The 54,212-nt window shown below is 41.4% G+C and overlaps 3 protein-coding genes across 4 annotated transcripts; 2 read left to right on the top strand and 1 right to left on the bottom strand.

The window, feature by feature from the left end:
• The first annotated feature begins 5,424 nt into the window (after positions 1-5,424).
• PDCD2 (programmed cell death 2) lies at positions 5,425-21,433 on the top strand. The gene is made up of 6 exons (XM_060242674.1): positions 5,425-5,885; positions 9,974-10,216; positions 14,469-14,621; positions 16,669-16,784; positions 17,491-17,607; positions 20,884-21,433. Exons 1-6 carry the CDS (start codon positions 5,438-5,440, stop codon positions 21,040-21,042), a joined length of 1,236 nt encoding a protein of 411 aa, XP_060098657.1. The 5' UTR covers positions 5,425-5,437; the 3' UTR covers positions 21,043-21,433.
• A 1,302-nt stretch (positions 21,434-22,735) lies between these two features.
• TBP (TATA-box binding protein) lies at positions 22,736-39,705 on the bottom strand. Of its 2 annotated transcripts, none has more exons than XM_060242650.1 (8): positions 39,515-39,705; positions 30,379-30,617; positions 29,072-29,400; positions 26,326-26,413; positions 25,044-25,135; positions 24,544-24,711; positions 23,779-23,873; positions 22,736-23,513 (listed from the first exon to the last, which is right to left on the bottom strand). In XM_060242650.1, the coding sequence occupies exons 2-8, from the start codon at positions 30,430-30,432 to the stop codon at positions 23,434-23,436; spliced, it is 906 nt and encodes a 301-aa protein (XP_060098633.1). In that variant the 5' UTR covers positions 30,433-30,617; positions 39,515-39,705; the 3' UTR covers positions 22,736-23,433. The 2 variants fall into 2 exon arrangements, with proteins under 2 accessions (XP_060098633.1, XP_060098639.1); XM_060242656.1 differs by having other exon boundaries at positions 39,327-39,522.
• On the top strand, positions 39,658-47,695 carry PSMB1 (proteasome 20S subunit beta 1). The gene is made up of 7 exons (XM_060242667.1): positions 39,658-39,986; positions 40,438-40,747; positions 42,713-42,820; positions 44,796-44,877; positions 45,439-45,568; positions 46,322-46,428; positions 47,414-47,695. The coding sequence occupies exons 2-7, from the start codon at positions 40,641-40,643 to the stop codon at positions 47,597-47,599; spliced, it is 720 nt and encodes a 239-aa protein (XP_060098650.1). The 5' UTR covers positions 39,658-39,986; positions 40,438-40,640; the 3' UTR covers positions 47,600-47,695.
• The last annotated feature ends 6,517 nt before the right edge of the window (positions 47,696-54,212 follow it).

The following is a 54,212-nucleotide window of genomic DNA, read 5'->3' as shown; positions in this document are numbered from 1 at the left end:
AACAAAAAAAATAACGTTATAAAATAGAACTAATACACTTACATCACATCATAATCACCAGCCGGTTAACAGGACGGCTCTTTGCCAAGAAAACAGTAGTAAAAAAGTGGTTTTGGGAAACAGTATAAATCCCCCTCTTCTGGCTAATGACAAACCAAAAATGGGAATCCCGGAAGAAACAACCAAGCTGACTTTCCTAGTGCCGCTGAGAGTGGCCATTAATTAGGAGGAGATTAGCTGAAAGAATAAAAGTTGGCAAGCAGCCCAGAAATCAAAACCACCATGTGTGTGTGTGTGTGTGTGTATGTGTATATGTATATATATATATATATATATATATATATATATATATATATATATATATAATTAGAGTTTTAAAATTCACAATACCCTTTAAGAGAGATCTTCATTACACCTTTCCCTTCAAGATGAAATTTAGGGTTGTTTAACTCAAAATTTTCATCTAACTATACAAATAAAACAGTCAACAATTTCCATATTCTCCAACCAGAACATACAAATATCTCTTCAATGTTTTCAGGCTCCCATACAAAAAGATCAGTTACATTTTTAATCCTCACCCGAATACACTCTAGAAAGGGCATCAGCAACCTTATTAGCCTTTCCAGATAAATGGGTCACAACAAAATTAAAATCTTGTAAGATTAAACTCCATCTAAGTAATTTTATTAGGTTAGCAAGGCTGTAACCAAACACCCTTTTCCCTACCGCCGTAAGGTACAAATAATCTCCCGATAGAAGACCACCATCTTGAAAGCGTAAGTCATGGTCCAGAAATCCGAATCTTTCCTGACAACACCATCAATGTAGCCAGTCGTTTGTTTGAAGTATTCTTCTTTCTCGTCCTAAGCCACGGCATTCAACAGGAAGAACTGACAAGAACACAACCTGTGCGCCCAGCTCCTTCACCTGACCCAGAGCCACATAGTCTTTTCTAATACGTTCAGGGCTATGATGGGCAGTCTCATTTGTTCCCACGTGGATCAGCAAGAAATGATAGTAATCCGTGGCCTTGATAAGTCTTCCAATCCTTTCCGTCACATGCTGGATGCATACACCCGGCAGACAGCAGCCCTCTCGGGATGACAAGTCTGGTCAGCACACTTTGGGATCCACCCCTCTGAGCAAGGAGTCTCCAATCACCACCACCTTCCTCTTCCTATATTGGAAAGCAGAAGCTCCAGGCTTCTTATCCACAGGATCCTGAGAAACTTTCTTCAAGCTTCGTGAAAGCTGGGGAAGTATCCCTTGTTCCAATGGTTCAGAATCAGTTACTGTGGGGAGATCCTGGAACCTATTGCTGAGCAGCAGAGGCTCAGAACATCATCTGATTTTCTTTCTCCTTCGGGTTACATTTTTCCAGGAACCCTCCTCCTGTGTTGGGTTCTCTTCTAATTGCTGAGATGCCACTTCCTCTCCCTCCTCTTGTCTTTTCAAGAGCGCCTCATGCATTCTGTCAAGAGAATCTTCACCTTCCTTTATACACTGCAGTGTGGACAATCGTGCCTCCAGTCCCCGTATCTTCTCCTCCAGCAGGGCCACTAACGTACACTTGCTGTAAGTGTAATTGCTGCTACTCTCAGGTAAAAATACAAACATCCCAAAATAATTACACGTCACTGCTTCTGCTCCCTCACCAGCCATCCTGCTGCAATCCATTTCAAAATATTCTGTATTGACTTCTCTTTCTGTATCTTGATTTCACTCAGCAACAGCTACACAAAAGACACACAAATGCAATCAGAAACCCCACTCCAGCAGGCACCAAGCACTCACACAGTTCTCTCCCACAGCAACCCTAGGTAATGCTCCCCAGCAGTTTTAGAAAAGCAAATCACACTCACTCACCTTACCAGCAGCTCTGTTCTAGCTCTAGAAAGCACCTTCCTCTAATGTAGCTGAGCCACTTCTGCCTCTGGCAAGGAGGAGCCTTGCAAATTAAAGGCTCAAGCTCCCCACCCACCTCTGACTCAACAGCCAGAGCAACAGCAGAGGGTGGGGCCAGCAATGTTCTCATACAGAGCCAGTTTGGTGTAGTGGTTAAGTGTTCGGACTCTTATCTGGGAGAACCGGGTTTGATTCCCCACTCTTCCACTTGCACCTGCTTGCATGGGCTTGGGTCAGCCATAGCTCTGGCAGAGGTTGTCCTTGAAAGGGCAGTTGCTGTGAGAGTTTAATTTTGGTGTCAGACAGCTGTTAATAGTAGGACCAGTAAAATGGTGCCAGGTTCATAGTACCATCACTTCCAGTGCTGTTGAGATATACAGCAGTAATCTCCAATAACTTCTTTCTGCCTCACATCTCTCGCTCTCACTCACATAATCTCATAGAAAGGCCAGCTGACTACAACTGGGGGTGCCAACTTTTCACTGGCAGAGCCATTATGTCTGCAACAACAGTATGATGAACAGAAAAGTTTCATCCAGTAAAAATGGAAGGAAGGAAAGAAAGGAAAAGAATGAAACGGAGGGAAAGGAAAAGAAAGACATGGAAAGAAAGAACATAAGAGAAGCCATGGTGGATCAGGCCAGTGGACCATCCAATCCAAAATTCTCTCACACAGTGCCCAAAAAGCACCAAAATGCCCACCAGTGGGGCCAGGGCACTAAAAGTCTGCCACAGACAGAGCATCAGTTGCAGGGAAAGAAAGAAAGAAGAGGGGAGAAGGGGAAAAAAGCCTTCATCACCATTAGATGACCCCAGCCAGCAACAATTCTGCCCAGGGGTAAAAACAATAGCTACTGGATGCCCACTCCCCACCCCTCCTGGCTGAAAAAAAAATCCGCTCCCCTTTTTTGCCATCCAGGCCTCCTGGGGAAATCTCCCCAAAAGAACATACTGCAAGGCACATGAAAGCTTATACCGTGAAGAACACTTCATGGGTCTAAAGTGCCAGCGGACGCCAGCTTTTCTCTCAAACACTGGGGGGGGGGGGGAGAAGGAAGGAGAGGCAGCTCAGCTCCTCTCTGCACAACACAGAGATGGGGGAAGGAAGGAAGCCAAACAGAGCTCAGGCTTTGCAGCCTGTGTTATTTATTTATTTTATTTATTTATTCCGTAACTTATATCCCGCCCTTTCCACAAGTGGCTCAGGGCGGCTTACAACAAACAACAAAACAATAAAATCGGAACAAAGTTATTACATTTAAAATCAAGCATTTAAAAACCTAAAAACCTTAAAATTTTTACATTGAAGCTATACAGTATAATCACAAAAATCTAGAAAGCTACATTTGTCCAGTCAGGCGTAGGCTAACCAGAAGAGGGTCGTCTTACAGGCCCTGCGGAACTGAGTAAGATCCCGCAGGGCCCTCACCTCTTCCGGTAGCTGGTTCCACCACATAGGGGCCATTGTGGAAAAGGCCCTGTCTCTAGTTGTTTTGAGACGCACTTCCTTGGGCCCGGGGATGGTGAGAAGATTTTGAGTCCCAGACCTCAGTACTCTCTGGGGAACGTGTGGGGAGAGATGGTCCCTCAGGTAGGCAGCTCCCAGACCATATAGGGCTTTAAAGGTTAGTCTTCAAGCCTAGCTTTTCTCTGCACAACACAGAGACATTGGGGGATGGAAGGAAGCCAAACGGAGCTCAGGCTTTGCAGCCTGTGTCAGTCTTCAAGGCTAGCTTTTCTCTGCACAACGCAGAGATGGGGGAAGGAAGGAAGCAGAGAGCTCATGCTTTGCTGGAGGCGGGGCTGGCTTTGGCTTTTCTTGCGGCCCAGTATTGAGGTTTCTGTGGCCCAGTTAGGGTTGCCAAGTCCAATTCAAGAAATATCTGGGGATTTGGGGGTAGAGCCAGGAGACTTTGGGGGCGGAGCCAGGAACAAGGGTGTGGCAAGCATAATTGAACTCCAAGGGAGTTCTGGACATCACATTTAAAGGGACAGCACACCTTTTAAAATGTCTTCCTTCCATAGGAAATAATGAAGGATAGGGGCACCTTCTTTTGGGGCTCATAGAATTGGACCCCCTGGTCCAATCGTTTTGAAACTTGGGGGGTACTTTGGGGAGAGGCACTAGATACTATACTGAAAATTTGGTGCTTCTACCTCAAAAAACAGCTCCCCCAGAGCCCCCGAAACCTCCAGATCAATTCCCCATTATACCCTATGAGAATTGATCTCCACATAGGGAATAATGAAGTGCTCAGCAAGCGTTTCCCTCCCCCCCCCCCACTCCGTTTCTGGCGACTCTGAAGCATCTCTACTCACGAGTTGCTGCTAACTTCTTCAGAATAACACAGACACACCATCCCAAGAGGAAGCCTTTCAATCGGAGACTGAAGCCTCCAAAGGCACATGGTCCTCTGGGGGTGGGGCTTCCCCCCACCAGCCAGCTGACTGGGGGCGGTAAGGAGTTTGGGAAAGCAGAAGAACCCCCGCTAGGGCCTGGGGATTGGCAAGCCTACGCCCAGTGCCAGGTCACAACCCTGCGAATGGGAAACACTGGCCTATACCATCCATTGTCCTCCCCTACAATGACACACCATCTGGACTATTGTATTTGGGCCAATATTTGTGTTTTAATCTGCAAAATGTGCCCCCTCTACGTTATATTTTATTGAGCTGTGCTGTTTTGATTGTATATTATTTTGTTGGATTTTAACTGTTTTTATTATGTCTGAAATCTGCCCTGAGCCCCTTATGGCAAAGGCTGGAATATAAAACTACCAAAATAAGTAAAAATACTTGATTCATGGTGGAAAGTGAAACTACAAGGGTTAAGAGATCCTTTTTCCTCGGAGAACAAGAAAAGTCATGGCTGAAATTGGTTAGGACTCTGAAAGGCTTTGAAACAAAGGATTTGCGGTTGGATCTTTGAAATACAACTCCCTGTAGTTTTCAGAGTGTTATCACTACGAGCCATCACAGTTGACACTGGCAACCTAACATAGCATGTAACTACTAGCCTCTGCCTTACCTAAAGCAAAGACTAAAGCCTTAGGTAGGATGCTACCCATTAATTTAGCAAAGCTGCAGATATAAATGATGAAGAAAACATAACGAGGTGCTGGGTTTTGCTAATGAAATTGTTGTTTGTGTCTATGATTTGGCGGCAGTAAGTGAAGTGGGTGCATGCACTCGAAAGCTTATCCCCAGAATTAAGCTTCCTTGGTTTGGAAGGTGCTACTAGACTCAAACTTTGCTCCAGTACTTTTATGTTATAAAAAGGGGATTTCTTAAAAAAAAAAATCAAACATCTTTTCCTCTCTGATTTCTACAAGGCAAGTGAGATTTGACAAAATCCTTTTTTCCTCCATCTTCTCTGCCTCTGCACAGCCATCTGCTTTCTTGGAGGCCGAAATTTCATCCGGCTATGCAAGAACTTTGCAGGCGTTATTAACACAGAGCGGGCCCATTGCATTCTTGATGTATAGATAACCGTTTCAGGGTTTGTTCAAGCGGTCCGAGCTGCTAGGGAATGCTACTCATTTCCATGGGGCAGACAATACGCGCCAAGCCAAGAGAGGCGCTGCTGCTCCCCCGAGCCGCGCAGAAAGAGCGTCACCTAGAAGCCGCCCAGACCGTCGGAGCGACAGCTTTCCCGGCAAACCCAACCCGACAGCAGGCCATGGGCTCGCGGGGGGTAGAGCTGGGTTTCGCTGAAGAGGCGGTGGATCCTTGGGGGCTGCGTCGGGAGCAGTTCCCCTCCAAAGTCGGCGGGAGGCCGGCTTGGCTGGGCGAAAGTGGCCTGCCCGGCCCATCCGAGCTGCGGTGCGGCGTTTGCGGGCAGCCTTGCGCCTTCCTCCTGCAGCTCTACGCCCCTCTGCCCGACCGACCTGACGCCTTCCACAGGAGCCTCTTCCTTTTCGCCTGTCGCCAGCCCGCCTGCTACCGCCCCGCCGGAGCCGCCCCGGGCAGTCTGAGAGGTAAGGAGGAAGCTTGCAAGCCCTGCAAAGGAGGAAGGCATAGGCGCTGCGATTGGCTCGAGTCCTGGAGCCGCGTGGCTAGTGGCTGAAAGTAACACACACTTGAAAGCAACCTGATTAAGGGTGTCCCAAATTGTTCCCTCTAAGCCAGGGGTGACCAAACGTGCTTAACAAACGAGCCACATAGAATAACCCTCAGATGTTTGAGAGCCGCAAGACATAATGGAAGGCAGGCAACCAAATGGATGGGGAGAATGAGGTGGAAAGAAAGCAACTTTAAACACCTTCTCCAAGATGGCCAATGGGATGGTGGGGGCTTTGAAAGCCATACAATATGTGTGAAAAAGCTACATGTGGCTCCAGAGCTGCAGTTTGGCCACCCCTGCTCTCGGCTGTGGAGTCTTGTGAGCAAAAGTTCTACCTACTGGCATTACAGTTGTGAGTGAGTGATTTGGCTACTGCATAAATTAGTTGGCTCCGGGGCCATTTTTCTTGAGCTAAAACAAAAATGTCTGAGCTGGAGACTAAAAAACTATGAGCTATCTTACACTAGCTCAACATAGAGGGAACACTGTTCCCAATGTGTGGTGCTTGGTCTATTTGTCACATCCCGCCCCCACTCCCTTTTCACACCACAGTCCTGTAGCTTAATCTGAGAAAGTGACTGGCCCAGGGTCACCCACAGAGCTTTATAAGTGGCTGGTGACTTTTTAGAGAAAACACACAAACTAACTCTGGGCCCTTCTTGTTCCCAGTCTCATACTCTAACCACTCTATCACGCTGCCTCTCAAAACCAAATATACATTTTAAGGAGCTAATTAAAGTTAATTAAATTAAATTTGGGGGTTGCAGTTTGTTGCAGGAAAAACAGGAGAAATACATCAAGAATGAAAGACAGGCTGCTCTGTGAAGAAGTGAGTTCTTGGGCTGCCCATATGTAGTCTTTACAACTAGAGTTATAACCTGCTGGGAAAAGAGTAGAATTTTTAGAAGAGGAGGGAGAAAAAAGTGAAGAAGAAAGTTTAAAAGGAAGAGAAAATGTGACAGAGAAAAGGAGAAAGAGAGGTGGTGGGAAGGTGAGGAAAGTAAAAAAGCAATAGTAAATGAGAGGGAGAGGGAGAAGGAAGTAAGAGAGAGAAAGAAAAGAAGGCAGAGGAAAGGAGAGGAAGGCCGAGGCAAGAAAGAGGAACAGCTGACCAAAGGTGAAGAGGGGACCCACGTCGTGCACATGCACCTGACCCACCAATGAAGAGGAGGTGGGGTTGGGCGCTGGGCTGCTGAGTGGGCTCAGGCTATGGGCAGCCAGCAAGAGGCTGGTTCCTGAGAAGGAGGAGCTGGCAGTGGTAGAGGAGGAGGTGGGTTGCTCCAATGCCGGTAATTTTGCTTCTTTACCCCCCCCCCCCCCCCGCCCCTGCTGCTGTGCTGGCTTGGACAGGCTGTGAGCCAGAACCTTTGCCTTTGAGCACCACTGATGTGCACTGGACTAACCTCTGCACCGACTCCTTGCCGGGGCAGGGTGCTTGCGGGCTGCTAAAAAAACCCCAGAGTGTGGCAGGTGGCAGTGTGAGGCTTGGCGGGGGTGGCGGCCTTGGGCCTATGAGAGGGGCTGATTCAGGGTGGGAGAGGGTGGCCAGCAGCGTGAGACTTGCTGGGACAGGGTGGCAACAGAAAAAAACCCCAGAAAGGGTGGCTGGCAACGCAAAATTTGACGAATCAATGATGGTAGTGGTGGCAGCCAAGTGAGGAGGCTCAGGCCAGGGCAGCGGGCAGAGTAAGAGAGCGGCACAAGGCTTGGTGGCAGTCGCAAGGTGCTGTGGCAAAAATTTTGTTTGAGAGGTCAGGGGCAAGGGTTGGCTGGAAGTTTGGGGGGCCTTGGAGGTGAGTCAGGGGGTAGGACCCTGTGAGGCCCCCCTTCCCGTGGCTACGGGCCTGTTCATATATATACTAAAACAAATGATGATGCAAGCAGAAACATCAGGATCATATAACAACTTAGCTTTACACTTCAGCTGTGTATAGTGAATATTGGAAAGCACACTTTCTCACAAAGATTGTTACATTTATGAATGTTTAAGAAGTATCAGATATTCTGCCCCTGTCTCCCTATGGAGCTAGGAAACTTTGGGATTAGGGCAGAGGTTCCCAAATTTATTTGGCCTAATGCCCCCTTTTCAGAAAAAAAATTACTTAGCGCCCCCCTGGAAATCTACCTTCAAGACGTGGACTAAAAGATGCAGTGACATATTTGTACACAGAGTAAACAAAGATGTTCTAAAAAATACATTATGAAGCATGAAATTCTAAAATCAACTATGGTAACATTCACATTCACAGAGAATTTTTGCAATTTCAATTCCAACTGACAGGGACAGGAGGCCATCTAGTTTGACAGGTATTTGACAGGAGAAGATCTAGATGGGCCAAGCTAAATTGGTTGTTTTGTACTAATGATTGGTTGCACAATTCTAGCAATTTGACAGCCAGTCAGGGATATAAGTGGTTTAGTAAAATATCAAAACTCAAGAAGAGGAACAGAAGACCAGTGCTGGCGCTAGGGGTTCTACCACCCTAGGCAGAACCCCACGCCCCCCCCCCCGTGTGCCCCTAAAGGGGGATATTCTTCGCATGCTGGTGATGATGTCATCATGCCAGCCAGCAGGCAAGCCCAGAGCCCTGGGTGGTGCACACAAGTGCTGCCACAATGCCGCTTGGCAAACGTCTGTGCTTGTCAGAGCCTTCAAAGGAAGCCTCCAAAGAGTGCAATGGAAAGGTGCCGCTATCCAGCCACTTTTAACTCGAAAGCAGCAGGCAGCAGTAAAATGGGGTGCTCTTCGGAGGCTTTCTTATAATGCTGCTTGGCAAGATGGAATCATGTCGAAGCTCAAACACATGGTAATTTCAATTGACGATCTATATTCATCTGATGAATCTTATAATTTTAGATTTATCAAACAGAATTTTAGATCTAGAATCTCAAACTGTGTCCTGTCCAATTTTATACCTGCTCTCCTGCCTCACTTGGACTTGATCAGACGGCCAGGAAAATGGCCAAATATTTATCTGAACTAGATAATCTGCAACATCGGAGAACTTTCATACTGGCTAGGATGAATGCATTTCCCTCTAATATTCTCTATGGGAGATTTCTTCAAGTCCCTTTTAGCGAGAGACATTGTCTATGAGGGTCAAGCTCGCCGGATTCCATCCAGCATATGTTATTGAACTGCCAACTGTATACTAATCTCCAGAAGGTTCTGTTAGATAGTCTTTCCTTACTGTCCTACATTCAAGAAAATAGGATTGATTGCCGTTTCCTATTAAATGACATAATCGATAACACAATAGCTGTTGCCAAATTCTTGGCTGAAATTGTCAAAAATTATTCTAAGCAGGTTTTATTGTGATCTTAATCTTAGTTTAGCCTTTTATGCTTTGAGCAGACATATCTGATTGTTGTTTTGTTGACAAGTCTCCGTATATCTCTTTTTGTTATGCCAATAAAGGTGTCATTGGATTGGAAATAAACTTCATACTTCTTATATTTTAATTGGATGGAGTTCTGGTCCTCATTACTAGTCTAATTGGGTGAATTCACACTAAGTAGCTGGCAAAAAGGAACCCTCTATTTTTGTTAATTGGAATTTTTCTCTAAATTAGAAATTCTGGACCCAGAAACGTGATGTTTTGACACCTACCACCCTCTTCTCTTCTCTTCTCTTCTCTTCTCTTCTCTTCTCTTCTCTTCTCTTCTCTTCTCTTCTCTTCTCTTCTCTTCTCTTCTCTTCTCTTCTCTTCTCTTCTCTTCTTCCTTTATACTTCCACCGCCCCCTTATTTTTATTCACCCCCCCCCAGTTGCACCCAAGGCAACTACCGCCCCCTGGATTGTTCCAGCGCCCGCCAGGCGGCAATATCGCCCACTTTGGGAAACACTGGATTAGGGGATCTTCCTTCAAGAAAAGATTAAAGCATGTTGTGATAACGCACTTTATAATAAGTCACATCATGGACAAAAAGATGTAAATATAAATAAAAAACTGCTATACTCTTTTCAGGTTACTCACTATGAGTTTTTTTTTCTCTTCCAAGTTTTTAGGAATCAGTTACCAAGGAAGAATGATACTTATTCTTATGAGCCTCCACCTGAAGAGCCACCCCTGGAAGAGTTGCCTGGAGCAATTCTGCAGTTGAAGTGTGGGACAAAACTGTGCAAAGTCTGTGGGTGCTTGGGTCCCAAAGTGTGTTCTAAATGTCACAAAGCTTATTACTGTAGCAAAGACCATCAGGTTAGGGATTGGAAAGCAGGACACAAACTGTCTTGTGCACAGTCAGGTGAGTGATCTTGAAACTTCAGAAATTCATACAAATCTAGAAAAGTAATGCTTCCAAAATGATGCTTAAAAGAGTACATAGGTCAGTCCATCCTTGTATTCAGGGGCAAGTCTACATTTTTGGGGCCCTGAATCTTGAACTGTTATGGGGGCCCCTTCTCAACCAGCAACAATAGGGTAACATCAAACAAGGTCCAAAGGGCCTTGCTGCCCTTGCAAGGACCTCAAGGCCCAAATGGCAAAGAATAGGGTGGTGGGGTGGAGCCCTTGAAAATGGGCTATACATGAGCCCCTTCCCACCAGCAACAAGGTCTGGGTAACCACTGTTATCTTCTTCAGTGGGGCTGTTCCATGGCAGATCACCATTGCATCTCAAATTTTGATTAAAATTGCTGTACTGGGTTATCTCACATGTCAAAGTCACTTGTGTGACTTTGTGTGAATAAAAATTTCCTAGGCTATGCTTTATAGTTTCTGAGTTATGGGGGATGAAAATTAGGGAAACGTTGTATACATGCATGATGCATAATAGAAAGACTAAAACAGCAAATAATCTTTTATTTTAGACACTTATAAAATACATACTACATGAAGCACATTTTACAAAACATTCTTCTGTTTTTTCTAGCAACATATTCACATACAGTTTTATCATATGAGAGCTTCCTTGCAATGTCACTTTCTACAGACAATATGCATATAGCATTTAAGCGCTCTTTGGTCATGGTGGACTGAAATTTGTTTTTTATAAAGGAAAGCTTTAAGAAATTCCATTCTGCTTCACAGCTTGTGATAGTGCAGCTTAAGCACAGTAGTAATACTAGGGAACACTTCAATCAGGTGTTGCTCACAAATAAGCTGAAGAACTTCTGCACATTGCATTTTAGATGGTGTGTTTTCTTCTGTGTTCTGGGATTTCCTAAGGTGTAATTATTCTTTGAACTGGTAACGCTCATTTACTAATTTGTGGTCAACATCATCTTTGTAATGTGATATTATAAACTTAATATTGTCCTCATCAATTTCAGAATTGTTCACCAATTCTGAGAGGAACTGGAACTTTTTTGCAGTCTGCTCATATGAGTCAATCCTCTTGCCTAACTGGATTACCAAGTGGTCATAGAGTTGATTTAGAACTTCTATCCTAAATTTGTCAGCTCCTTTCAAAGAAGCCCTACAACTTGTTCCATCTGAAAATTTCTTTCTAGGAATGCGTTTGGAAGCATCAACTTGAAGTGATATCTTCATGCAAACCTTTTGCTTCTGATTCACAGTGTGCAATCCAATCAGCTGAATTTTCTCAGAGTTCTTTAACAAACAAAAGTAACGATAATAGCAGAACAAAACATGGGATTTACCTGAAGGTTTCTTCTCTTCAGTGGGGCGAAGGCATCCAAACTGGTCACGCCTCCTCTCGCTCCAGGCAGGGCTATGCAAATTTGTATATGCCTTCCGGGACCTAGAGAGGGAGTCCTTCCAGACATAAAATAGCCTAGCCGATCAAAAACTTGGAAGTCTTTTCATCCTCTCCTGTATCCATCTCATAATTTAGAGCTGACACCACCTTCTTGAGTAACCTTTGATAATGTTCTGGTTGAAGTCTAGTGGAGCGCTCTTTTGAGTCTGAATCTTCCCCAGACCATTCTCCCTCTTCTTTGTCTGAGGTAATGGCTGCTGAGGATACAATGGATTTGTTGCCCTCTATGTCTGAGGTGAGCTCTTCCTCTGAAGTCTTCCTCTGACCCCTGGGCGTCTTATGTGGAAGGTCCCGTGGGTGAGTCACCTCCCTCACAGGAGTACTTCTTTCTGATGCCCTTCTTCTCTTTCTACCCCTTGTGCTCTTGGGATGTTTTCGTTCAGAAGATGGTTCTGAGTCTATAGATCCCGATGAGGGGGATAGTCTGTTCCTTTTGGGGCGCCTGGAGCCACTAGAATCTGCACTGGGAGAACGCCTCCTTCTGCTCTGTAACAATTTGGCTCTTTCTTGCCCTGGGTGGTCGATCTGCTGTTATGCAGGGGCCATTGGAGCAACTTGAAGGAGTGGGGGAAACCAGGCCATCCCCCAAGCATTGGATGCCTAGTCGACCAGGGGCTGCCCAGAGAAAGCGGGAAAAACTTGTAGCATTGCCGTATTTGATTCTGCAGTGGCTGTATAGGCTGCTAATGACTGCTGCGGCTCAATATGGCACCTCCTGGGGGGCAGCTGAGGAGTCTGGGGTCCTGACCTACAGGGGAAAGAAAGGTACCCGTGGCTGCAGAGAAACTGACCAACTCACCTCTGGAAGATACCAGAGAGCTGTTAGGAGCAGCAGGGACTGGATGGAAAACACAGTCTGTCTCAGAGTAGTGGCTCTCACCCCCTTCGTGTTGTGGCCAACCGGAGACCTCTGGACCTGCCTGTGATATTGTCCATGCCCCAGAGGTGGCTCTTGCCTGGTAGAAACGTGCTGTTTCTGAAACTCCTGCCTGCCTGAGTGGAACTTCCAAAATGGTGGGCGCTCTTGGTGCTTCCCCTTTGTCCAAGACCTCAGACAAGTAAGGCCTACCTTCAGAGGACTCCGGTTCTGGGATCCCTTTTGAAGTGCTCACTTCCATTGCAAAATTATATTTTCTTCTGCGTCTGTCTCTTTCTCTCATCTTTTCTTTTTTAAAACGTGTGTGGAGTGGAGCTAGGCTCTAACAACCTCCTGGAGCGGCAGGGCTATTGAAACTGGAAGGACTCCCTCTCTAGGTCCTGGAAGGCATATACCAATTTGCATAGCTCTGCCTGGAGCGAGAGGAGGCGTGACCAGTTTGGATGCCTCCCCCACTGAAGGAGAAGATAACCTTCAAATACATCAAAACTAGGGGTTTGGAGTTTCTTACTTGTTTTGTTGAAATGCTTAAGAACTTCTTCCCAAACAACTGTTAAAATAGCATATTCCAGCTTTACCAACTTGCATCTTTGCATCTTTACATTTAGGTTTGGGTCTTTAAAAATATGTTTGAGACTTTGTAAAATACCTGTATATCCATTTTTAATTGCCTGGACTGCTTCATACTGTGCAGTCCATGTAGCTATATACTTAAGCCCTTTAGGGAAAATCTAGATTGTCCTTTGTTTTTAAAATTCCCCATCTTCATGAGGTTAATGCTCGCAATACTGAAACAGCAGATGAGATTTCCAGGCTGTATCTGGGAGGCTGCAGTTCTTCTCACTTGGATCCTGAATCTCATTTCACCTTTGTTTTTAAAGATCCCTAATAATTGTACACATTACCAACATTTACCTGCAAGAATTCAAAGCAGGCCTTGAAACAACAAGATCTGTGCACGCCTTTCCCCATCCTTCTTCCTGGGCCAGGCTGAACTGCTAGGCCGCTGGGAACAACTAGCCCGCGTTAGGGGAAGCTTCAACAGTGAGCATGCTCCATTCTAAGGTCAATATTAAGTACTTCAACCCATTGGCATATGATTCTATCACTAAAATAACATTATTTTAATAATAATTTTTAAAACTCCATTAATTCCTGTTGGAAAATTTACTCATTAAAAAAGTTGCTTCAGGGGCTCTCTGGGATTAGGAGCCTTGAAGCTTAAACTTCATTAGTTTCACAGTAAATCTGCCTCTGCTCGGATTTATATTGTTTGCACTCTAATCAGATCTAAAGTCAGCTATCAGGGTGAATCCTGGAAGGGTGTGTTTTCAGAAGCTATGCATCTCACCCCGACTGTTCAGACAGAGAAAGGAATAGTGTCACTGCAGAGTTCTAATATCACTCATATCCTAAAAGTCTAGCATAGTTTGATGAAATTAACTGAGATGTGACTCGTATGTTAAAGAATAGAATCTGCTAATATTTCTAGTTAAAAACTAATTTTTCCAGCACATTGTTTTGAAGGATGTGACAGGCCAACCTCAATACCCATGAAAATTGGGGCTAACGTGAAGCTGTATCACATAAAATATCCATATTAGCAACTGTGAAGAAATTTTTCAATTTCTAATCTACATAAATGATGCAAATATGTTCGCTATTTTCTGTGAGTTCAGATAGGTTAGAAGAATATTGGTTGACTTGGAAGTAATAGCTGGTTATAAAAGCAAAACAATGTCCAGTATTTATTCTGAAGCTTATTTTTATTTTCTGCACTGTTCCTGTTTATATTGAGTGTTTACAAACCAACCAGTTTACAAAACATGATGAAATAATGTGAATATGGAATGTGAATGTGGAAGAATAACTGGAACCATGTTTGTTTCTGTTTTATAGATCAGATGGATATTGCTATTTCAGATCATAAATTTCTTTTCCCTGAATATGAAATTGTAATAGAGCCTGAAGAAATGGAATCATCCAGTGTTGGTGAAACAGAACAGAAAGATCTACAGAAAAATAAAGGTCCATCATGTGCAGATAGTACATGTAAGTAGAAATGTGTTTCCATAAGCCTGCTTTGGTTCTCAAATTAATGAGTTTGGCATCCTTTAATTTATTGAAATTAAAACACGAATCCTGCTACATTTGTTTTCCTAATAATACATCAGTATTAATACATAAGTGATAAGTTGCAGTACTGCAGTCCAAGCTCTGCTCACAACCTGAGTTTGATCCTGGCAGAAGCTGGATTCAGGTAGCCAGCTCAAGGTTGACTCAGCCTTCCATCCTTCCGAGGTTGGTAAAATGAGTACCCAGCTTGGTTGGGGGTAAAGTGGGGAGGCAATGGCAAACCACCCTGTAAAAGTCTGCCAAGAAAACGTCCTGATGTGATGTTACTTCATGGGTTGGTAACGACCCAGTATTTTACCTTTTTATGCTACTAATGAGGAGGGAAGATGGTATGGTATAGCCCAGGGGTGGCCAGCCTATGGCTCGGGAACCACATGTGGTTCTTTCACACATATTGTGTGGCTCTTGAAGCCCCCACTGCCTCATTGGCTGGCTTGGAGAAGGCATTTGTTTCTTTAAATGCATTCTCCAAGCCAAGCCAGCTGGTGGCTTGGAGAATGCATTTGAAGTTGTTTTCCTTCCTTCCTTCCTTCCTTCCTTCCTTCCTTCCTTCCTTCCTTCCTTCCTTCCTTCCTTCCTTCCTTCCTTCCTTCCTTCCTTCCTTCCCTCCCTCCCTCCCTCCCTCCCTCCCTCCCTCCCTCGTGGCTCTCAAACATCTAACATTCGTATTTTGTGGCTTTCGAACATCTGATGTTTATTCTGTGTGGCTCTTAACATTAAGCAAGTTTTGCTATCACTGGTATAGCCTCATCATTTAAGCGAAGTAGTGTTGGTTCTGGAAGGGAGACCACCAAGGAAGTCTTTGCAAGGGAAGGCTATGGCAAACCACCTCTGCATTTCAGTCACCATGGGGTTGCCATAAGGCAGCTGTGACTTGATGGCACTTCACACACCTGTATACTGATAATGATCTTGTGTGCAAAAAGTGCTAAAATTAATATGCTCTTTATATCTAGTTAGTCCTAATTATAATTTGTTCTCTTTTGTTGTCATTTACTGTGCAAGCCTTTTAGAGCCTTGGTCACCAAAGAGCTGCCAGTTTGCTTGTGTATCTGCATACTTGCTTAACAGGAACTTGTAATGTTGTGTGTATCCAAGGTTGTGGCCCCACCTACTGTAAAATGATAGTTACAAGGGATAACTGTGAAGAAAATCAGCAGTAGATTATAATAAACAAGTGGGGGCCTGCAAAAATGTGTTGTAGATTCCCACAGCTGGCTGCAAAGGTGAGAACAGTCCCAGCTATCTTTGGGCAAGCCAAAAATAACCCGTTTCCAGGCATTCTAGGGCTCCCAACAGTGCACCTGTTTGACAGGCCAAACAGGCACATTCTCACTGCCCTGAGGATGCTTGGAAAGGAAAGATTGCTCTACATTTGGGAAACTATTCCTTGGGCTTCTGAGAGTACACATGCTGGGATTAATCCAGCAGGAATGCTCTCCACCCCGATTATGAGGCAAAAGGGGGACCTATCGAGAACTTGTCTGGGGCAAAAAAATCCTGCTTCCCTACCCCTGCTGGCCCACCATGCCTTTGCCCTCAGAGGGAACTAGGGCCAGTGGTCCTGCCAAAGCATAGAGCTTCCCTTGGCAGCGCTGAAGTACTCACTGGTTCCTGTAGTTGGTAGGATGGTCATTTTCCATGCCTTTCTGCTGAGATAAGCAGTGGATTGCAGTAGAAAGTGATGTGTCTGGTTTGGAGCAAGAAGCCTGCCAGATATGCTTTCTGCTTCAAACCAAGATCTTGATTGAGTGGCTGTGGGAGGAGGGCTTGGAGTAAAAAGCATACCTGCATCTGGTATTAGTTGTGCATCTGTCAAACATATGATTTTAGTTGTGGTGCCTGTAGGGGATTGGTGGAAGAGGGCAGAGGACAGGACAAGTCCATCCACAAAAGCCTTGGATTCAGTGTGTTATTACTGGTTATTAACTGCTGTATATACCTTTTGTGTGTGCATTTTTAGATGAAGCAGTTGAATCCCTAGATGAAAACTTGTTAGAGGCAATGGCAAAGCATGAAACGGAAGAAGACAAGGTTTTTCAAAAGTTTAAAGAAAGAACATCTTTGGAACCAGAACAGGTTTTAAAACTGCATTTTTAAAAAATAGTTGAAGTATTTCAGTGAAATTTAATGTCTCGGTTGTATAAACCTTATTTTTTATATTGATGGTGGGAATCTTGCTCTTTTTTTTGGCTACTGTGTGAAACAGAGTGTTGGACTGGATGGGCCATTGGCCTAATCCAACATGGCTTCTTATATTCTTAGAACCCCTAGGTTCCAGCCATAGTGCCTTCATTACACTAATATATTTGGATATGAACATGGACTCAGAAATTGAGTCCAAATGAGATCTTGATAGTGAAGGATTCAGTGTTGGATTACCTGAGGATAACTGGGGTCTGCAATATTACTATTTACTTCCACAAAAACCATGTCAGAGTAGAAGAATTTGAGTTCTTGCTATATTTAGAAGAGATTATTTCTGAAGTTGACAAAGTAAGCAGCTACATGATTGCTGTGGAGGTTCAAGGATTTTTGTGTGGGTTAATGCTGGGACACACAGTGCATTCCAGGTGCTGTACTGTACTTGGCATCTTCACTAGTAAATGACTCAGCCTCAGAGTTTCCTTAAAGTTTATATTCCATACTATCCGATCTGCCTGTGGCAGTTATAAAAAACACAAACCATTTATTTCAGTGACACTAAAATGAAACTTGCTTTCTCTGGTTTATGTTTTTTTCTTTATAATGTAATTGACAACTTTTAATTTCACTTGGATTTCAGATTATCAGATATTGCAGAGATGGGGAAGGTCCCATCTGGATTTCAGGGAAAAATATTCCTCTTGAGATGGACATCCCAAATTGTGCATGTGGTGCTAAAAGAGTATTTGAATTCCAGGTATGTACATTTGGGTTGTGTGCACATGCCCCTTGCTACTGCAAAACAAACTATTTCTCGCCTCTTTCCAGTTTATATTCCAGTATTGCGAGTCTTGCTGGGAGGGGTTCTCACAAAAGGTGTGATGATTCTTAATGGGAATATCCTGGAATGTGATGACCACATGAATGTGTATTTATAAAAAAAAAAATTGTCTTGGCTATTACGATAATAGTTGAGTAAAATGACTATAAGTGACAGACATAGCAGTACTTAAAGTGGTCTTGGTAACTCTTAAAGAGATTATGCTAGAGAGGAAGCCCTTGAGTATTAGCAGAACTCAAGGTGAGGTTGCCCACCCTTTTCAGAGACAAAGGCAGGGGTTTCAGGAAGCCATTTTCATGAAGCCATTTTACATACTCACTGGGTTGGGAGTGTCTGAGACAGTGATATTTATCAGGCCGGGTGGGGTGGACAGAGATGTTTGGTATCAGTGCAGATGCTTTGTCTATCCATTACTATGTCCAGGGTCCCTGTACTGGGCTGCCTCATGTCTGCAATAATTTTGTATGACTTTAGTTCACAGACAGTGGAGAGATGCCTCTGAGAGTGCCCTGTGTGGTGCTGCAGAGGAGAGTGCTACGAGACATGATGGTGCCATCCTTGTTCATATTGGCCTATCAGGGGTGCTACGCAGGGTGCTTTGTCCAGCTTTTTCTTTAAATAAGCACAGAAGAAACAGTAGTAGAAGAAAATAATTTCTAGCTAATCAGTGTTCTTTAATAAACATTCTGTTCTTTCCCTGTGATTCCTCTTCAAGGAAACAGGTCAGAGAATACCTGGTTAGAGTACAGCTGACAAATATCTCTTGTTCTCCTCCTGACATTTTTAAGGGGTCTCAGAAGGGATGTGTGATGGACCACACTTTTAAAAAACTTAGAAGTGCTGTAAAAACAGTAAAGGAGCGTGAAGTGTTAATTCTTCACAGAAACAGAGATCTTTGAGTGACAGGCTGCTCCAAGCAATCTGATTGGTTAGTATCAACTAAGCAGAGAAAGTCTTGAGAGCTACATGCTGAGGAGAGAGTCACATTTCTCCTTGACTGAGTTGGGTACTGACAGTTTGACTTCAGCCCTAGCTAAGAGTTGAGTATTGTCAGTTTTGGAATTCAGCCCTGACTGAGAGCAGTTTAACACAGACAGGAGAACCAGGGAAAGTTGGCAGGGATGAGTGCGTAGTTAGATGGAGACTCCCATTCAAGCCAAGGAAAGGGGATAGATCTTCTAGAGGGAGAAGGAATTTCCCTCCCGAGTTCTGATAAGTACAGAGATGAGTGTGGTTGGAAAATGCCCTTGGAAACCTCAGGAGTCAGTTAAAAACACAAGATGAGTGTTTCAAGAGGAGTTTGGGTACTGGAAAGAGTGTGCCAGCCTTCTGGAAACCCAAAGTGTCAGAGGACACTCAACGTGTGCCAGAGTGCTTGGGGAAAACATGGAAACAAAAGCCTCTGAACATAAAAGATTTTAAATAGCTCTAAATAGCTTAAGAAACTCTCATTAGCCTGAAATATAAGAACTAAGTTTGTGCATGTACCAATTTTACCTCAGAAATTTCAATCCAATTTCACCTGACCTTTTCCCGCTATGTTGAATTAATTTGGAATATAAAAACATCTCAAATGCTGTTAAAGGGAGCTCCCGATCCTTCCCTCAGATTACTGGGTTGAGGTAATATCCAAAATGTTATACTATGACAGGGTGGGGCAGCCAGAGTTCTTCAGCAAAGGAGACATATTACTAGGGCAGCTTAGTCAGCAAAGGGAAAGAAAGATGGAGGGAAAATCTTGCCTCTGAGGGAGGGAAATGGACGGGGCAGTTATAAGAGGAAGTAGGAACTTGACTAATCCAAGGGAGAGGAGGAAGGATGCAGCTCTTTCTGCATCAGAGGGTAGAGGCCAATAGCATTCTTTCTAAGGGTCAAATAGGGTTACACAGTATTTGGGAATGGGGGGCAGCACCCTGGCTTATTTTAAAATGTTTTTATTTTGTTCTTTCAGAGCTCAAATTGGCTTACAGTGAAGTAAGATCCTTTCACAATTTAAAACCACTTTCTGTAGTTTCTTGAGCCAAAACATAGTGCCACAAACCTATCCTCTGATCAATAATACCCCATAGCCCAAAAATTATCCAGAATCATTATTTTAAAGCCCAGTCTTGCAAGTTTCTAAAACAAAGAGGAATTGAAGCTATTGAATTTATTCCACAACTGTGAAACTCCAACTAAAAATTCTGATCATCTCACAAACACCATCCACATCTGTCAATGAAAGAATCATAGAAGAGGGAACAGATGGGTGGTTCTATAATGTCAGACTGGAGGGGAGACTATTAGGTTTCCGTAAAAGATGGGAACATGGTTAACTGCTGTTTTTCAAAACATCAAAATATGTTAAATGCTGTAAGTAACAAGAAGTGATTGTACAATTTTACAAAGTTTAACAAGTTTAACTGCTGTTTTTCAAACCATCAAATATGTTAAATGCTGTAAGTTTAACAAGTGATTGTACATCTGTTGTTAATTGTATGATTGTACATTTCTTGTTGAACGTTATGATCATGCAACATGAAATAAAGATTTTTCTGGAGTGCATATACGAAAACTGAACTGATTCAGAATGCAGCTGCACATTTCCTTACAGGTATCCCCCATGAGTGCACATATACCTGTGCCCCGTCAATTGCACTGGCACCAAATTGAATACCAAATCAAGTTCAAGGTTTTGGTACTCACCTTCAAAGCCTGAAACAGTCTGGGACTATCTCTTGCTATATATATCCATCAGAGTCCCTGGTCCCAAAATCATCCAGCTGTCCTCAGCAGGACCTTTTCCGCCTTAGCGTGGTGGAACTCTCTTCCTAGTGAGATCTGAGCCCTGTGGGACTTGACTCAGCTCTGTAGGGCCCATAAGACTGAGATGTTCCATTGGGCATATGGTTGAAGACAGCGACAGTGGCTTCCTGGGTTTCTTTCCCCCACCTTTTTTATTTTCATATCCCCTGGTCAAGAACTTTTTAATCAACTGAATAGGATGTCACTAGCCACCCTAGTTTCTTGCAGGAGAGATGTGTGGCACCATTTAGTGGAATCTGAATGTATTGCATGTACTTACTGCTTATTTTATTCATATTTACTGTCTGTTTTTACTCTATTGGTGAAATGTTGTGCGCCATCCTGAGCCCAATATGGTGAAATGGGTGGGGCAGAAATTAAATTTATATTATTCCTTCTGTTCCTAAGGTTATGCCACAACTGCTGAATCATCTAAAAGTTGATAGCCTTGGAGAAAGCATTGACTGGGGAACTGTAGTTATCTACACATGTGCTGATAACTGTAACTTGAGCAGCCAGTATACAGAAGAGTTCATATGGAAACAGGATATATCAAGCTCTGTTTAATTTCTTCATAAGTCTGTTTCAACTGGATCCTTTTTAAAAACAGTATATTAAAACTCTTACCAGAGAAGCCTACAACTGTATTATTCTTGAAAATTTACATTAAAATTGGAATGTAATGGGCAGAATAAACATACATTTCTACTGTAGGGTGACTAGCAGATTGTGCAATGGCTGTAAAAGCAGGCTTTTATGCTTCAATAAAATACTGTCAAGGTGAGATTAGCATAATTACAACAGACTCATGGTTTGAAAAAAATGTACCTGAGCTTTGTTTTCTGTATAGCATAAAAACATTCTCTAAAGTTTTAAAACAGTAAATTTTTACCTATATTTGTATCTTGTGCAGATCTGGGTATTAAAAATGCTTAAACTGAAGTGGCTTATGAATGCACTGACAGAATCAAGCTGTATGATTTCAATTAGTACTACAGTAGTAAAAATTTGGTCAGCTGTAGTCCTAAACTGATTTTCTTCCTGTTCTGCAGTCAGAATATCATGTCAGCTATAACATCACACAGTCTCTAAACCTTTGCCATGAATGTATTTTGCCTAGAAACTGAGGGTTAAAATAACAGGAATATACTGTCTTAAGAGCTGAGTGCCCTTGTAACTACTTAATTGAGGATTTCTGTGGTACCACATCAGAGCAAAATACTGCAAACACATCTACCTGCTTTAGATTTCTAGACTAGGGGGCAAGAATGGGATATAAAAACCAGGATAAAATCTGACGGCCAGTTAAATAGATTCAGAATAACTGGGAAGGGTGGGTAAGGAGTATCAAGGGCACTGAAACAGCAGTAACAGTACTGTAGCTAATAGGAATGGACAAGGAATGGGGAAAGGGTTGTTTGTATTGGTTCATGGTTCATTTGATTGCCCAAACTGGAGGTTTGTTTCACGATTCATATAGTTGCCTGAACCAGCTTGCGGTTTGTTTGGTTTGGGAAGTGTAAAACTCACTTGGAATCTACAGCAGGCTCTCCTCCATCTGCCCTCTGACAATGTCCCTGCCCTCTAACAATGTCGAAGTTATAGCCTTCTAAAAACAGGTACTCCCAGGAAAGCTCAGCTTCAGCTCTCATGACAACTTTTCCCTAAGTGGAAGCAGCGGAGACAGGGTGTCTGCTCCCATATAGCAGAATGGGAGCTCTGTGATTGGCTCCCAGAGCTGCCAGTCAAGCTATGGACAACTGCTATGGGTGTTTCTAAGGCTTCTAAAAGTCCACCCCTAGTGTTGCCTAGGAATTGATTGAACCAGCACCATGCTGTCTAGGAAAACAAACCACAAAAAAAAGTCCATTTTTCAGTTTGGACATGGCGCGATCACTGAATTGGTTCAGAATGAACCACAAATCAGCCCGATTCATGCATGAATCGCAGCTCTTAGTTCATTTTGTGCCCATCTCTATTATTAATTATATTCAAGCACTCTACTCTAGACTAAGATCCTACTTAAGAATCTTGGCCCATGCAGGAGTGAAGGCTGCTCAATTTCCATAGTATTGGAACGAGCCTGCCTCCTCCTGTCTAGAACAGAAAGTGATCATTTGTATGGAACTGCAAGCTTTCAAAAGCTACCACCACGGAGTGAGGCAGCAGAAAAAGAAGGAAAAATTGGACTTCTAATCTGAATACCAGGTCTGGCCAATACCTACCAATGTTATCAGAGGCACCTTAAGAAGACAGTTGCTTTTAAGAAAAACACAAATGGCAAACACATTTTAATACTGGATTGTTAAGAAAAATCATATAAAAACATTGCAATGCATTTAAGCATTCTACAAGCATGCATTAGTACATTAAACAGCAGCATAGGCCAATCATATTCCTATGTTTATAAACAAAATTTCTTATACATTTAAAACTCAAAAAGGTTTCCTAAAAGGAATATATACAGTCATCTGTTTTTATTAGCAAGGGTTTTTTTTGTCCTGCTGAACACTGGAAATAGGGAATGTGTGTGTCTGGCACAAAGCAGGTCTAGAAATGTTTAATTAAAATTTGACCATAAAATCACTGGCTGAAAGACCATAATACTGTAGCCAAAGTATTGATTATGGGATAACATGGTTAATTTTATCTTGACCCAACCTTTCAGCATGAGATTTCCAATAAAAAGATTAGACATTAAAATGGTTTAAAAACTAAAGTATAAATAAAAACTCAACAGTTTCTTCAAAGAGAGCCCAAATAAAGCAACTCACAGAAACTCAGTATAGACATAATACGCAAAGAGAGCTTCTCTTCCCATAAAGATCGGGGAATAGGCACTAACTGGGAAAATACTCCAAGTCTGGACTGTTGCAGTCTGTAAATCTTCCATCTTTGCTGTGCCATAGTCAATACCTTTTAAAATGTGCCAATTTCTTTGGTAAGCACTGGGTACTGTTACGTGGTCTTTCTGAATCCTTTTAAAATAGGATATATATTTTCAAATGCTTCATAAATTTCAGCTCTGACTTTTGCACCTGAAAGAAATTACATTAGATATAAAATTGGGTCTTAATATTTTAAAGATTATGAGATTACTGACATTCAATGGTTATTTTCCTACAAGTATGTAAATAATTGGAGAGAGTTAACATTTAAACTACAAGTGGCTAGAATACTTAACAGTACAAAATATCTACTCCAACACCTAAATAACTGAGATTTGTTACTTTTAAAGAATTCTTTGTCCTACAATTTAGCTCCATATGTACTTTCAATGCAGTGATTTAATATGTGGCTTACCAGTTAAAACTACTTTCCCAGAAACAAATATAAGGAGGACAATTCTTGGTTTGATCATTCTGTAAATTAACCCAGGGAAAAGCTCTGGCTCATAACTGAAAGAAAAAAAACCAGACAATTCTAGATTAATTTAAGTAAACTGAATAAATAAAACAGTTAAAGCTGTCAGTATTTAAGATACGAGTATTAAACTGGGGGGGGGGATTAGTTTACAAATGACATTTGTAGCAAGATCCTAAGGTTGACATGTGAAAATATATTCTTGTATTTAGCTCAAAAGACTAAACAGTACTGAGCAGGGTTCAAACTAAATACTTGTTTCACATTCTGAGCACACTAGCCAATTATTTCTACCCCCTATAACAATTTTAAAAAGCTCTGCCGATGCTGGGATAGTGAAAGTGACTGATTCTATTTCTCCAGCTATTCTACTAGTAATCTGCATTGTGCACTTATTATTTCATTGAAGAGTTTACATTTATTTTTAGGTGTGACAAATTTTCCAGCTAAGCAAATAAAAATCAAAGTCCTATTTGTTTGAATGTTAGTGCAGGTTTGTGGTGTGGTACAACCTCCTTAGTACAAACCTGCTTAGAGAACTCTGTAAACACTGTCAGACCTTGGCAAGATATACTAGCATGTGTAATAATGCAGTTAGGTCAGCAAGAATAAGATGGGCAACACAACAGTCAAAAGATCAGCGGGTGTTAGTTCATTCTTTTTTTATCAAGTATTTATCAAAAACAGCAAAAATCCTCTATTTACCTGCTAAACTGTTGGTGTGTAAGTACCAGTCCCTCAAGTCTGATAGGGAATTTTACATCACAACTGCCCACCATATTCTGAATCTTAAAATCCAAGAATTTGGCTGGGAAGCCCAACTTCTGTACAACCCTGGCATACTTTCTGGCAGCCAGCCTTGACTGCTCTTCACTGGAAAACAAAAAGGAGGCAGCTCTAATTTTCACCAAGGAAACTATTTCTAAGATTTACATTATTTGTAGTCTGCCTTTCTCACTGTGAGACTCAAGACAGATGACACAGTGTATGTCAATGCAGTCAATAGGATGAGACATCTAAAATGTAATAGGACTAGGTTTAGAAAATTCTGAAACAAAGCATAACTATTAGACATATGTTAAACAATGCAGAAAATAGTACATACAGCATAACGCACATGTAATTGGTGTGCTACAACTGGTTATTCCTAACTAGTTCTGAATACTAGTAATGAGATTAATCAGATATCAGATCACTTTGCATACCTTTTAGCTCCTGTACACACCATTTTTCCAGAGCTGAATATAAGTGCAGTGGTACGTGGCTCTCTTATTCTCATAATCACAGCTGCAAAACGCTGAAATGCACAGAAGGTTATTACTATAAGAACAGTAACTTGCTAATATACTTTCTCTAAAAAATCTTACAGTTTGCAAAACGTTAGCAAACCATTATTGAAAAATGCATTAGCTGTTGTATTTCTCTCCCTTCAGTTAACCTTAATTCTGAAAGCATTTAAACCTAGAATAAAATTTTACTATAACACATTGTGAGGAACAGACACTATCAAGGTCTCAAACGCAGTTTGACAGATCTGCAGATGTTAACCGTCCACAGATAACACACAGCCATAATTTCCATTTTAGAAAGCCATTTTGCAGTCCAACCTGTTTCACTGTAGTACACAGGTGGTAAAGAAAGTCGTTCAAACTTGTGTAAACATAATTTCTCCTTGTAGACAGATCAGTTACAAACAGCAGTTTCTGGGGGAGGATTACAACACTATTCAAGCAGAATACTTAGGGAAGACAACAGACCTCTCTTTTGAAAGCCTCACCCTACAATTAGACTGCATACTAAGGGAAGACATTTGTCCAAATAAACAACTATGCAGCTCCAGCATTCAACTGCTTATCACAGACTCTAAAATGCAGTGGTGACCACCAGCAAGACTATTTCCTATTCCATCCCCCTACAGCATCTCACCACTTTGTAAAGCTTAATATGAAGTTTTTTTTAAAAAAGCTCCAGACTTAATAATATCGCTCTCTTCACCAACAGCAAAGCAAATCTCCAATTTCCTTTACTAGTATATTCCAAATGAAAACTATTGTTTAAAGACAATATTGGAAATACAGTACAAAAGAAAGCATTTTCCAAGGACCTTGAAGGGAACCTCTACTTCTTTCAAAGAAACACTTTTATGCTCAGCAAATGTTAGATCAAGCTGTTCTAAGGCTTTAAAACTGATTTTTCAATTTTTATTAGCTCTATTTCTCTAGCCTGTAAAGGAGACAGGCAATAGTTCCAAACTGAGTAACAGTTCCAATAAAAACAAGTCTCCTAAGATACTTCCTTACTATGATCTGGCTATGTTTAAATAATGGTCAGATCCCTCTGGGGGTGGAACTGCAGTGTCAGCCTTAATGGACAATTTGGAAAACTTCTGCTGAGGAACTGCTATGAAATCTGTAGAAACCTGTACTAAATGACAATAGCAGGAATCAGAGGCAGGCCTCTCAAGACATGTGGCCCATTGTCCTTTACCTTGGGGTTGTATTCAGCATTTCGAGCACGAAGGGCAATAGTTTTCAGGTCCAGTTTGCAGCCAAGATTTACTGTAGATACAATATTTCTAAAGGCAATTCAGAAACACATTAGTCAAGGTAGGACTCCTCCATGTCTGAAATTATTCCCTCTTTTATTACTGCATTTGAAGGGAGTCAACTCAAATACCAGCACAAAATGACTCAAGCATGCCCAGTTTTACATCTGACATTATTTCAGTAGTGTCCTCTTACAGGAATATACATCCTGTTTTGTTTTATGATGATAATAAACATATCTATCATGAGACTGTTGCCATAGTATTAATGGAAAACTAGGGACACAGACAATAGCCATGGCATTTTCATTACAGATATAGAAGGCAAGCTTATAAAGTTTCTACAGAAACATTTTACTACAGAAAATATGCTGAAATGTCAAACTCCCCAGACAGCTTGAAAATTGTCTTTTAAGAATGGTATGTCAAGTTCCAGAATATAATAAAGAATTGCCCAGCTGAAACTACAGAAGCCATTCAGTGCAACATGACCATGCATTCATAGCAAGAAGCTTTGTATCATCCTGGACAACATAGCATCCCGGAGGAACTAGCATAACAGAAAACTCAAGTAGAGAAATATCTCAGTCACTAAGAAAGGAGACCACCGAAATCTCACCACTGACATCCCCCAATCATGGTGAGGCATGCCAATAACAACCCCATGATAGCCAGAAATGGAAGAAAGCATCCAGCACCCCACTGCCCTAGACATCAGCCTGCTGCTGCCCACATGCTGAAAAAAGGAGGGATAAAGGAACTGTAGCTATAGTCCTGCACACACTCCAGAGAGCTCTGCAGAAAGGGCTTTGAGTCCCCTCCTGCACACTCTTGAAGATGGAAACTATGGCTGCTCCAGTCACATTATCCATGTGCCTCCATGCTCACATGGTGCAAGCAATTCTGACAGTGTCCAAGATCCCTGCTATACAAAATTCACAAAAGCAGGGGTCCACCTCAGGAGCTCCAGCCTTTTGAGATGGCAGGGACACAGACACCGAGACACCAACAAGGGAAATAACTTGTTATTTGTTAAATAACTTGCAGTGTTGTAGGAACCAGGCTAGAACAAGAGAGCTGGTGGCCATAGAGTGGCTTGATGTACACTGCTAGAGGCTTCAATCTGAATCCAGTACTTTGGTCTACATTGGCTACAGCTACCAAAGCAACTTGTTTTGAAACTCACCTTGTTAGTGTACAACCTTGCAGGGTTGTACAACCTTCTCATCTTAGCCCTGGGAGGTTTGGTCCCTTGGTCTCTAGCTTCTGGGGTAGTTAATAGGGTTGGTGGCAGTGCTACCCTGGGGTATGTGGACTCACACTTCAGTGTTTTGGTTTCATCTTGCCTAATCCATCACCTTTAAGTGGGACATCTGCCTTTAAGGTCCTTTGACACTCACTTCGTGCAAACTACGCTTCCACAGAGCCGACATCACAAAGTTTCCCCATATATGTGCCATAGAGATGTACTTCCATGCTTTGCGCACTATCATCTGGGAGAGAGATGTCCTGGTTGAGATTTATATAGGCTTGGATCCTAAGCAAGGTGAGCCGACTCATGCTAAAGGAAACTTCCTTGCCTCTTCTCTTCCCACTGCAACCTTCAGTTATGGCCTCTGAGATTGTGCTTCTGCAGGTTACTGGACCAACAGGAACAGGATAAGGGGCACCGTGGAAGTTGGCAACAGGAGGGAGGGAATTGACAAAATCTCCCTCCAGGGATGGAAATACTGTTGTTGGAGGAGCTGCTTTTAGACCCATGGAACACCACCTTATAATCCAAGTCAATGTATTTGGGAGAGCCATGACCAGCCTCAGGTTTAATTAATATCCTAAACCACACTACAACTTGGGAGACGAGGAGTGAAACAGTTGTGATTTCATTCTTCACTGTTCTGGTTACGCCATGGTTTTTGCAGTACGCCAGAGCAGACTTGCACTGGAAAGGCTCGGTACTAAGCTGTGCTCCTACCCCAACATGACCCTGACAGCAACCAGTTCTATGCTAGCACTTCTCAAAATATGCCAGTGTATTTTCAAGTTATGCTGGTATATCTCTCTGTTCCATTTTTATAGATACGTTCTATCTCTCAGAGTTTGATCCCGGTGGAAGCTGGGTTCAGGTAGCTGGCTCAAGGTTGACTCAGCCTTCCATCCTTCCGAGGTCGGTAAAATGAGTACCCAGCTTGCTGGGGAGAAAGTGTAGATGACTGGGGAAGACAATGCCAAACCACCCCATAAAAGTCTTCCAAGAAAACATTGTGATGTGAAGTCACCCAATGGGTTGGTAACGACTCAGTGCTTGCACAGGGGACTACTTTTACCTTTTATCTTTCTTTCTCTATAGAGCCATTCAGAGGCAGGATTTAGGATTGTGCTGTTGGTCTGTAATTACAAATATTTTCATGGAGTACTTCTCTTCAGTGTTTAAAATTCTCCATGCCAATCAAGAAATCACCAGTAAGCTTTCATACTAACTACCTGATAAAACTCTAAAGCACCTAGTCCAGCATCCCATTTCCTCCACAGCCTTCAGACCAGATGCTTCCAGGAAGGCAACAGTTCTCAGCAGTTGGTAATCAGAGGAACTCTTCCACTAGACATGAAGACTCATAGGCAGTTAACCATATAGTCACTAACTGAAAACTGGAGGATGGCAGAAAATAAATGAGGAGAGCACACACTTACTGAAGCTGTGGTACGATCCCTGAGCTTTCAGAAGCAGGTGTTGCAGGAGTTATTGGGGTCATGGGAGTCATCGGAGAGGGGTAGAGAGGCGTCGTTCCTGGCAAGGGAGCAGTAGTAAGCGTCTGAGAGTGAAAGAGCTGCGGCGTCTGACCAGATGCTCCCTGTGTTGGCTGGGATGTAGATTGCTGTGTTGCTGCTTGCTGCTGCTGCTGCCTCTGCTGCTCTTCTAGTATAGATAAACTATTGGTGCTTTGAACAGGTTGCGGGGTGAGCCCTGTGCCATAAGGCATCATGGGGCTGAAAATAGGGATGCCAGGAGTCATTGCACTCTACAAGAAGATAATGCAAATTATGCTGTGAATCTGAGCTACCATGAATAGGATCAACTATCTGTTCAATCACTTGATGAAAAATAACTTATTACCTCACAATGCTAGCTGTAGCAAGACACAAACACACACCCCACTGTGTGGAGGGGAACATCTCAGTAATAAGGCCTATTGTGTGCCACCTTATTGCCATATTGTATTTCTCTTACCCAAACGGGCACTGAAATACATTTTCCTTGGGGTAAGAATCAAGCTGTTAATATTAACAAAATAAAAACAGGATATCTTATAAATATTCTTTCACTGGGACTTAAACTGTATTTTATGTGAGTGCTTCCCAAAGTTTTGATAGCACAGGAACATTTCCCCTCTCCCATTAAAACCAGAAATACGTTTCACAATTAGCATTTATGAGAACTATTTGCCAATTGAGAGGCCTTTGACTTCTGTTTTGAAATGAGCACTATATGACCATATTGTCTCTGGGGACTGATAATTCTGCTGTCAGTCTGAACACACATGAAAGTTGCCTTACACTGGATCAGACCATTCGTCCATCAAGGTTGTACTGTCTACTCAGACCATCATCAGCTCTCCAACATCTGAGGTCAAGGTATTGCATCCCTGCTAAGTTTGTTTGTTTGCCATCTTCTGGGCATGGAACTGGGGTAACTGAGGGTGTGGGGGGAAGTATTTGTGAATTTCCTGCAATTTGCAGGGGCTGGACTAGATGACCCTGGAGGTTCCTTCCCGCTCTTATGATTTTTTCACATCACCTACTATTTGATCTCCAGATAAGAAGCGGGTGACTACAGCAGCTAAAGTGTTAAGGAGATTGAAGTAATAACAGTGAGAAATAGGAGGAAGGGCTAGCCCCCAAATCCATGGACTTTCAGAAGCCTTGAAATAGGAATGAGCAAATAATTTGCTTTGAACACTCAAGTTTTCCAGAAAATTAATGAGTGTCCACATTTTTACCTGAGGGGATGCTAAACCCTGGGCGTAGGGTGGCAAGCTGTTGTTTTGATCCATGGCAGAAGTAATGTATTGGTCAAGTGATAAGTATTTCCACAAATGCAGTCCAGAAAGGCAGTTTCACACCATCAGCCTTGAGGGAGTATCTTTGCCTAAAATATTCTAATGAATAGCCATGCAGTCAGTTCAGACATATTTGGAAAGGCACCAGATCCCAGATGTCTATATCAAGGATTCAAAATCTGAAATAGAAAAAGAGCGTCATTACATACATTCAGCATTTAGGAGTACAACTAGTTATGGAAAATACTGTTACTCCTGATGATACAGTAGACCTTGGCAGACTTTGACAAATTTTCTTGGACTCTAGGAGCTAACCGAAACATTTAAGATCCAGACTTGTTTTTCATTCTCCAGGGTTTAGTATTGCAATAACTGTATTTTCTAGTTATTAGAAATATAATATTTCTGGATACATTGAAACCATTGAATGAAACACTTTCAATGTTTTTCAGTAAAGAGAAATTGTTCAGCAGTTGACTAAAGTTAATTGTTAAGTTTTTTAGACATTATTCCAACATTTGCTACTTAACGGTAGACCGTTTTGTTGATTGTTTATACTATGTTATACAATATATTAAAAATGGGGGGGAAATTAAAAAATGAAATACATTTTAGGCTTATTTTCATATCAAACTTAACTGTACTGGCAGTTTCTGACATACAAAAAAAATACAAGTCACCAAATAATAAGTAAATAATTTAACTAAGAAATTGTAAGAAAGAAAAAATGCTGTTTGTTACCTTCATACTACAGAGGAGATGGGGCACTGTAAAGGAATCTCAGTTAACTTCCCACAATTAGAAAAGATTCTATTACACACTTATCTCCTATTTTGACATATTTATTGCTTCAAACACTGTTTCCCCTTCATTGGATCCATACAGTTGCTGACCCTGTACACTGGCTTGTAGTTCCTGTTTAGTCTCATATATCTACATCATGTTATATGCTAATTTACTTTTCAACATTGTCTATAAATTTGGTTTTATTCCATTATATTTTATCTGAAGTGTGCTTGCACTAGAAAACTCATACCTTGAATAAAACTTTGTTGGTCTTAAAGGTGCCATTGGACTCTGACTTTATTCTATCGCTTCAGACCAACACAGTTACCCACTTGGATCTATCTTCATGGAGTACACACTAGCAAGACTAACCAGGGCATACTTCATAGGGCATACTTCTATGAAAGCACCAACTTCATATGCAGTTTCAGTGAAAAAAAATCAAATTCCATGCCAGAGATTAGGAAAGGAATGGAAAACAAAATGGCCAACACCACATCGTCATATTTGGAATATGGAATACATTCTAGTAGCTTCAGGCGAAAAATATGCCAAAGAGGACAACCAAATAATCAAGGACTTAAAGCACCTAGAGGTTAACACCTTTGGGACTTTTAAAATCTGGAAAGAATAAGACTAAGAAGACATGAGATTTACAAAATTATGCAGAATGTGAAGAGAGAAAGTTCATCTTCCTTCCCCTGAAGAGCCCCCCCCCTCCAAAAAAAATTTACAAAACACATGCAGACCACAGTGGGAAGTAAGGGCATGTTAAATGGATGGAAATCCTTCCACCTGTGGAAACAGTCCACTGGATCCAAGCCCATAATTTATCATCCTCTCCCACAGCAACCGAATTCAGGATCATCCAATTAAGCTGACTGGCAACAGATTTATTACAAATGCTTATTTTGTAAAATGCATATATGTAACTAATTAAATTTTCTGCCATAAGACAGTGGAGATGGCCACTAGCTTTAAAAGGGAATCAGACAAATTCATGAAAGAGAGACTAAATGGATGTTAGTCAAGATGCTGAATAAAACATCCATGTTTGGGTTGCCCTGTCTTGGTTTATGTTATGTATGTGGACTCAAGTGAAGACTTTGGGTGTTCCTGCCTGGCTCATTGGAGCCATATGGACTGAGCTTGGGGACTAGAGAACAATGAGCTGCAGGATCCAAATCTCTGCCGCCCTGGATCAATCACAAGCCCCCAATTTGAATGATCCAATAACATGCTTGCGCAAGAACCCAGAGATGTATATAAGTTTGGCCCCATCGACCCAGTTCTCAGCCTACTAGGCTGTACCCAATAAAGAGCTTGTTATCACTTAGACTACTGTATAATGGGTTCTATGCATTGATGAGTCGAAGTATATCTCAGGGTTGGCCAACCTGTTGCTCTTTCACACATATTGTATGGCTCTTGAAGCCTCCAGCACCCTCCTGGCTGGCTTGGAGAAGGCATTTGTTTCTTTAAATCACTTCTCCAAGCCAAGCCAGACGGCAGCTTGGAGAATGCATTTAAAATTAAAGTTGCTTTCTTTCCACCTTCCTCCCCCTGCCCCCACCTTCCTTCCTTGCAGCTCTTAAATATCTGATGCTCATGTCTTGAAGCTCTCAAGCGTCAGATGTTTATTATATGTGGCTCTTATGTTATGCAAGTTTGGCCATCACTGGTCTATCTCATGCTACTAGCAGACCCCAGGGAGGCTGTGGAAACTGTGATCAGGAGTGGAAGCAGTTTTGGAATGGATGAGAGCTAACAAGCTCAAAGCTAATCATGACAAAACCAAGGTGTTATTGATGAGGGGAAGGTCTGACCGAGGAAACGGGTTATCCTGTGTTCTGGATGAGATTGCTCTTCCCTAAAGGAGCAGTTTTGGGTGCTCCTAGATCCTAGCCTCCTGTTTGATACAGATGGCACTGGTGGCCAGGGTACCTTTTACTAACTTTGCTGGTGAGTCAGCTGGGACCCCTCTTGAACAGAAAAGATCTTGCCACTGGGTGTGTGTCCTCATAACATCTAGAATAGATCACTGCAATGCAGTCTACACGGGGCTGCCCTTGAAGACTATCTGGAAGCTGCAGTTGGTGCAGAATACGGTGTCCAGGGCGTTGACTGGAATGGGTCATAGGGACCATATCACTCCAGTCTTGTTCCATCCATACTGACTTCTAATTCACTTCCAGGTCCAATTCAAAATGCTGGTACTGACTTTTAAAACCCTGTGCAGCCCAGCACTAACATTAAGGACTTTAAGGACCATCTTCTCCCATATGACCCTACCCAGTACTCAATCCAGTAATCTTTCAGTGTCCCTGATTCAGTTGCCATCTGAGGCTAGATAGGTAGCAACCCAAAAAAGGGCTTTCTCAGTCACGACACCAAAACTTTGGAAATCCCTCCCCAGGGAGATTTGTCTGTCCATTGGTGTCTTCTGCCAGTGGGAAGACTTCTTTGTTTTGTTTCGCATACCTTCCAATAATGGCTATTGGCCCTCCTCTTGTATTGTTTATGTGTTTGTACTGAACTATTTTAGGGTTTTATTTTTTTTAAATTGTTTAAACACTTTTAATGTGCACCACCTGATTGGGTGGGAAAGGCGGCAAAAAAATGTTTAAATAAATAAATGTCTGTTAACAATATGCTATTGAACAACAGTTTTTGGAGGGCAAACAGCAGGACAGGTTTTTGCTTTCTGTTCTGCTGGGGGCTTCCCAGAATCATATGGCCAGCCAATACAAGAAACATTATGCTGGGTTAGATGCTTGGACATTTCGCCTGATCCACTAGCATCATGATCAGTTTCAGTTTGCTTTATTACGGTCCATGACCAAATACACAGCACAATGCAGGCCAACAACAACCACATAAAAACTGTAAAAATCAAGATGGTCCTAAATAGGTAAAACATAAGATATTTAAAAAATAAATGTGAAAATAAAATATAGGACATTAGTATGAATAATGAGATATGACAAATAATACAGTAGTGGTCAAACATCTTCTAGCTTAATAAATATAGTACATATAAAAAATTAAAAATTATACAGCTCCAGAAAAAATATTAACTAGAATACACAGGTTAAAATTACAATCTGTTACCTCGACATTAACTTGTAAGAACCATAAAATGCAATTTGATTGCATGGGAACAAAATTTGGCAACTTTATGAATGGTCTCTGTATTTATATCAGTTTCAGGAGCATTTGTGATGGTATACAGAGTACTCAGGCATTTAAGAAAAGATAAAATACAAGCTTGGAAATAGTAAAAAAAACCAGTCAGTTCAGGACCCCTTCTTTACATAATCCTCATGAATTCTCCTAGCTGCCGCCATAAATTTGGCACAATTAATTGTGAATTGGGGGTAGCATTATGATCTAGTAACATCTCTGTTTGTTATACTGGTTCACCAAAATTTAGAGCTAAGGAAATGGGATCAACATACCTTTGATTAAATGGGAAACACTATGCATTGCGTCTATAAAGCAGTTTTCAGTGACCTAATAGATGTTTTACAACACCTGCGGCATTTACACACACTGATACTTCCTATAAGCTACCAACTGCAGCATCAAATAGTTCAGCATTAAAGTAAAAGGAATGACAGAGTTCCTACTGCCTAGATACCATCCTAAAGAAATTGTTATACCACTATCTTAGCACCCGAGTGGGTTCAATGCCAAATTTAAACACTATAGCAGGGGTGGCCAATGGTAGCTCTCCAGATGTTTTCTGCCTACAACTCCCATCAGCCCCAGCCAGCATGGCCAATGGCTGGGGATGATGGGAGTTGTAGGCAAAAAACATCTGGAGATCTGCCGTTAGCCACCCCTGCACTATAGCATGAAAGGCAACTTATATACAGTACAGCACTCGTAAAGTCTAGCTGTGGAATTCCATTCACATACATTCTTACGGCGTGAAAACTTTTCCCACCAGGCACATGCGAGAGAAATTAGGGCTAGATCACATGTAGGAAAATAAGGTGATAAAATGTGATTCCCAACTTAAGACTACAGTCATTTTTGAATGCTCCAGTATGTTAAGAACTTCCCAAAACAGAAAGCCAGAACAGCAAGCAAAAAGAGGGATATATACCAGGTATTTCCAATAGGTAGATCGTGATCTACCAGTAGATCGCGGAGGGGTCAGAGGTAGATCACCAGCCCCACTTGGTCTCATGGTTTGCTGGACAGGTGTTTGGGGTTTTTTGATGATTGTTTGGTGTGGTGGTACTTGATTATTGGTGCCAGTATGATGAATTCTTATTTTTACTTTTAGAACTGCATGTGTGGTTTTGGCATCATCCATAGGTCTTCAGTTCCTGTTGATCTTTAATACTTCGGGACAGTGACAATTTTGGACCAGATTCAGCCAGTGTTAACTTAGCACCCCAGCCACCCCAGCATAACGAAGATGAGTGTTCCAAAGAAGAGCAAAACCTACCACTTTCATGATGAATGGGAAATGGACTACTACTTCATCATGGTGAAAGACAAGTGTTGCTGTCTACTTTGTAACGCCACTGTATCCTTGCCCAAAAAGGGTAATCTGGAGCGTCATTATAAGGCTCTGCATAGCAATAAGTTTGATGCTGATTTTCCACCCAAAAGTGAAATTTATAAACTGAAGCTCAAAGAACTTAAATCTAAATTGGCTGCACAGCAACAGTTGATGGCGAAGCCAAGGTCACATTCAATCAATGCAACCATGGCATCCTTCAAGGTCAGCAACCTGATAGCAAAGAAATGCAAACCTTTCAATGAAGGAGAATTTGTAAAAGATTGTTTTCTTGACACAGCAGACAATCTTTTTGAAGAATAAGAAAGAGATCATAGCTGCTGGTCAAGATGAACAGAAAAGATGTGGGAAGACACAACTGAACAATTGTTGGAGGATGTTTCAGTTTGTGTTGTTTTCTCACTCCAACTAGATGAATCTACAGACATAAGAGACATAGCCCAGTTACTAGTCTTTATCTGGATGGTTTTTGAAGACTTCAGTGTTAAAGAAGAACTACTTGGAATGATTTCTTTAAAAGGAAGAACTACCGGTCAGGAAATATTCAGCTCTTTCCATTTTTTTGTGACAAAGTGTAATCTTCCATTGCATAAACTTGTTTCCATCACTACTGATGGAGCAAGACAGGTGAGGTTAACGGTTTCATAGGCCTCTGTAGACAGCATGACGACTTTCCAGATTTCCTTTCTTACCACTGCATCATTCACCAGCAAGTTTTGGCGAGCAAGAGACTCAATACAAAGACTGTCATGGACATCACTTTCAAAATTGTAAATTCAATTCGTGGAAGATCACTTCAAAGACGGCTTTTCAATCTTGCTCTTGATGAAAGGGCAGCAGAAATCATTTTGTACACAGATGTAAAGTGGCTAAGTAGGCACAAATTTCTGCAAAGATTTCATGATTTGCTGAATGAAATAAGGTTTTTGAAGGAGAGGGGAGATGACAAAGCAGAGTTGAAAGATGAGGAGTGGTTATGTGATCTGGCATTTCTCACGGACTTTACAGGCGAACTAAGTGATATGAATCTTGAACTACAAGGTAAAAACAAATGCATTGGCGAGATGATGAGTACAGTTTCATCCTACAAGAGCAAATTTGAGCTAATGATAACTGACCTTGCAAACAACACTTTCGATCATTTTCCTAATACACAGGACCATCTGGGACAATAGCCAAATTTTGTTTTTCAGAACGAGAAGTATGTGACAGAAATTTGCTCTGTTATCCAGGAATTCGAAAAAAGACTGTGACTTCCAAAGAATTGAAAAAGTTGTGAAGTACTTGTCATACCCATTCAAAGCAGATATGGACATTAAGGAAACTGCAGCTGCTATCAGTAAAAATTACTCATTGAACAAGGCATCTCTTGAAAACGACATAGTAACCCTTAAAATGACATTTTTCTCAAGACCTGTGCTGAGCAAGAATCATTTTGGAACCTAGTGCTTCCAAATTTCCCATCTTGAGAAGATGTAGTGAAGCTGTACATTCCTGTTTCCGTTCAACTTATTCATGTGAATCTGCATTTTCCCATCTGAAAATGACAGAGTACACAGTGTTCCAACATGACAAATGAATATCTCCAGGATGTCCTGGGACTGGCCCTCACACAATATTCACCCAACTTCAAAAAGCTGGTGGATGAAATGCAGGCTCAGACGTCTCACTAATTAGAAAGAGCGAAGTTTTAAAGATTGTGCAAGATGAGCCTGGATCAATACTTGACCTACATTTAACACAAATTACTCAATAAAACTTAAAGAAAGTTATAACAATAAAAAATTTAAAACTGTTCCCAGTTCTTTCTGGATCTTCGTCTCTCTGTTTTGTTTTTGCTGATTTTGCTTACCAGTAAATGACAGAAGGTGCATTGTAAATGGGGGGTGGGGGGTGGAACCCAACTTTGGTGGGTTAAAATCTAATTTGAAACTAATTTGAAACTTAATTTTCATGGTGGTAGATCACCAGCACTTTTGTCCAGAAAAAATAGATCACAACCTGTTCGAAGTTGGACATGCCTGATATATACAATGCAAATCACACAGAAGTTTAAGTTGTTTTTTTTTAAATAAAAAGGAGCATTAAAAGTTGGAATTCCATATTTGCATCGTGATATTGCCCACTAGAAAACGTCACGATGTGACATCACCCCATGAGTTGGTAACGACTTGGTGCTTGCACAGGGGGACTACCTTTACCTTTTTATTGCCCACTTTGCCACCTCTACATTTTGCCACCTTGCACACATGAGTCAAGCCTAGGGCTAGAATCCTAAAAAATCTTTTCTGGAAGTAACCTTCACTGAAATCAAAGCTGCAAGTGTCATTTTCAAAGCTCTGAGACCTAAGACACCAGAGGGGTTTCTCAAATATAATTAAACATGGGGGTAGATCATAAACAGGTTCAGGGGGTTTTTTTGTAGAAAAAGCTCAGCAGGAACTTATTTGCATATTAGGCCACACCCCTGACACCAAGCTATCCTCATCATGAAACCCAAATGCATCATGATGCCTGTCAATGTGCTTCCTGGCACCTCTCTGCTTGCCAAGTCTGGGGATAGAAAAAGGAGAGCATTGGGTCATTCCCTATCAGCTGTCTGACCAGCAAAGTGCTGAATTTCTTCTTGTCTCAGCAACAGACTTACTTATGTCTCTGGGCTTGGTAACTTTTCCAAGTGACTGAACTGGCAAAAAATGCCCTTTCTTTGGTCACTGAAACCAAACAGCATTACTTTCCCAGACCAAGACAATGAGTCAACTCTTTGGAAGATCCCAGGAGGCATCCTCTGCATCCACACAGAGAACTCATTTGGAAGCAAACAATTCTGTTTTAAGAGGATGCTAAGCTTGGAACTGCCAAACATTTTGTGATTTCTCCCACGACAGCCATTTGATAGTTGGATGCCTCCTATGCAATCCACTTTATGACTGGCCCTGCCAGTTTATGATGGCACCTACCACTCTTCAAAATCGGCTCACTAAGGTCAGGGACTCCTGACCTATATTTGCCTCCTTGTAGCCATGTTGGTCCACAAATGGGCAACTCAGTTGAGTACTTGAACATAATGCAATTTAGACCCACTCAATTAAGAATAATGACCCAGTCCTAACTTCGCAGCCCAGCAGACTTCAGTGGATTTTAAAATTACACAGGAGCAGCTGACAAAGTGCGATTTGGCTCACAAGATATTCATTTGCCTTTCAGATGCCTCAAAGCTCTAATATTAGTCTCATGCACATCTCCACCCGGAAATGAAGCCTGCGATTATATCCACTATATAGGGCACTATATCAAAGAGGGTGAACAGGAGCGCCTCTAGACTACCTGCCCAAGAGGCTAATATTTTTGCGCACGCGGGCGGCGATTCTCTTCCAGCCGCCCCCTCCCCCACCTCGAGCGGGCGCGTCAATGCTCAACATCCAACCGAGGTGCTGTCACTACCGAGAAGCACACCGGCCCTTAGTCCCTCCTTTGTTCCAAAGACGCGGCCGGAGGCCAAGAGCCACCAAAGGAACCGGCTCAAACACGCAGGCAAGGCGCGCAGCCATCCCTATCCTGACAATACCGGCATAAAGCAGGCTAAAACCAGTCGGTGCCCGCGGTTCCTCCGCCGCCGGCCCAGCGCCATAGCGGCCTGCTCCGGCGAGCGGTCTCGAGTGCCTTTGCTGCCTCCGCATCCCTGACCTACTGTTCAAAGGCCTCGCGGAAAGGGCAGCGGGAGGGCTGAGGCGACGGGGACAGGCCCAGGCTTACCGCTCCACAAGTTCTCCACTCAACACTCCAACGGTGGTGGTGGCGGCGCACCCCTAACACGTCATCCGAGCTCGCTGCAGCTACTCTTTTTTGGTTACCGCGGGCAGCAGCTTTCTTAAGGGCAAGGGCGGGAAGGGAGAGAAAACCAGATAGGAAATCAGCTCAAAAGCGCGCAGGCGCAAAGAAAAAAACAGATGCCCTTGTTCCCCACCGAAGAGGTGAGGTGTGCACCATAGAGGCACCCCACATCGACGGGCTTCCAAGCGCTGTCTGGTTTCTGGAGACGCCGGTTGAATGCAGCTATGTTATGCGCATCATCAACGCCAGCAAACGGTCTGAGCAGCACGGATAAGGAAGCGAGATACACCAGCTCCTCTTTTCCGGCCCTCATTATTTTATCCCAAGTAGAAATTAAGTGGTGAAGAGTGTCGGGCAAATATCTGGGAGACAAGGCTTCGAACCCCCAGTCGTGGTATGGAAGCTCGCTGGGTGACCTTGGGCCACTTACACCCTCTCAGCCTAACCTAGTTTGCAGGTAGATAGCGAGGTTGATCTTAAGCAACAGAACAAAGTTTGAGTCCAGCAGCACACGAAAGCTTATACCCAGAAAATAAACTTTGTTAGCCTTAAAGGTGCCTCTGGACTCAGTTCTCTAGCTTACAGGATCATTGTTGTGAGGACAGAACGGAGGAGAGGAAAAACGACTTTGGATTCCATGGGGGGAGGGGAGAGACGGAGTCCAAGTGCAGTGGAAAAACAAGATTTGAGTCCAGCAGCACCTTAGAAACCAACACTTCCAGGATATAAGCTTTAGGGAGTCAAAGCTCACTTCACTAGGAGTAGGAATGGCGATCTGAGTCTTTTTAGTAGTAGTTGCTGTTTGTTTTGTCTGACGAAGGGAGCTATGGCTTTTTTTAAAACAGCTCTCCAGTTTGCTGAAAAACCCCTTGGCGACCTTCAATTTATATGCGCGGCCTCTATGGTAAGGCGCGCAATGCCTCTCTAGGACAGAATTGGAGGACCCACTGAAAATGGTCCCGCTAGTTCCGGTTCCGGTTCCGCCATCTTGCCGTGATACAGCAGTGGTAAAGGGAGACTCGGAGAGTGGTCGATTCTTGGAGCGACGATGCTGTCAACAGCCGGCTGTGTTGAATCTGCTTTCGGGCTGGGGCGTGAGGTTGTAGGGGGTCCCGTCACACGGCACCGCTTCTCTCCATACACTTTCAATGGCGGGTGAGTTGCTGCCTGGGCCTCGGTAGTCGCTGCTTTGCTTTAGCAGGAAGCGGTCCTGAAAGGCTGATGGATTGTTGGCGGTCTGGATTTCACTTGGTCAGGTGCATGAAGTGAAGTCTGGCCCGCTAAAGCGGAGGATGCCACGAGAAATCGGCTAGACCTGAAGGTGCTGCGAGGCAAACATATTTTAGTTTCTGTTGTAGCAAGTTAACATAGCTCCCCTTTTTCTTAGTTTCTGAGGCTTCCCTGTTCTCTTCCCATCTAATCCATCTGCTACTATCCCGAGTCTCTTGCCAGAATGTTTAGAGTTGTTCCCTTTTCTGTCTCTTCTGAGCAGGAAGTTGAACTAGATGGCTTGCATGGTCCCTTCCAACTCCACGATTCTTCCTTTTCGGCTCCCGGTGAGCTGTTTGTTCTATGTCACCTAAGATGTTTTTAGATCTGGTGCTGCGCAAAACACTTCCCTTCCTGCTCTCCTGTTAATGGCCTTTATTCTTGAGGCATTTCCAAAGACTACCTTTTCCCGTTTGGTTTCACTTTTCTCTCTCAGTATAAATTGTACTGGTGTTTAGTTACAAAATCAGTTTCATTGTTCTCTTCTGCTACAGATCTTTTAGGTGACCCTTTTCTTTGTCTATACCAACTTAGCTGTTTTAGGTGTTTAAAAAAAACTGGAAGTTTTTCTTTCAATTGAACATAAGAGCATAAGAACATGAGAGAAGCCATGTTGGATCAGGCCAACGGCCCATCAAGTCCAACACTCTGTGTCACACAGTGGCAAAAAATGTTATATACACACATACACTGTGGCTAATAGCCACTGATGGACCTGTGCTCCATATTTTTATCTAAACCCCTCTTGAAGGTGGCTATACTTGTGGCCGCCACCACCTCCTGTGGCAGTGAATTCCACATGTTAATCACCCTTTGGGTGAAGAAGTACTTCCTTTTATCCGTCTTAACCTGTCTGCTCAGCAATTTCATCGAATGCCCACGAGTTCTTGTATTGTGAGAAAGGGAGAAAAGTACTTCTTTCTCTACTTTCTCCATTCCATGCATTATCTTGTAAACCTCTATCATGTCACCCCGCAGTCGACGTTTCTCCAAGCTAAAGAGTCCCAAGCGTTTCAACCTTTCTTCATAGGGAAAGTGCTCCAGCCCTTTAATCATTCTAGTTGCCCTTCTCTGCACCTTCTCTAAAGCTATAATATCCTTTTTGAGGTGCGGCGACCAGAACTGCACACAGTACTCCACAGTACTTCGTTGAGGTCTTGATTTGTGGATTCCTATGTCAGCTCTCTCTCTCAGCTGTGTACTTCTGTTTGTTTTCTTTAAAAGAATAGGGTACCCCCTGACCTAGATAACTTAGGCAAGCCCAATCTTGTCAGATCTCAGAAGCTAAGCAGGACCAACCCTGGCAAGTACTTGGAGGGGGACGTCCTTGAAATAACCAGGACCAGGAGGCAGAGACAGGTTATTATCAAGCCACTTACCTGAATGTCCTCCATGTCCCAGTAGCAGACTTCCAGGCATGCACGCAAGTGTACATGCACACACACACACAAAATACAAAAAAATGCCGAAAGAATAGGGCAAATGGCCACATAACATGGTTTTACTGATGTGCTGAGGAACTATGTAGCCCAGCAATAGGAGACAGGACAGAGGATTGTGAATGGTGTTGCATTATACTTTTGAACAAAATTGATAAAACATAATGTGCCTTGTAGTGATAAAAGGTTATCTATCTGGTGTGCCTCTGATCTAGTCATGAATTGGCCGTTAAGGAGAGAACTACAGAATATGTATCAATCCAGGGCTGACTTCTTGGTGTTCTTGTTTTCTTGGAGTGTGGTTGGCATGATCAGTAAGTGCATTCTAATAAGTTGGGTGATGTAATCAAAGTTGACACAGTTCCTCCAAAGCTAAGCCTTGCTATCTTTTGTTTTTTTCCTGCATTTAAAGAACTGTGTTGGCAATTGCTGGTGAAGACTTCTCTATTGTTGCTTCAGACACTCGGCTGAGTGAAGACTATGCAGTTCATACCCGGGACAGCCCAAAATGCTACAAACTGTAAGTTTCTCTGAAAACTAAAAATGTATATGTATGGGAGTGATAAACATTCTGTCTCGGATGTGTGTATATGAGTTTATGATATCTTTTAAAAGAAAGCTTCATTGATATATTTTAATTTGATTTCTTTGATAAGCTTGAGTATATCTCAGATTCTCTCTTTGGACAACTAACTACAGTAAAGGTAGTAAAAGTAATTTAAAGTAATTTGTGGTAAAGAGACTTGCTTGTTCCACTGTGTGCTTTACCTCAGAACAATGAGTCCTCATGCCACTCTGATTTTTTCTTGCATAACTGTCTTTAAATGTAAGTAAAACTACACTGTTATGCATTTATTCCATCTTATAGTCTTTAGCATAATGTATGCTCTGTATAGATCAGATGTGGTCATATTCTCTGACTAGAATCCAAGTAACCATGCAGCATACTTGAGCCCAGGGAGTTTTGCAGGCCATAATATATCTCACGTAGCAACCCTCCTTGTACCAAGTGACAAACTGCCTCTAAAACTGAAGAGACTTTAAAAGTAAATTATTCCATCAGGGTATCAGTTAACAATTTCACTATCAAGCTCCTTTAGATGGAATCAGACCAGTGGTAAACCCAGCACAGTATTCTCTCTACTGATTGGCAGCAGCTCTTCTGGGACTCAAGCGGAAAAGAGTCTTTTAAAACAGCTGCTTCCTGAATTCTTTAACTGGGGGTGCCAGGGATCAGCTGTGATTGTCTATTTGTAACTACTGTTGTTGAATTGTTTTATTGTAATTTTATTGATTGTGAGTTGCCCTGAGCCTGCCTTGGTGGGGAGGGCGGAATATAAATCTAATTAATCTAATTTAAAGAGACTTGGCTGTTCCTCCATATGCTTTGCCTCAATGCCACGGTGCCTCACTATTATGCATCTATAAATGTTTCGTGCTTCCAAAGAAAAACGTTCTTCTGGAGCTCATCCATTCTTTTTGCTGATTCACTCTTTCTGATATTATTTTATATGCACTTTATACAATTGATTGGAACATGGCTTTTAGGCAACTGTTGCTAATATGTTTTTTCATAATGTTGCTTGAAATTTTCCTATGCTAAGGAAGAGGTCCTTTTTATTTCATTTATTGGGGTATGCTCTTGTTTTGGGTTTCTGTTGGCATGATGTACAATATTCTCATTTTTCTAATACATATTTGTAAACTTGGTAAGCTAATCCAATTGGTTTAGTCTTACAGGAGAAAAGCTCTCATGATTACAATGTTTGAGGCCAAGGTGACCCCTCAGATTTGCTGAGATTTAGAAAGCTGCTTTTTGGCTTTTGCAATTAACTCAAACCCCCCACCCCATCACAAATCAGCACAGGCCCACAAAATTTATTTCATTTTTTTTAATCCCAGCCACAATGTACATTCCTCTAAGAATGTTTTGGTGGGGACTACCTGTGTATAAACATCAAAGTGTTGAAACTCCACTAAAATGAAGAGGACTTGTATGGTAATGCTTGGAGTGTTGTATCCATTGAACATCCATTCTATGTTCTTTGAAGGCTGCAACATTTCTGTGCATTCTTGTATGCAGGAACAAGTCTTGGAGTTGATGCAGCTATGTGCTACTACCATTCTTCTTCCATGGAGATTTCAGTTGCTTCTGATATCATAGAAAAGGATGTGGACCATATGCATACATGGACAAGTGTAAATTGAATTGCTGCAATTACGCATTATATGCAAATACTTCCAATGTGCACAACATTGCCTCCTTGTGATCATGGCATAAGCCTTGTACTTTCACATGCTGTGAAGGCAATATTGATGCACATATATGACAGTTCTTAGTCCAGCATCTTAGGAATTAATCTTATATTTGGTTTGTGAAATATTGGCTGAGAGGAATGCCTAGATGACACTGTAGATTATAACTTTTGATCAATTTAACAACAAAACTCTAAGAATATGTTATGATTGTTTAAAACAATACCTATGTCTTATAGGACAGAGAAAACAGTCATTGGTTGCAGTGGATTTCATGGAGACTGTCTTACTCTTACTAAAATTCTTGAAGCAAGATTAAAGGTAGATGATTATTGTGCATGTTTTGCAATGAAGGTGATCAAATACTAGTAAAAGATCATATAATAAAATAATAGAAGTCTTAGAAGTTTCTTTAGGCACAGTGATAAAATGTAATTTTTAAAAAATCTGTCATGTTGAGTTGTTTGTCTATACATCTATATTGAAGCATTATATTAATGTTTTGCAACATGAGTTTGCTAGAACTTTCTTGTGGCCTAAAGTTTTTTTTTTTAAATATATCTTTGTTACCTAAAAATGAAATGGTAAATAAAAATGAAACATTGTTTTAGTGTAAAGTTTACAATGTCAGGCGATAACAGTAGATTCCAAAAAGTTTCATCTGTGACAGCTGAAATTGCAACCAAAATGCACAGCACTCCTTTCTCAGCAATAAAAGTACAGCAAAATGGCAGTTAATGGCATTCATTTGATGTGACTATTTAATTTTGCCTGGTGTGGAGTTGCATTCCTGATTTATTTTATGTTCTGCTTGCTGCTGATTACAGTGAAGCGTTCAATATCAAATTCTGCCCATTCTGACAGCCTTATCATTGGTTTTAGATGTACAAACATTCCAATAACAAGACTATGAGTTCAGGAGCTATTGCAGCCATGCTCTCTACAATTCTCTACTCACGACGCTTCTTTCCTTACTATGTTTACAACATAATTGGTGGACTGGATGAAGAAGGTAAATTTCTGTGTGCTCTTACTTATGATACAAGGAAATGTTTTTCTTGTAGGCTACTGCCAGTAATGTTTTGTTGGGAAAGGAAAGCACTAGTGAAGATTGTATTGTTTTAGGTGAATATAAGCATTCAATCAAGTTGTACTTGCTGAAAAAATTGTGCAAGGTTTCTTTAACATTACCCATTGAGAAATGGTTACAATTCTGAAATTTGTATAAAATTTCTATGCATGGTTATAGCAGTCCTGATCATAACATGAAGTACTAAGTAGCCAGGGGAAGATGAAAGTAGACTTTCAAGTTCCATGTTAATGTGGCTCCCACAGAAGAATGAGTCCTAGTTGAGATTCTTCCTTCTAGGTAAGAGAATTTTAAAGTTCTAGGTACAGGAGTTGTTCCCTTTGTTAACAATGAAAGAGATTGTTTTAAAAGGTCTTAGTTCAGTTTTTTAAATAGAAATGGCTCTCTAGGGGCATGGCATTACAATTTCTATTAAGTGGGGCATATGCCAAAATGCGTAACTGACTAGTATCCTCTTATCCTTTGGTATCTCTGTAATATATTATAAACATATTGGGACAGGGGCATTTTCAAGTTCTCTTTGCAGTTGTGTGCCCCTTCATCTTGGGTGCTCCATCTCAACTTGCTGGGGAAAAACATTCCTGTTACAAGTATAGTAGTAGAAGAGGGCTGAGCTTAACTTCATTATTTCTTGCATATGGTTTGATGTCAGTTTTTCTTTTTTCACTTTTTAAGGGAAAGGTGCTGTGTACAGTTTTGACCCAGTAGGTTCCTACCAGAGAGACACTTTCAAAGCTGGTGGATCAGCTAGTGCTATGTTGCAGCCTCTGCTGGACAACCAGGTAAAAGTTCTGTCACGACTCTGTGCTCTAGCGTGTCAGCACATAGGTAGCTTAATTTTTCTGCAATGTTTCAAAAAAAATTTATGGGTTACTAATGACCTGTTTGGCTTTCAGTAGTTGTTCTTTAGGCGATAAAGAATTAAAAACTTAGTGCTGAGATTCTGCATCCATTTGAAAATGACTGTTTGCCTGACAGGTTATTATGCTTAGTGGGCATTGCCTTCAAGTTGCTGATACTGGGTAGTTTTATACCACTGGTTGATGTAGGTGTTGTGTGAGCAGGCAAGCTAGTAAATGTTTCTATGTCCAAGGTTGCGTGTTGTTAGAAACGTCTAAAAAGCAGCACCGCATAGGCATAGAATACCAAGTCTCCTGAGTAGAAGGGAAAATAGGACAATTCCACCCCAGCTGCGACCCTCCTTCATTTGTTTTCCTTTCCTATTTTTTACTTGGAGAGGAAAGTACTTTTCTTGTTTTGGAATGTCTCCGTGCAAGACATTCAAGTGATAAATGCACTCTTTACATGACCACTTAAATGTATGAAACTGACAATCATGAGTGGTTGTCATGATTTGCTTAATACTTAATGGGCTCATTTTTCAGATATCATCTGAGTGATGGCTGTAATGTAAAGGTTCCAGTGGAATAGTCATGTTAGCCTCTTGCAACCAATATAAACAGGAGTCTTGTGGCACCTTAAAGACTAACGACATTTTATTTCCAGCATGGGCTTTCACGGACCGGAGCTCTCTTTGGCCTTTATTTGTCCTCTACCCCAAATTAGTCACTGATTCTAGCATCCCCTTCCATGTCGTAAGGGATTTCTTGTTCGTTTTTTATGGAGCAAGTCCTGGCAAGCTAAATTAGTCTGTTCAGCCTGAACAGTTTTGATGTAACAGTGTTAATATTCTGTAGGTTAGCCACAGATTTTGCCCTACTAAATGAAGGCAAAAAGGCAATTAAGTTAATATTTTTATTTTTAAAGGTTGGCTTCAAGAACATGCAAAACGTGAAGCAGGTGCCTTTGTCTCTGGAAAAGGCTTTGCAGCTGGTAAAGGATGTCTTCATTTCTGCAGCAGAAAGAGATGTATATACTGGGGATGCACTGAAAATCTGCATCATCACAAAAGATGGGATTAAAGAAGAAACTGTTCCATTACGAAGAGACTAAACCTGCGCTTAGTTCAGTTAAAGCCTTCAATGTGTAATCTTAATTTTTATGCATGATGACAGTTGCTGTATTAAAAAGGAACAAATTTGTCTTTCATAATTTTTTATGATTTACGGGGTATGAATATAATCAGTTATGTCCTTAAACTGTGGAATTTAGGGTCAATTGTATGCACTGTTAAATGAAACAACATAAAGGGAATACTGTACCTACAACACTTAAGATGGATGACAATAGTGTGATTCTTACAACACCCTAAGGATCACTGCTCAGGAAGGCCCTTCACTAGTTACACATTGAGAAAGGTTCTGCTCTGCCTCTTGTAGTCTCATTTTGCAGAAAGGAGGGAAACAGAAAACCCGAATACTATCTATCTACCTCATACTACTTAACACATTAGTTCTAAGCGGATTATTAAAATATAGGAAAAGCTGGACCCCAGTGAAAATCTGTCACGGATGCAAAAGATTTTACAGCTCAGAGTGATAGGTTTGCTATTTTAATAAAAGAGGTAATGTCTCCATATGATCTATATTGTGGGGCAAAGGAAGAATTAAAAGATTTCTAGGCTCAGAAAAATAATTACATTCAAAGGTCATATGATACAGGGCGTCTACACTACCTGCACCACAGTCACATATTCTATCAGTATGCTATCTTAAGCTTTCTCCCTTGCAGAACTCTGGATGGTAGGGCATTAAGGTGCACCAACATGAAAGCATGCTATAGTGAGGAACAGTCAAATATGAGCAATAGTTGGGAAGCCCTCCAGGTGAAATAATAGCAAATTGAGTAGAAAAAAAATATGTTGTGCTCTACAGATTGTACTGTTATAATCATACCTAACATGTTTCTTAATCATTCTTATGGCTTTCTATCTGGTAACTGAATAAAGAGAGTCCAAGAAAAGATTGAGAAACTGAAGCTGCTGCTCTACAAGTTTATCCCAGTGGGAAACGTAAGAGTCCTCTCTGGCTGCATTCACACGGCAACTGGTTGCAAGTGGATTTTGCTATTCTTACACAGTAAAAATCAAGTTGCAAAGTGCATTATTTAGAGTGTATAAAAATACCATCTGACTAAGCCAAGGTTGCCATCTTGGATAGCAGAGTGTGTAATTTTAACTGTAATGAGAGAAAGCCCTTCATCCAAGCCCAAACTTTATGAGATGGTTGTCTCAATTCGGAAGGCTATCCCTGCTAAACAATTTGGAATTCTGCAGATGCATCGTAGGACTTTAAGAAGAATCCAAAGACTTCTCTGTTAATCCAAATACCAATCCCATATAAAGTTTGCACAGCCACCTTGGCATTAACAGTTGTATGGTGGCTGAGATATACTGACCTCAGATGAATAAAATAAATGACACATAATATTTGATGCTACTGTAGCCAATCTGAGCAAGTTAATCTCTGGTCAAACCAATCCCCTAAATATTTAAAATAGGAAACCTAGTCCTCAATGTAATTACCATGAATTTTCCACTTGTGTACATAAGATTTCCTCCAAAAAACTATCATGGATTTTTGATAACTATCAGGTATTTCAGACAGTAAGAGACAAAAGCCTCTGTCAGAGAGGACAGTCTTGTTCTTGATAGGAGCACTGCATCATCAAAAGTAGGATAGAAACTTTAATGTTAGCAATAGATGGAGAATAACAGTCCTGGGCAGACTGCAGAAATCATATTGCTGATAGATAAGCAATAAAGGTGATGGCACACACTCCTGAAGCACTCCCTAATGTAGGGAAATTATATTGGAAAGTTGTCTGTCTAACCCACAGCAGACTTGTGCAGTGGGATTAGAATACAGAATCTCAATCAAAGCCAACCATTTCTTGTCATGAAATGATTTAGCTTGAGTCACAATTGGCCATAGGGTATGGTATCAAATGACACATTCAAATCCATGAAGGCAGCAGCAGGCATCCCCTGACTCTTGGTTGTATATTTTCTGATTAAGAATTGTAATGTCAGATGATCTATACCAGTCTGTTCCCAAAATTTTATTAGTCTCCAACCAGTCCATGAGTCGATAATAAAAGGACAGAGCAAAATGCTTCCCAGTCACTCATAAAAAATTGATTGGCCTGTAGTTGGAGGGGTCCATTTTGTCTTCCTTTTTATAAATTGGTATTATGATAGCATGTCTCTAAGTGAATGACATAATTCCTGTCGCATTTATCTGAGTGAATACAGTTGCCAATATACCCTTTTACATGAGATACTGGCTTTGAGAAGTCCTGGGGCAATTAAATCTGCATGAGGGCCTTCCCATTCTTTATTTGAGAATTTAGAAAACAAATTTCAGCTGGTTGAACAGGGTCAATCCAGTGGTTCAGCTAGGTTCCAATTACTCTGATAATCAGGAACTAGTGACGATATTAGCAAGGTGTTCCAGCAGTGTTAGAAGATACGAAAGTGGGCTCCTATAAAAATCTGTTCTCAAAAACTGGTTTATAATGCCCTGAAAGCAGTGGAATCCAAGCTTAGTGACATAGTTGGCCATCAGGTGGCATTATTGTCCCTTTCAAGTGAAGCCTTTTTTCCCCAGCTATCTGAAGCAGTGAACTAGAAGATATTTTAATGCATTACTCAAAAATAAAATGACATGACATACCATTACAAGGAATACATTACCTAAACTATGTTCATAATATAATTCTCCATACAGTGAAACATCTGTCTTTATTCATCTAAACGTGTGCAATGGAGCGGAAAATTTGCAAATTCTATTTTGTATGATTAAGTTAACTTGTTTTATTAATTCAACTTTTTATGGAAAACAAGTAGGAGACAACTTAAAAGCAAAACATTACTGAAAAGGTACTTTCCCTAACATCCTTCTAAACAATCTTGGACTGTTATTTATTTGCATTATTTACAGTCTGCCTTTCTCACTGCGGCTCAAGGTGAATTACATGATGTAAGCCAAATATAACCAACAGGATGGAACGTTCAATAAAAAAATGCAATAGGGGTCAGACTTCAGATATCTGAAAACAAGCAGAAGTCCAAAACAGCTGAAACAAACTTGAAACAAAGCATAAGCATTTAAACAGGATACACTAAATTACAAAGTCAGAGCATGCTTACAGTGATAGGCAGCAAAACAGTGTAGGCCACAGTGATATGAGAATGCGCTTTCTATCTTGTGGCTCCCACTTTGTGGAATCACCTACCTGAGGAGGTAAGCCCCTCTGGAGGGTGGGGGATCCCTGGCCCCCAGCAGGAACTGCCTGCCATCGCTCAGCTAGCCATGGAGTCAACAGAATCTTAACATTAACTTCACTCTCTGTTCACCTGGACGTGATGACAGTGAGTCACTAGGGGATACTGGTATTTGGGCAAAACTTTGGTTTAACCATAGGGTTTTGTCCAAATGCAGAGTATCACCAGCTTTGCCAGAAACACGCTGACATTTCCAGTGCACACAGGAATTGACGTCACTGTGTCACCAGTGAAAGCAGTGTGTCACTGGCAAAGGCCCTGACCAGCTGCCTAGAGGACCCGTCTACCCTATGGAGGTCAGAAAGGCTTCCCATACTTCTGTCATTCCATAAATTATGTAAAACAATTGTTCAGGATGGCATTTTATAAAGGAAATACAGCTATAATACAATGGAATTGATCAAGAGGCCGCTTTTATAGTGGGAATGGGATTGTAGCCTTTTCCACTGTTTATTGCATATATTTATCTTGCTGTTATAGCAGTGTTTTCCAGATACGTAATTCCATATTTTTGCATTGTTCATGACATACCGTGTCTGATACTTCCCCGCTGGATGTTTCTAATATTTATGATCCTAGTCTTTTGCATGGTTTGTTGGATGTGTTATGCTAATTGACCTCATTATTTAACACTGTCTAATCCACCTTGAGTCTCAGCAAGGAAAGCAGCTATAAATAATGCCAGTAAATAAAAATTATTCACACTGGGCTTTTAGATTACACCAGTGGTATTGTTCAGTAGCAAAGTTATACAAAAGAAATGTGGGCCTGTGAGTAGTAAATAGACCCCCCCATGCATTATTAATGAAGGGGCATGGCCAGTGACAACACATCTGGTGATGTCACCAGAAACTGCATCATCAGGGTCATGGCCCCAATGACGTCACCCAGGTCATGACCCCAGAGTCACGTGACTGGAAACTGTCAAATGGAGAACAGAAGTGACCTATTTTGGGGGCGCCACCATGATGTAGGCACCCTGCATATTTAATTAAGCGCTTCCCACCAGGAGGTTTCCTGTCTAGCCCCACCCCCACGTGACCTAGCCCTGCCAATCTATGCCCCACCATGACATAGCTACCCCGCATATTTAATTAATTAAGCACCTCCTCCAGGAAATGACCTTACTGACTCACACCACATGGCATAGCCAGGCCAATCAGCATCTACATCCACCCCGCTGTGACGTAGCAACCCTGCATATTAATTGAGCAGGCCGGAAATCACATATGTAGCCCCCTCCCCTGCCCCCTTCTCCAGTGCCACCCACTGCAGCATCATTGAACTTCTGCCTGTGTACCATTTCATGTACCATTTTCCAGTAGTCTTTCACCATCTCACACGTCCACCACATATGGTAAAAAGTGCCAATCTGTTTAGTGCACTTCCAACATTTGTTAGACATATTAGTATAAATCTTACACAGTTTCTGTGGTGTCAAGTACCATCTATAAAACATTTTATAAAGGTTTTCTTTAAAAGTTACTGACCTGGTTAATTTCCTGTTCCAACATTTTATTATAACATTTCACAACAACAAAAACAACCAAAAAGTAGCAACAACAACAACAACAAAAAACAATACAACAATCACGACAATAACAACAATAACCACAACAAAGAATATTGTTCCTAATCCTATATACATTTTATCTTCTGGAGCGAAATTACTAGAAACTAAATATTTGTAATATTATATCCATTCAAGTCCATTCAAATCCCAATTTTTTTGCCCATTCATACATTGGATACCAAGTTTTCTCACACTCTTCCATGTTCCCATCATTCAATCTACAAGTTAACATATCCATTTCTGCAGCATTTAGAAGGTTTAACATAAACTCTCTTTTAGATGGTATCTGAGACTATTTCCAATATTTAGCAAATAGGATCCTCGCTACTGTAATGATATAAAATAATAACTTTTTCGCTGTTTTGGATATAGGGATTTTACATATATTCAATAAGTACAGTTCTGGCACATGAGGAATATTAATCTTTAACATCTTTTTACACCAAAGTGAAACCTGCACCCAATATCTTTTGGCAAGGTCGCATTTCCACCATATATGGAACAGAGTACCTTTTACATTACCACACTTCCAACATTTATCAGATACATTTGAAAAAGATTTGGAAAGTTTTTCTGGGGTAAAATACCATCGATGAGCCATCTTATATAGGCTTTCTTTTAACTGGGAGGATTTTGTCAATTTCAAATTCTCTTTCCATATTTTCTCCCATTCGCTTAGTTCTATGGAATAACCAAAATCCTGCAGCCATTTGATCCAATTTTCTTTCACATTTTCATCTTGCATTTTCCAATCAAGTAGCCAATTATATATTTTTGAGATAAGTTTCCGATCAGTTTCCAATATGATACAATCAAATTCGTTCAGCTTTTTGGAAAATCCTACTTCCCTATCCATTTTATATCTTGACTTAACTTGCATTTTAAGCCACCAATCCATATCAGCATTTTCGTCAATTTTCAGTTCGTGTTTGGAATCCAGTAAAGATTCATAAGTAAGGTGATTTCCCCAACAAAAAAAGATTGGGGTGCACTGAAGCTTCAACTGGAGAGAGCCATCTGGGGGTATATCTGTACACTTGTTTTTTAATTTCAGACCATGTCTTGAACAAAGATTTTCTTATTTCGTGTCTAAAAAAAATACTCCCTTTTTTCGGGTCTTCGTACCATATATATGAGTGCCAACCTTTAACTAGGTCAGCACCTTCCAAGATTAAAACTCTTTTATTTTCTAATAACAGCCAGTCTTTAATCCAAGTCAAGATACATGCTTTGTGGTAGATCTGCCATTCTGGCAAGGCAAATCCACCTCTCTCCTTCTTATCTTGTAGGACTTTCAATTTAATCCTAGGTTTTTTATTTTGCCAAACAAAACTTGCCACTATTTTGTTAAGTTGCTTAAAAAATGTTTTTGGAAGAATAATTGGAATCATCTGAAATAAAAACAATACTCTCGGAAGTATGTTCATTTTGACTGTTGCGATCCTTCCCAGTAAGGAGATTTGCAATTCATTCCATTTTTCTAAGTCGGTTTTGATCTCTTTTAATATTTTTTCGTAATTATCTCTTACCAAAGTTTTCAGTTCTGCTGTCAAATTTATACCTAAATATTTAATTTTTTTCTCATGGCCGAATCCTGATTCAACTTCTAATTCGGATATTTGCTCTTTCGTCATGTTTTTAGCTAAGAACTTGGTTTTTTGATAGTTGACTTTAAAGCCTGCTACTTCTCCATATTGTTTTAAAGCGGTCATCAGCTTTCCAATTGAAGAGTTTGGGTTATCCAACGTAATTAATATGTCATCAGCAAAAGCCTGCGTTTTATAAGTTTCGCTCTTAATCCTCACTCC

This window comes from Heteronotia binoei, chromosome 1 (assembly GCF_032191835.1).
Source record: "Heteronotia binoei isolate CCM8104 ecotype False Entrance Well chromosome 1, APGP_CSIRO_Hbin_v1, whole genome shotgun sequence".
In the NCBI taxonomy this organism is placed as follows: Eukaryota; Metazoa; Chordata; class Lepidosauria; order Squamata; family Gekkonidae; genus Heteronotia; species Heteronotia binoei.
Note: the sequence above shows the minus strand (reverse complement) of the source record. Positions and strands in the feature narration are given on the sequence as shown.

Coding starts and splice junctions, on each gene's coding strand:
- PDCD2 (XM_060242674.1), top strand. CDS start 5,438: ATGCTACTCATTTCCATGGGGCAGACAATACGCGCCAAGCCAAGAGAG. Junction 16,785..17,490: donor CATCTTTGGAACCAGAACAG/GTTTTAAAACTG, acceptor CTTGGATTTCAG/ATTATCAGATATTGCAGAGA. Junction 17,608..20,883: donor AAAGAGTATTTGAATTCCAG/GTATGTACATTT, acceptor TCTGTTCCTAAG/GTTATGCCACAACTGCTGAA.
- TBP (XM_060242650.1), bottom strand. CDS start 30,432: ATGGATCAAAACAACAGCTTGCCACCCTACGCCCAGGGTTTAGCATCC. Junction 26,414..29,071: donor GGGATCGTACCACAGCTTCA/GTAAGTGTGTGC, acceptor AATTGCCTTTAG/AAATATTGTATCTACAGTAA. Junction 24,712..25,043: donor GTGTGTACAGGAGCTAAAAG/GTATGCAAAGTG, acceptor TTTGTTTTCCAG/TGAAGAGCAGTCAAGGCTGG.
- PSMB1 (XM_060242667.1), top strand. CDS start 40,641: ATGCTGTCAACAGCCGGCTGTGTTGAATCTGCTTTCGGGCTGGGGCGT. Junction 40,748..42,712: donor CCATACACTTTCAATGGCGG/GTGAGTTGCTGC, acceptor CTGCATTTAAAG/AACTGTGTTGGCAATTGCTG. Junction 46,429..47,413: donor AGCCTCTGCTGGACAACCAG/GTAAAAGTTCTG, acceptor TTATTTTTAAAG/GTTGGCTTCAAGAACATGCA.